Genomic DNA, 69,772 nt, shown 5'->3' on the forward strand with positions numbered 1-69,772 from the left:
CCTTGCTCCTAGAATTGATTAGGTGAGCTTTAACTAGCCTGGCACCTTAGTTGCTTAATTAGGATCTTTGCAAGGTGCTAACGAAAATAGATAGAGGGGTGTAGTCTTGGCAAGACCGATTATTTTAATTTCGCATTTGTTTCGGTTAGCCGGCACGATTAAATTTAGAAAGGACTATTCACCCCCCCTCTAGTCCGCCATCTCTACCTTACAGACGTGTCAAGTACTTGTTTGACGGGAGACCTCTCTCGATTTTTCAAAACGTACCCCTTCTGAAAGTCCACAGGGCATGACATGTAAGAACTAGCATGGTGGCCATTGTTAACATTTATATGGTGTTAGAGCACTCTATCGGTAGCCCTCAAAACATGTCCCTTACTTTAAATTTGAGGGCACCCCCTACTTTTGACGGGCCTGTTATCTAGGCTGCACTCCAGTAGGAGTCCTCAAAACAACGTCCTCAAATTCAATCTAACAAAGAATGACATATATGACCCACTTGTCATTCTCTTTCCTATCTTCTTCCCCGTTGATGGACATGGGCATGCTAGTATTAGCTGGGGAGGGGCTCCGGCGGCTGGGTGGGGCGATTGGGGAGGGGCGCTGTGCTGGAGCCTGCCCGTGCTGACATGTCACCATGCACGCCGTGGTAGGGAGGGGCTCCGCACCGGAGAGAGCCGACACACCAGGGAGGGGCTCCGCACCAGGGAGGTCACCGCCGCGCTAGGGAAGGGCGTCACGCGGTGCCGTGGTAGGGTGCCGCACGGTGGGGAAACTACTCCAACGAAAAGTAGGGGGCCCCTCCAGACTTAGAATGTGGGCCTCGGTAGAGTGGGGCTTTTTTTCCCTCTCAGCCCTCAAAAGTAGGATAAGGATCATGCTGGAGTTGTTTTAAAAAAACTGAGAAATCAGTCATACATGTTTGAATGATTCTTCTTGGGACCATTTCATGAATTTTACACTGGAAATTGATGTGGTTATGAGAGATGTGATGGTTTAACACATTCTATTCACCAAAGAAAGAAGTGGATTATTTTTCAAAACTATAATCAGATGATTCATTGCTGTCTTATTCCTCAAAACACATAATACTAGATTGAATTAGTTTTAGGTGAGCACCATACGTTTTGAAATAAGATTGAAATACTAATAAATCATATACTAAATGATAGCACAATATAATACAAGGAAAAAAGAGTAAGTGTACTAAGCCTGTGTGTATGCATATAACTCACCGAGGTAGAGGCGCTCGTAGCCTCTAGGAATGACCTCTGACGAAGTTCTTGCAGGTATTCCTGAGCACGATCTGCGGTTGAAACAAATCCCAGGGCAATCCACCTGTGAATCAGGTCTCTCTTCTCTACGACGAAGCCTTTTGGGAAGGCAGAAAAGTATACAAAACAAGGCCTCAGATAATAAGGCATGTAAGAGTAACTAATCTTCAAGGATGGCAGCACTGCAGTTGCAGCTGTCGCGGTCGTTGGATCACGTTCGCCTTCCCACAGCTCACTCTTGAGCGTCTCTTCCCACTTGCGCAACGGCATATCTAGCAGACGGTCCCCAAGGGATTTGACTGCCAACGGTACGCCGCCGCACTTCTGTACTATTTTCTCACCGACCTTTACGAATTCATCAGATTCTTCAGATCCATTTGGGAACGCTTTATCTTTGAATAGCTTCAAACAGTCATCATATGGTAATGCATCCAACTTGAATGGCAACTCTCGATTCATCCGCTTAGCAACCTGTTCGCTTCGAGTTGTCACAATTATCTTACTACCTGGTGCGTTATTTCCCTTTTCTGATCCAGATGCTGGCCACCTTTCAGCATTGCTTTTAACTGGTTCAAGTTGCTTGTGTTTTCTTCCCACAAGTCATCCAAAACGACGAGATACTTCTCTCCACTTAGGATCATCTCCACGCGCTTCTGCACGGAGGGCAAGTCATACTGGTCGCCCTGTTCATCTACTTGGGAGATGATTGATCGACCAATCTTTTCATTGCTAAATTTTGTGGAGACATAAACCCAGACGCAGATATCAAAATCTCTCTTAGTTGTACTGTCATCGAAAACCATTTGGGCTAAAGTTGTTTTACCCAAACCACCGAAGCCATAGATAGGGATGATGGCGTGCTTGCAATCTTCTTGCAGCAGCTTCATCAACTCCGCCTTGTCTTTGTCCCTCCCAACGATACCTTCTTCGAGACAGGGGCCTGTAGCCCGCATCTGGATCATGTCCTGGTCGTCAGAGCTTGTGTCCGCCATCAAGTCAAACCTCCTCAGCTTTTCTATGTTTTCCAATCTTCGTTTCATGTCCTTCAACTTGCCAGGCATGGTCAGCCGCAACTTCACTGGAATGGAGATCGCCTGCAAATTTATATACTATAGTCAATTAGAAAAGGAACAAGAAATCATAATAACAAAAATGTCTATGGGCATCAAAAGCACCGGAAACCACTCCTGAGAATTCATATGGTGGATTAGAAAAGGGAAATATTTCCTCCGTATCAGATTATAAAAAGTTGTGACTTCTCAACATACGTATTTAGATATACACTACGTCTAGATATGTAGTACAAGGAATATATTAAAAAAGCCAAAACATCTTATAATTTACAACACTGAAAGTAAATGGTAACCGAAATATGGGCATAAAAAAGCACCGGATCGGAAACTTACCGTTGTATAGTTGTTACTCTGGGACTTGAGCCATCTCTATTTCTCAGAATATCGCCTTCAAATTCCATTATCATGTCTTCCATGTCATAGGCTGCTGCCTTGAGCTCCCTCATCCATACACGGACGTCACCATCTTTCATCAGCCTCTTCTCTAACTTAACCATGCCTTCATGGATGCTATCCACAGTATCCTTAAGGGCGTTCAGATCATCACCGAGCTTCAGCTGCGAGGCGACGGCCTTCCAGATGGCGGTACCTAGCATGCCGGAGACCTGCTTCAACGCCGCTGAGGCGAGCAACTCGCCGACCCCCGCCATGGCAGAAAGGACCGCAAGAGCGCAACCAGCTGGCCGTGAAGCTAAGACTGTCTCCAACGCCCTTCTGCGCTCCTCGTCCCCTGCCGCAGCGCACCAACGCCCGGTGTCGTCCCCCAGCGGGAGCCTCCAACAACCATAGATCCGACGGCCCTCTCCTCCACCCCGGCAAGATCGATGGAGGTGGCGTGCCGGTGTTGCAGGGGAGTGGGTGGCTCTCCTCCACCCCGGCGCGGCGTCCTCCCCACCCCCAGCGGCGCCCTCTCTTACCTCGGCGACCGAGCTCCCACCACCCCGACGGCCATGGCGGTCCTCGCCCCCAATCCCCCATCATCGCCTCCGAGCCAAGCCTGGTACTGATGGGGCTCATGCGCCGCAGCTCGCTGTCGGCTCCGACCCCAATGGCTGAAATCAATCGGCCCAGGCTTCTCCTCACCTATGTTGCAAATGTATGTTTTCAGGTGTTTCAGTCGTTTCAAAGGTATGTTGCAAAAGTAGATCGGGGGATGTTGCATATGTTGCAAGTGTTTTCAGAAGCATGTAGCAAACGTTTGTTCAAAATGTTTTATCTGTTTACAGACGTATATTACAATCGTTTTTTATCTGGATGTTGCATATGTTTTCATACATATGTTGCAACAGTATGTTCTAAATGTTTTAGTTGTTTTAGTCTTATGTTGCAGTAAGTTTTTTTTCATGTTGCAATTGTTTTCTCTAGATGTTGCATATGCTTCACACACATATTGCAAACGTATGTCCCAAATATTTCATCTGTTTCAAATGTATGTTGCATTCGAGTGTTTCATGTTGCAAGTGCAGACCGCCGACATTGGTGTCCATTAAGGCAGGCAGGGCCAAGCTGCGGACACCAACACCTGGAGGAGGCACAGGCCGTCGCCGGCGGTGTGGGGAGGAGGCACAGGCCGCACGGTGCAATTGTGGAAGAGGCGCGGGCGAGTCTTCCAGGCGGCCTATAAGAGATGAGCGCCGCGGTGGTGTGGAAGAGACGGGGGCGAGTCATCCGAACAGCATGGGCAGCGGATTTGAAGCGGACGGTTCGGATGTGAGTGCGAGAATCAGAACTGGCACGAGCGGCGCGCAAATTCGAGCGGACGGGACCGAGCAGCCGCGGGCGTCCGGACGGACGCAGGCGTTAGTGCTGCCGCTTTTTTAATTTCTATTCTAAATATAAACTGACCTTTTTTTCTACAGCTGTTTTTACTTCTCAAACTGCCACTAACTGTAAATATCGGGGCTATTTCCAGCTGTTGATTTTGTCCTCCACGAGTAATAAGAAAAATTAGCGGGGATATTTGCAGCTATTGTCCTATTGAGCCACTAGCTCATATAACGGGGCTATTTGCATCACTTGCGGAAAGATCTAAGCTACTGCTAACAATCTGACTGGGTGAACAAACGCTGCTGACCTGTTCTGTTCCATCAACTGCCTGCACGCGCGTGTACAAGAGGTCGATGGACTCCAACTCCATGATGACCAGCGGTTGTCCGCCTTGCGCGCATCGGCCGCCATGGCGTCCAATATGAATTGGAACTGCACGGAGGGATTGGGTGGAGCCGTGGTGAGTGCCCTCAAACCAAGTAAACCACGGGTGTGGATTCCAAGGACCGCACGCTCGCTCCGATGTGGAGAGGAACGCGTTGTCGACCAACCACGGGGTCGTTACCGTCACGACTACAGACCGAAGGGTGAATGCACGCACCGAGGAACCGAAGCCGACGAGGAAGAGGATGATCTAGCGCCACCAGCGCTGCCCGAGATCCAAGTCGCTGCGCCAACGCCACCACCGCTGAGGAACTGATATAGACACCGCACCCACACGACAAGGACCGCTGAATTTGATACTATTGTTACTGTAACTAATACCCGTTGCCACGGCGATCGCTGGACGTGAGCTAGACAACAACGAGATCAAATTGGTAGGCGGAACGAGAAAGGATTCCTCTTCCGTATTCTACTTTAATTTTCCTATTTTCTTCTTACTTTTTCCTCACTTCAATTACTGAGTAAGGTGCTGTTTAGTTACACTTTATTTTGCAAAAATTTTCAAGATTCCCCGTCACATCGAATCTTTGGACGCATGCATGAAGCATTAAATATAAGTAAAAAATAAAACTAATTACACAGTTTAAACGAAATTCACGAGACGAATCTTTTAAGCCTAATTAGACTATGATTGACACTAATTACCAAATAACAACGAAAGTGCTACAGTACCATTTCCTAAAAATTTCCGCGGACTAAACAAGGCCTAAGATATGCCTGGCCAGTGGCAGTGGAGAAAATGGGAATTGTGTCCTCGTGGGGGTGGATTTCGCTATAATGCTCTTAAGTTTGTGGCTTCGCCAGAATGTTTTTATGAAACGTGTGTTTCACGCTATTTTGTCATTTAGCATTTTTTTGCAACTTCATAAATTTCTGAGCCCATTGTTTGACTTGGCGTGACCGTTTTGCCCCTGCCTCCCTTTACCTTATCCTAGTGCTCTCCCTCTTCTCACGGTGACGGCATTTTCTCCTTTCTCTCCCGTTCTCTCTCCGTCTCAACCGGTGTTTGGGCGGAAGCCCGCCGCCGCCGCCGCCCACTGGCCGCGCGTCACCAGGCGCTCCGCCCCTCCCTGCGTCCCACCACTCCCTGCGCGTCGCCCCAGGCCAAGCCCCGCAGATGTCTGCTCGCGCCGTCGGCCAGCGGCCAGGCCGCGTCGTCCCCCAGGCGAAGGTGTCGGCCCGAACACCGGTTCATGATTCTGGTTCATGTCTGTTGGAAATCCAATCATTTTAGAGCTAGTTGCTTCTATTTCCATCTTCATCTTGGCTTTGCGTTCAATGTCAGCAAGCTCAATCTTGTACTTGTCGATCCATCTTGGCTTGGCCTGGGGAAGCGGTGGCGAGCAGGGATCCGCGGCACACCTGGGGAGGCACAGCCCGTGGCCGGCGGCGCGCCTGGGAGGCACGGCCCGTGGCCGGCGACAAGCCTAGGAGGCGCCGCCCGTGGGGGGCGGCGGCCGGCGTCGAGATCCCGTCCGCAACAGTCGTCTCGTACGAGACGAAGAGAGAACGGAGAGAAGGAAGAAATAGCCGTGACCGTGAGAAGAGGCAGAGCGAGAGGATAAGGCAGATGGAGGCCGGGGCAAAACGGTGTCAAAAGATGGGTCAGAAATTCACTAAGGCCTTTTAGATTGAAGATTTTTTCAACCTGATGAATAGTAGCACTTTCATCTTATTTGGTAAATATTGTCCAATCGTGGACCAACTAAGCTCAAAAGATTTATCTCGTGATTTCCAACTAAACTGTGCAATTAGTTTTTTTTTTTACCTACATTTAATGCTCCATGCATGCGTCCAAAAATTGATGTGATGGAAAGAGAGTGAAAAAAATTAGAATTTTGGAGTGATCTAAACAAGGCCTAAGTTGCCAACAAAAACGAGAAAGGGCAAAATAACTTGATGCACACCTTTCGTAAGAGCATTCTGACAAAGCCCCACAAACTTAATGGCACCGCTTCCGTAAGGGCAAAATTCCCATTTTCTCGTGGCAGTGGGGACTCCAAATGATAAGGAGATGTAAACGAAAATTACAAACTGAAACGACGCCCTTGGCTCCCAACGCCGTGCATCTCAGTCATGGAGTGGGCATCACAAGGCACGGCCCTTGGATGATTCCGAACCAAAGTTAGGTTTAGTATCCTGTTTTGCGTTTTGTTTGATTTTGGTCCAATTTTGGTTAATAGGTGCATCTGTGTATTCTGCATATTCAGGGGACTGTATCTGTAGTTCATCTTCCTAATTTGTTAGGTGCAGGGTTTGAAAAAGTAGCATCAACAGAACTAGTCAGTGTTCATGTCAGGATGCCCATGATTTTGCCAGAGCTCATGAGCTTCAAGAGAATGTCGATGGGCTGTTCTTCATTCAGGATAGGATAATTATTGCCAAAGCACATGAGCTGCAAGAGAAGGCTAATGACCTTCTCTTCCAGTGAGAAAGTCTATTGTTTCTTCATTTTAAAATTATAACTAATAATGTATTTTGCTCGTTCATATTCAAGTGCAAGATTGTTTCATTCTGATGATTCAACTCCATTGCAGCTTCCTATAAATAACAACCAGATTGTTTCAATCTAATGGTTCAATGCGCTTAGATTCCCCCTGCAGACTGTACCTTCAGACTACAACTCAGATTTAGTGTTCATCTTCAGATTTGCATTCTGGCATGTATGAACTCGGTGTGTTTTAATTTAACATGCTGATTTTCAAACAAGAAAAATAACCTAATTGTTTTCCTGAACACCAGCCATTTCAAACACTCTGAAGTTCTGAACTCTATATGCCGGTGTGTGTGGGAATTTTCTGCTCTAAACATAAGCATCTCATCAGCGGTGGAAGCTCAGGTGAGATGTAGGCGACATCGGGCAACCTATCAGCCTCGGAGTTTGAATCTCCACGGGTGGGGCGATGGTGTGGAGGACGTCTTAGGCAGCACCCTGGAGGAGTTTACTATGGCTTTCTTTTCTATCAGAATAATTTTCTCTGTATCAGCTCTCTCTCATCGGACCGAGCATGCCATAGCAAAGAAAGCTAAGTGATACGGAGTTGCCATGAAACAAGCGATCGATATGCAAGGAAGCAAACTGGCCACCGATTCCAGCCATGTGCTACCCCCAAAATTATTGGCGTAGGCTTCGTGAGCTGCAGCGTGAAGAGCTAAAGCCAAAATGCTCTCTGCTTTTTAGGCACTACTCTAGCGTACGCCGAGCAGACCCAAAACTTAAGGTCGTTAGGATATAGACAGTATATATCAGGACGTGTTTCTTGGGCTCATCGTCTTTTTTCTTTGTCACTGTTTTAAGATTTTTCACATAAGGTTCTTTCTTAGGAAGAGAAAGTTGGGACAGCTTGTCAACTTGACACTTTGCTTTTATATTTATGCCGCAAGTTGATTTTATATTTGTGCCGCATAGACCAAGTCTATTGTCAAAAGGGACGCTGAATATGTTCAAGAAACAACGTGAAGATGGAGACAATGGGCATGTCTGTTTCCACTTAGGGTTTTTTTTGTACTACTTAAAACCTGATTTGAGATAAAAAAAAATCGAGAATCTCACCTAAGCGTCTTGATTATTTTGGCAGCAACGGCCAACGGCGGTAGGAATCGGCTCATCCGTTGTCCCGTGCGTTTTCTGAACCGCGGCTCCACCGTTGCGTTTCCTCAGCCGCGAGAAGTTTTCCTTTCCTTGCCCTCCTCTCCGATCCCCCACTTCCTCCGCCGCGCAGAGGCGCGTATGGGAGCCCTACCGCCAGTCTCCCGCATGGCCGCCGTGGACGTGGACGGCGCATGTCGCACCACGCTATACGCCCATGCCCAGCGAGATTTGCAACTCCCAAAACAATTCGCTCAGAAAGAACTATGTTGGCCGCAGCCCACAGCGGCAAAAGTGTGTTCGAGGATGGCCTGTGGCTGTGTTTTACTACAGCCAGGGCAGGAAGGCGAACTGTAAAAGCTCGTGCATTCGTGGGTATTGTATTTCCAATTCCAATGGGTGAACTACAGCAGATCCTTCGAGTTTTGTTTACTGATAGACACAGAGCTCTGTGTTCTTATATTTATGAAGTTGCACAAATGGCTAAACAGTGGTTTATATTAGTGACCATCATTCCATCAATCATCACGGTTAAAGAAAATAGTCAAGTGAACATCAATCAGAATAGAGGCGAAGCAACAAAGCAGAGCAGTAACTCCTTAGCGTATAAACGCGGCGTTCAACTTAAACATAGCAAAGCACGTTGCCCTTGTATTCGCCTTCGATTCGTCGCTATCTCCGTTGTTGTCCGTTGGTTGATTCTACAAGGATACCATATGTTGAGAGGAGGCTAGCACGATGCAGAGATCAGCCGTCAGCGCGCGGTCCCTTCTCTGACGCTGGAGAAGATTGACACACAAGGGAAACATATGTAGTATTAAACACAGCCACACAGGATGAGAGAGCTGGTGAGAGAACAGAGTAACTATGGCACCAACGTTGTTGCTACTTGAACAGAGCAGGTTAAATCTATGCTACGAATTCATCAACATCAACGATGACAATATGAACATTTTATAGACACATGTACCAGCACAATCATTAAACATAAAAGCACAGGAGGGTCAAAAACTCAAAAATTGATGACTGGACGCATACCGACCTATGCTTCTAACTCATGAACAACTAGGTACAACAGTACAAGAGGAGGACATAGAAAAGGGAGCTTATGATATTTAATAAAAAAAAGATTTACCTCTTGTCAACTGAACATTTCAGCTCACCGTGGACGACAGGGAGAAAGAAGTGGCAGACTGGCCCTCGTCGCCGCCCACTTGGAGAAACTGAGCAGGAACAAAGCCCTCGGCCTTCTTCTGACTCAAGGCCCTGAAGAGTGGGAAAGCTGGTCTCGGTCACATATTCACATGGAGCAGTGCTCCACGTTCAGAAAAGGGAGGAAATGGGAAACCTCTTACCGGACTCGAATGTCCAAGCATTCGTGGACTCTAACGACGGTAGCGGAGAGGTCTCTGAATGTATAATTCGTAGTTTGACCATATTTTTCGGCTCTATCCTCACATCTACCCCTAGATCTCGAAGTCTTTCCAGCTTCTCCTTATCCTTTCCAGATTTGCATCCTTTCACAAGTAACGTTCCACATTTTGACAGTGTCAAGGACTGCAAACTGGTGAGCTGTTGTATGCATGCAGGTATAGCTACTATATTGTAGGCATCCACCTTGAGCTCCCGGAGGGAGGTAATCTCGCCCAACCACCTTGGCAGCATTGTAATACTCTCACAGTTCAATATCTGTAGTTTCTGGAGGGATGTCCATCCCCGAATGCTCTCTGGCAAAGGTACCTCGTCAGAGCAGCCGTCTATAGTCAGTTCACCAATTTCAAATTGTCTAAGACCATCCCATGATAAGGATGAAAACCCTCTTCTAAACAACCTGATCTCCATTTTGGATAATAACGTAGGGATGGATGGTCCCATGATTCGATGAAAAGATGGACACAGGTCTTGGCCTGGTTGTCCTTCCCTGCCTGATAAGATGTACCTGGCGCTCCTTGGGATTGATGGTTCAAACCTCAGCCTAGAACAACAGCACATCTCCAGATCTTGAAGGCTTGGAAACAAATTTTCATCGCTACCCTGCCCCTCCACCTCCATGGATATTTGCAACTCCACGTTGTTTAATTCTGACATGACAATTCTTTTGAGTTTCTTAAGTGGCCCAGTGCACGAGATGCGAACCGACCAATCTATCCTCCATGAAATGTGCAGCTCTTCAAGACTCTGTGCCTGATCCAAATGAAGATGCTTAATGTGCACATCGTAGAGCCCCAGCTTCACAAGGTTTGTGAGTGAAGGCATCAGCTGCAGATGCTCAGTTATCACACAGCAGATCTCCAGTTTCACAAGGCTTGTAAGTGACATCAAACGAAGGAAAGTATTGTACTTCAAGCGGACTTCTTCTCCGTTCCCATACCAAACAGGATCATCCGCAATTTGAAGATCGTCGATATGTAGTTCTGACTATATTAGAACCACTTCTCCGGAAGGAAAGAACAGGCAACTGCATTTTCAAGGGACACGAGGAACAGTGGTTAGCCATGATGCAACCATGTAAGGACAAAGCAGCCTGGAGCGAAATTAATTTATGTAGTCTAACAAAATGTAAAGCCCTATCTAACGATAATGTGTTAATGCATACTCCATCGTTCTAAATTATAAATCGCTTTAATTTTTTTGGTACATAGGATTTGCTATGCTTTAGACATAACGTATATATAAATGTATAGCAAAATGTATGTACTAAAGAAATCAAAACGACTTATAATTTGGAACGGTGGGAGTACAAAGAAATATTATTATCACCTCATTGAGCTACTGTGCGTATAGATATAAATATTTGCGAACAATGGTCATCATCAATCAACTACAAAAATTACGGGAGAACATCTCCTCCACCCACCCCACCCCAATATTATTGAAACACCGGGAGTAATTTACCTCAGATGTGCTGATGAAGCCTCCGATGTTCCTCTTGTTGACAACTAACGTGTCCAAAGAAGTCAGGTACGGGTTCGATTGGGACAAGAGCTGCAGATTGGCAGCGTGCACTCTCAGCTCCTGTAGTGACGTGAGTTCTCCAAGCCACTCCGGTAGAGCAGAAAATTTCTGACAATCTACTACCTCTACTGTCCTGAGGGAGTGGCCACTCCGAATGGTATCTGGCAAGGTCATCAGATCCTTGCAGGAATGGAAACTGAGTTGCTCTAGATTAACAGCGTTCTTAAGAAATTTGAAATCATCTGGAGAAAAGGCACAGTCCTCTATTTCCATGCTCCATGATGTTAATTCTGAACTTCCGATGTATTGCTCAGATGATAGCACATCGCTGCTTCTTTTGATGTTACATCTCCGACTTCCTGGGAAAGCTGGAACAAACCTCAGCCTGTGGCAGTCTACAATAGCAAGCACTTGGAGATTAGGAAATATTTCATATTCACGGCTTCTATGAAGATGTTGATCATCATCAGTTGCAAGTGTGGTAATCCACTCCAGGTTTTTCATTCTCTTGATTTCAAGTTCTCTCAGTTTCCTAAATGGTCTCGCACCCCCATAGATATCGCTACCCACTTTGCTGATCCTAGGCATATCTGAGATGTGCAGCACTTCCATGTTTTCTAGTTGACCCAATGAAGGGAGGTGCTCACAGTTCATCACGTCAGACAGCTCAACTATCACAAGGTTTGGGAGGAAAGAACTTATGTTCACCATCCAAGAGCAAAACGTATCACCCCTGAAGCCTTCAATTCGAAGTTTTTTTAGGTTCCCATGAGGCTGGAGTTTTTCAAGAACTGCAATGTCATTAACTATGCTTGAATCTCCTGGTAAACTGCTGCTGGACCACATCAAACTCAGTGACTGCAGTTGCTGATACTGGGTCAATCCGTGATGATCACCTACTTCCTCTGCTCTCTCCACATGCTCAAGGTTCTTAATAATTAGCTGCTTAACTTCGCAGTCATGGTTTTGATATAGAAGAGAGAAGTTACTGGAGCAACTAGTGGCGCACTTTGGTCTTACACAAAAAAAGTCAAGTGCAATATTAGAAACTAAACTAACACAAATATGCTGAAAGAACACTGCTACACTAAACATACCACGATCGTGTCACTTGACCCATCCGACCAGTCACAGCAACACAAGCACAGTACAACCATACACTCCATCATGCTTGACCCGGACGTGACGGTTGCACGTCTAGCCATTAATTTTAGTAACTGTTGCATAATTGATGTCAAGTGGTTATTAACGTATAGTTTTAATCAATTGTGTGTATATATAACTAATGTTCTGCAGCTGGACATAGAATAACTTATTCTGTGGCCACTTTAAGTTACGATAAAAGCACAGTGCCCACATGGTGTTTATGGAATTGCTCTGAACTGTTCTTACATAATGAGCTACCAAAAGATCTTGAGTGCGGCGGCATTTTTGCAGCCCCACAACAACACCACGCCAAGCCAAGCACCAACACGCCAACGGCTAGCACGACCTCTCTGCTCCCATTCTCACCATTGTGAGTCAATCTCAGTGCAGACCGATGTTACCGACTATGATTAGGCAGTCGCTATGGAGGAGCGCGGGATGAAGAAGGTGAAGAGTGGCTTGTGACGTCTCAACAGCCAAGGCCCAAGATGCTGAACTGAACATGTTTGGCCCAAGTTGGGTTAAGTGCATGCACGAGGAGTCCGCTGAGCTAACACCAGCTCGCCACCTGCGTGTTGATATAAGGGGCATTCACGCCGTGTAATGGATCATCAAGCACTATGAACAAACTAAACTAAGCTATACCTGTTGTCTCCGTATCCTCCTTTGCTTCTCCCCTCCTTTCCTCTTCTGCAAGTTGAGGGTTGCTAACAAAATTGGTATTAGAGGTCACCGGTCTAGAGCCACACAACATTCACCATGATCACTTCACCCACTTCCGCCGCTAGTTGGGGGCCATGGATCCCAATGTCAAGTTGATCATCGACGAGCTCAAGGCGATCGCCGGTGACTTCATCGACTTGCTGAATCGCTGATGCAGTGGATGGAGTCCGCTGAGAAGACACTGACAGACAGCTTCGGCGCCATGTACACTACGGCCAAGGTCTTCGATCAGTGCAAGCTTGCGTGGATGCATCGGTCAAAGACATTCGCTTCAAGTTCGTGGTGCTTCGCAAGCAAGTGAATTGAGTGGTTCTTGATTCTTGTCCCGCCACTGCAGTGGGGCGGCTACAACAACCTCGTCTGCTAGCAACCTAGCCATCGGCCTTGTTGGGCACCGTGCCGAACATCATCATCGGGAGTTTGGGTTCCCTATCCATCTCCCTGTCAAGAGTATGCATGATCTTTCTGATTCCCTGCTTTCATGTTCTGCATCCCATCCTATGCTCGATAGTTTGGGGGTCTGCACTTTTGGGGTTCATCTAGGGTTTGAGTGTTTGTGTTCCTCGAGTAACAAGACACTAAAGTTGAATTTTCCATCCTTTGATGAGGATAATCCCAAGCTCTAGATTAGTAGGTGTGAGGATTACTTTGACATGTACATCCTCGAGAGATCGATGTGGATTAAGTTTGCGTGTATGCACTTGTCCTGTTTTGCAACACGCTGGCTTCAATCGATGGAGTCCCATGATTGTTGTCTTAGTTGAGTGGAGTTTTATCAATTACTATGGATCATTTTAGTAAGGATCCAAATGTGTTGTTGATTCACCAACTTTTTAGTATTCATCAGCCGGGGAGTGTCTCGGATTACATTGAGAAATTCTCTGGGTTGGTGGATCAGTTGATCGCTTATGGGAAAAATACAAATCCCCTCTACTATGCGATGCATTTTTGTGGATGTCTTGCATGACGATGTCAAATTATCTGTGCATATGTATCGTCCCACGATACTAGATTCTGCTTGTGCTCTCATCTTATTATAGTAAGAGATGGCAGACCCATCCAAGTGGAAGGACTTCCATGAGCTGGATTTCTCCTTTGGTGGGAATCAAGTGTTGCGCAGCCCATTGCCTCTGCCTTTGTCATCGTGGCTTGACAAGCCTGCTTTGACTACATCTTCGACTGATGATCGTCGAGGTTGTGGCGTTGACGATAAGCTAGCGGCCTTATGTGTCTACCGGTGTGCTCATGGACTGTGTGTCTAGTGTGCTGAGAAGTGGTCCCACGACCATCGCTTCCTCAAGAATATTGAAGTGCATGTTCCGCAGGAGGTATGGGATAAAGTGGGGATCAAGTGGAGATTCTTCATTATATTCTAGGGATCCGCCTCTGGTTAAGGACTACTAGTTGTTTGTCACCATCTCTTTTTTTCGAAAATGTTTGTCACCATCTCGGTGTCAGTCATTCAAGGTGGTTCAGCACCCCGCACTATTTAGTTTCAAGGTGAATTACAAGGGCATTCGATGTTGATCTTGTTGGATTCAGGGAGTTCTCATTCCTTTGTCAGTGTTGCTTTGGCAGTCTCTCTGACTAGAGTTCAGAGTCGTGCTTCTCCTATGGTGGTCAAGGTGACCGATGGCAACAGAGTCAAGTGTGATTCACATATTCCTAAGGTAGTGTAGTCAGTTCAGGGATTCCCATTCACTTCTCACTTGAAGATCTTTCAACTGACAACTTATGACATGATCACTGGGATGGATTAGCTTGAGACATTTAGTCCGATGAAGCTACATTGGCATGAGAAGTAGGTCCACATTCCTTACAGCCACTCCTGGGTTCATAGTGTTACAGGGGTTGGTGGTGAAAGCCCTAAGTTTAATTTTGGTAATTGAGTGACAACTAGTGGACTAATGCTTTCAGTGATTTATGATTGAGCTAGGGTCCACATAAGGTGATGAGCAGGGCTAGGAGATGCTTGTGATGGAGATCAAGCCATATGGAGCAAGGTTCAGAATTGGGAAGGAGGAGATGAAAACAAACTCGAAGGTAAAGGTATATGCTAGGGGTTTTCATTTTGCTGACCGAGATGCAATAGAGTAAATGGTTAGGCTTAGGATATATGGTCGTACTATTAAGAGGGGAACTCTAAAGCGAAGATGGTTATCTAGTGCCACTTGGTTTGAACTAACTTTGTATATGCATTGGACCTAGTGACACGATGAGGAAGCAAGTGAAAATGCTTTGAAAAATGTTTTTGAAAAGCTAACTTAGTGCTTAAGTGGTTGTGTTCAAGTTGGAACACATTTGAAGTTAGAAATTTTGAAAACATTTGAGAATAAGGCTTGGTACAGGGTTTCTGTACCCAATGGATTTATCTGGTGCCTTTCTTAGGGAAGCACCAAAGAATAGGGCTTCTAAACTGACTTTTTAGTCTGCTCTCGAGGGTACACCGGAATTTTCTGGTGTCTTGGCCTAGGTGGCATTGAAGAAAGCGCTCGAGATAGGTACATGTGGCAGAAGATTGTGTAGCGTGGGAAAGTTTGAAACACAGCACCGAAAACCCTGGTGGGGGCCACCAGACTTACCCAGTGACCTCCTAGACCTCTAGGTGTTGATGAACAAAAAGGTTCTATCATCACAAGATTTCCGGTGATGGGCACTATTGCTGCACAGGAGAATGCATCGTACTGTTGGATTCCAAAGGCTAGTTTCTACGAAGGCCTAGCCCGGGGTGGCCACCAGAAATTTCCAGTGGTTGCACCACCAGGAGCACCGCAGAAAGTGCCATGGGTGATTTGCTAAGATCAATTTTTTATCGTTGGATCTTCATAATATAAGCTCTGGTGAGTATTCTCTGTTGGTCATAGGAGATTTCTGGTGACCACGTAGAAAGTCCACAAGCCCCAACGACTATATTTGTGAGGTGGCTATAAATATGGGGTGTGCTTGGGCTTGCACACCCTTTTGGCCAGTTTAACTGATACACACACTTGGAGAGCTCAAGCAACCTTCCCACTCACTCCCTTGCTTAGAGATTGATCAAAAATGAGTTTCAAAGAGATATAGTGTATTTGCTTAGGGTGTTTGCATCTAGTGACACTAGTTTATCATTGGGCTGCATATGTCTTGTTACTCTTGGTGGTTGCCACCACTTAGACGGCTTGAAGCTGTGGAGGATCATCGAGCACCTTGTGTTCACTGTTTGGTGGCTCCGATCGGGTTGATTGTGATGGGTATTGTGCTCACCCCCATAGGATTGTGGTGTGTAGGCTAAGCAAAGTAGTTGCTATTAGGGTCACCTATTTTACTGATCACTTTGCCTTAGTATTGTGATATTGTAGATGAAAGTCTTGGTTTAGTTTTGGTAATTGAGTGACAACCTTAGGTGGACTAGTGTGTTTCATGTGAGATGAATAGGTACTTAGTCCACACAACACTAGGTTGAGCAAAGAATGAAAGCTAAGAGAAGTGATGGCTTGTGCAAGATGCAAGTGCTCAACTAGTGAAGATGAAGGAGCTTATTGAATTTGAGACATGACATAGTCTCATATGGCTAGGTGGAGTAGATCAAGGCGAGGCTTGGCTGCAAAGGATAGGTTGCAGGAGTGAAGGGCAAGCTAGAGGCTCGGGTACGATAAACCATCGAGGCGCTTAAGTGCTAGTAGAGGGATTGAAAGTTGATGGACTAAGGCAGTGGTGAAGATTAAGCAGGGATACAATTGATGGACCATTATGGCCATGTAAAGCTATGAAGTGCTTCATATCATTCATGGAGATAATGCCAAATTTTGATTTGTGTTGATATCAAGTGGCTTGATGGAGGAATGATGGAGGAGCTTCATGCTATGGGCAATGGTCAAGGTAGTGAAAGGTCCCTAGTTTGGTTTTGGTAATTGAGTGATAACCTAGGTGGACTAATTAGTGTTTATGTGAGATACACAGGTGATTAGCCCACAAGCAACATTTGTGTGAGCAACACATGCCATGTGTGATTAGTTCACACATGTGGTGAATGAGCTCATTGCATATGAGACATGACATTGAGTCATGTGACTAAGGTGGAGAAGATCAAGATGAGGCTTGGCTTGATAGACCGGTTGCAAGCGTGAAGGGCAAGTTGGAGGTTTCCAAGCGATGGACCGCATGACGGTGAAGCTTGAGCAAGACTTGGCGCCGATAGACGAAGGCAACGACGAAGAGCAAGTGAGGTCAAGATTGATGAACCAACAAGGTCACATGATGATATGAAGTGGATCATATCATTGTTGATTAAGGATGGTGCATGTGTTGCATCAACATTGAAGGAGATAGAATGGAATGCGCAAGGCAAAAGTATAATTTATAGGGCATTTCATTTCATCGGTCATAGGTGTGTAGAGAAGTTTATAACCGAATTTAGGATAGATGGCCGTACAATCAAGAGGGGCAAACTTGTTTGCATATCGGTCATCTAGTGCCACTCGAGTAATCTAACTTTGCATTGTTGCAAGGATCGAGTGGCATGGTGAATTGAGTGATAATCCTTTGAAAAATGATTATAAAAATGCTAACACACTTGCACATGACGGTGTACACTTGGTGGTGTTAACACATTTGCAAAGGAGAAGAAGTTAGAGTTGAAAAGATTCAACTTGGAGAAGAAAAGGAGAAGTTTAGGGTCACCGAACCCTAGAGTGGTTTGGACTAGACTCTGCCTAGGTGGGTCTCGTGGCAAACCCTAGGTGAAGGGCAGCATGGCAGTCTTGACCGGACCCTAGCGTTTTGGGCGTTCGGACCTTCTTCGCTGAGTCTAATCGGTGACAGCAGAGAGATGTGGTGTTGAGGCTTGGACCAGACCCTGGTGTAGGTCCGGACCAGACGCAACGCTACCCCTGTGCATGTGTCCGGTCGAGCCACGTGGTGGTGCGAGATGTGGTGGTGAGAGGGCCCAGACGGACCAGACTCAATTGCTAGGTCCGATCGGCGGAATCGGACCGGATCCGGAGCGTTTTAGCTCTCTCAGGTGCTCTCTGGACTGTGACTGGACTCAGGTGGAGGCACGTTCGGTCAATCTTCCGGTGCGTCCGGTCCATAGGTGGTGCACGTGAACAAGGTAGCCATTGGCTTCCAACGCTAGCCTTTGATTCTAGGTGACGCGCGGAGTGATCCGGTGGACTGGACCCATGAACAGTGCAGGGTCCGAACCCTCTGAGGAGAGTCCGGTCCGGACCCCCTGAGTAGGTTTCGGTGCAATGGCTCTTTTGAGCCCTTGGGCTATTTAACCAAGTATTGGCCAGCCTTGGGCTAGTTGCTGAGCACCCTCACGCCTTGCTGGCTTGTGTAGGTATGCTTGGGAGCCCTCTAACTCACTTGTGCTTGCAAGAGCTTGATTTGATTGCAAGTGAGTGATTCTAGTGCGTTGCATTGTGAGATTGCATCAAGTGGCACTAGATGTTTGAGTTGCAAGCCGGTGGTGCTTGTTAGTCTTAGAGGTTGTCACCTCCTAGATGGCTTGGTGGTGAGTTTTCCATTGTGAAGCATGTAAGAAGATTGTGCGGTGCTCCAGAGAAGGATTTGTGAGGGGTATTATGCTTGCCCCACGGGAGCCGCGAAGAGCAACTATAGCAGAGCGTGTCACTGAGTTATCTTCACTTCTGGGTAGGTTCTTGCAGCACCCAACGTGTGGGCTAGGCTTGTGAAATGCCTATTAGCTCGCCGAACAACCAAGTGAACGGTTGACACAACGGGGACTAACTTGTTGGCAAACAAGTAAACCTCGGGATAAAGTTCACCGTGCCATCATCTTCCCATTGGTTTGCGATTCCCATACACAATATTGTATTTACTTTCTTATATATTGTGCTTGTGTAGTTGCACTTGTAACTAGTTAACTTGTGTAGCTTGCTAGTTACCTTCTTGCTTGTGTAACATAGTAGTAGCTCCCTTGTGTAACTAATTTGGCTTGAGTAGCCTCATTAGTTACTTTGCTTAGTTTGTGTAGCTAAGTATTTTGAGCTCTCTAATTTGGCTTGAGTAGCCTTGTTATTGAGGATTGCTAGTGAGCTTAGGCTTTGTGTTTTTGCATACTAGTTTGTGTAAAAGCTCCCCCGTTGCTTGAGTACTAGTGGCATAGGTTTATGTAACCTTGCTCCTAGAATTGTTTAGGTGAGCTCTAGCTAGTCCGACACCTTTGTTGCCTAATTAGGATCTTTTAAGGTGCTTGAAAACTTAAATAGAGGGGTGTGGTCTCGGCTAGACCGATAGTTTTAATTCCACATATATCTCGGTTAGCCGATGATTTAATTTTTAGAAAGGACTATTCACCCCCCTCTAGTCCGCCATCTCGACCCTACAGGTAGCTAGTTGCCTACATTCATGGATGACCAATGTTCATCATTTGATGAAGATGAAGGTTGGATGCTTGTGTGGTATCACCGACATGGAGATGGAATGGAACGGAATGTATAAGCAAAGGTGTATTTGTAGGGCATTTCATTTCACCGGTCTAAGGCTGAGTAGAGAAGTGCTTCATCTGGTTTATGATAGATAGCCATACTATCAAGATGGGCATTCTCGTTAGCTAATCGGTTATCTTGTGCTACTAGGTGAGATCTAGCACATGGTGCATTTAAATCGAGTGACGAGGAAAGGAACAAGATCAAAACCTTGGAAAATGCTTTAGAAAATGCTAACTTAGTGCTAAAGGAGTTGTTGTCACGTTGATCAACATTTGTGGAGTTAGCATATTTGAAAAAGGGTTTCAAACAGAGCTCGGAGGAGTGTCTTTGTAGGCAGTAGAATAGTCTGATGCTGGTCTACAGAGACCACCGAAGAAAGTAGTTAGCGTCCTACCCTATGTTATTTACTATGTTGGGGAGGCACTGGATTTCCTATGGTGCTGGCTTGCACCGCATCGGAGAATGCGGTCCCTAGGTTGATACGTGGTGGAGAATTCAAATGATTAGGGCGCATTCTCCAGTGCCAGGCTTTGGAGTTTTCTAGTGAGGGGCTGAACCCCTCGGCTTGCCCAGCAAATAGCTTATGGGGCCACTGACAAGTCTGGTGGTTGCCTAGTTGTCTCCATCAGAGAAAGCGATCACCATGGCCAGTTTAACAGAGAGCACGTAGGCCTCACTGGATTAGTTCAGTGGGCACCGGATAAAAGGAGCTCCAATGGTCAAGTGACCGTTTAAACGTGACCATTGGATGACTGACAGTGTCAGACCCTTTTTCTCTAGTGGTCTTCTCCGGTGGTATATGCAGACCAAGTAAGCATGCATACATTAGCAATAAATATATAATTTTATAGTTTATCAACCATGAAAAATGTCCTCATAGCAAACCACGTAGAAATGACACTACTATTTATTTTAAATTATATTAATATTCCATGACAATAAAGTTGATAAATTGTGCACTTTATATAAGTTTATACATTTTAACCGTAACATTATGACATATAAATATTGGTAGTTTAATTGTAAACACTATTTTTTTAATCAAACACTACTACACATGATTATTTGGTAGTGAAAATCCAACATTTTGTCGTGGTGTGGCTTTAAATAACTTTTACGTGGTTGTTGTAACTTGTAAGTTGTAACCAAGAGTGCAGTTTGGGGCCTAGAATCATTTTTTATGAAAACTGAAAAGAATATTTTGAAGAAAAGAAACTAGAAAGCATTGGAGTTTGAACTTAACTTATGGATAAAACTTGCAATATAGTTGAAATAAAAAATATATACTCATAATGTCAAAAAAGTTGCAATGCAACAAAAATTGATATAACTTAAACTATACGTATTAAAGACTCAACAAGTCGCATATAAAGGATGAAAACACATATAGATAGAGCCTATATCTAAAGTATGTATTATGTTAGGAAATATATGTGTGTACATATAGAGAGAGAAAGTAAAGATAAGCAATTTTGAGTAGTTATACATACTAAATTTATTCACAAAATTTTAGTACTTATATGTAACATAAGATTCTATGGCGTGCTAGAGCATGTGTTGATAGGCTAGTTCAATTCAAATTTCACTTCACGACATGCAAACCAACCATAGTTTAACTCGTTAAGTTTCCTGTGTGGAGACTGTCTATCTGGATTCAAGTGCTGGAATTGGTATGGTTTTTGCATTTTTCTAGATTTGTTCGAAAAAAGCAATCCTATTCACTAAGTGGTAGGCAACAGGTCTGTTGATAACAAGGCATCTGTGGTGACTTAATCTTAGCATCTAGCGGCTTTGTCTCTCAAATGTTTTTCTATAGTTATAGGATGTGTGTGCTTTCGTTTGTGGGAAAGATTTGTGTGTGTGCATACTTGTGCATATGCGTTGGTAGGTACTGTATTAGAAAAAAACTATGAAGTGAAGAAAGACTAAACGGGCATTCGTGTGGCCATTTTGCCATTTTTTAAAAACATAAAAAGAATCAAATAAGTTTATTAAGTTTCACACAAGGAGCAGGTCCAACCCATCATTGACAAAGTTGCAGAGCAGCTACCTGGATGGAAGGCAGATCTGATAACACGTGCTGGCAGAGTAATTCAAGTACAGTATGTTCTCACAGGAATCCTAATCTATGTGGCCATGGCAACTGATCTTCCGCCTTGGGCTATCAAAACCATAGATAAGATCAGAAGGGCATTCTTGTGGAAGGGCCGAAAAGAAGCAAAGGGTGGTCACTGCCTCATTGCCTGGCCTAAAGTGTGCCGCTCCCAGGAACCGGGTGGTCTTGGGATAGCAGATCTAAAGTCTTTGGGTATTGCCTTAAAAGCAAGATGGCCATGGCTTAAGCGGAGTGTGCCCAGCAGTAAAGAGGTAGCTGGCCTCGTCTCTGTCGCTGTGATAACGGAGGTGGGGAGTGGATCTAATACAATTTTTTGGGAGGACAAATGGCTGGACGGTAAGGGAATTCAGGACATAGCACCTCTTGTCTTTGCACTGGTTCCTAAAAGAAGGTTAAATAAGCGGACTGTGCTGGAGGCCGTAACTGAGGAGAAATGGATAGAAGACATTCAGGGTGAAATATGTATGACAGGCTTGATTCAGTACCTAGAGCTTTGGGACATCATGAATTCGGTGGAGTTGAATGATAACATCCCTGATAAGCATATCTGGAGATTATCTTCTTCGGGACAATATACAACAAAGAGCGTTTATGATACCCTATTTCAGGGAGCAATCTCCTTTGAACTTTTTGAGATAATTTGGAAATCCTGGGCACCCCCCAAATGCAGATTTTTCATGTGGCTAGTTGCTCACAATAGATGTTGGACAGCGGACAGATTGGCAAGGAGGGGTCTCTCTCATCCAGATCAGTGTCTTCTATGTGATCAGCAGGAGGAAAATATTCATCATCTTCTTGTGGGCTGTGTATTCTCAAGAGACTTTTGGTTCTCCCTCCTGTCACATTTTGGCGTTGCATCGCTTGCTCCACAACCTTCTAACCATTCCTTTGATGAATGGTGGAGAAAAGTTGATAATGCTGCTAGTGGGGATTTGAGGAAGGGTCTGAATTCCCTAGTCATCTGGGAGCCTGGAGCATATGGCGGCATAGAAATGATTGCATTTTCAATGGTGCAACCCCAAATGTTAATATGGTTCTGGTTTTGGCAAGGGAAGAGCCCATTGGTGGAGCCTGGCAGGAGCTAAAGGGATCTCCCTTCTCACTGCCAGAGGAGCAACCTAATGGGCTGCTGTAGCTGTTGGGTCGTCCTTTTGTTTTAACCGGTGATTTAGTTTCTATGTACTTGTGGGTGTGTGTGGGTTTGGGTCTATGTATGACTCTCTCTTCTTCTATTAATACAATGATACGCAACTCTCCTGTGTGTTCGAGAAAAAATGATGCTACAGAATTCTATCATATATACCATGTCAAGTTGAAACAGAAAATAAGCTTAAATATTATGCTGCGGAATTGGATAAGATCTTTCTCAAATTCTAAAATGAAACGATGGGAACTTACCTTCTGTGTATTGACATATGGAATACCTTGCAGACAGGAAAGTTGGTAAATATATTTTTCTGACGGTAAAGTTATTTTTTCCAATCTGGTCAACCTATACAGAGTTGAGTTCATGTCGGAGATGTTAACGCTTTTTTCGAAAGAACCGCCGATGTTATCGTTTCCAGGCTCTTCATCAAATTCAAGTACAAGTTCTTGTAGTGATGTGAGGAATACCAGAAAGTTTTTAGGACGAAACATGTGACATCTTGCTATCTTGAGTTTCCGAAGATCCATGTTGCTCTTTGCAACTCTAATCCATTGTTTAAGATTATCTTCGGAACACCTCTCAATAGACATCTTTGATTTGAATGTGAGGGTTGACTGAAATATATCATATGTATAATGTTGGATATCTGTAACATCATCCTTGGTATGATCCATGTTAAGACTGCATTCCCTGATGACGTACTCTTTACTCATTGGGATGTATGGATACAATTTTATTTTCTTGCAGCTTTCTATCTTGAAATAATCAAGCATAGGGACTGCTTGTTCTGTTCTTTCATTAGATGGACCTGGAGCCAGTGGTGGCCTACTGGTAACTGCAGGTGGACCATTTTCGGCACCGATGTCCTGCGCTCTCTTTGTTTCTCTCGACATGCCATAGGCTGCGGCTTTCCACCAACCCTTCACTAGAAGTCCTCCTGCCGCAGCCATTTTTTTCACTTGCTTATTTATAGGAAGAGATTGCATCCAGTGCGTTGCATTGTGAGATTGCATCGACTGGCACTAGGTGTTTGAGTTGCAAGCCGGTGGTGCTTGTTACTCTTAGAGGTTGCCACCTCCTAGATGGCTTGGTGGTGAGTTCTCCATTGTGAAGCATGTAAGTAGATTGTGCGGTGCTCCAGAGAAGGATTTGTGAGGGGTATTATGCTCGCCCCGCGGGAGCCACGAAGAGCAACTGTAGTAGAGTGCGTCACTGAGTTATCTTCACTTCTGGGTAGGCTCTTGGCTTGTGAAATGCCTATTAGCTCGCCGAACAACCAAGTGAACGGTCGACACAACGGGGACTAAATTGTTGGCAAACAAGTAAACCTCGGGATAAAGTTCACCGTGCCATCATCTTCCCATTGGTTTGCGATTCCCATACACAAGCTTGTATTTACTTTCTTATATCTTGTGCTTGTGTAGTTGCACTTGTAATTAGTTAGCTTGTGTAGCTTGCTAGCTACCTTCTTGCTTGTGTAGCATAGTAATAGCTCCCTTGCGTAACTAATTTGGCTTGAGTAGCCTCGTTAGTTACTTTGCTTAGTTTGTGTAGCTAAGTATTTTGAGCTCTCTAATTTGGCTTGAGTAGCCTTGTTATTGAGGATTGCTAGTGAGCTTAGGCTTTGTGCTTTTGCATACTAGTTTGTGTAGGAGCTCCCCCGTTGTTTGAGTACTAGTGGCATAGGTTTATGTAACCTTGCTCCTAGAATTGTTTAGGTAAGCTCTAGCTAGCCCGACACCTTTGTTGCCTAATTAGGATCTTTTAAGGTGCTTGAAAACTTAGATAGAGAGGTGTAGTCTTGGCTAGACCGATAGTTTTAATTCCACATATATCTCGGTTAGCCGGTGATTTAATTTTTAGAAAGGACTATTTACCCCCCTCTAGTCTGCCATCTCGACCCTACAGGTAGCTGGTTGCCTACACTCATGGATGACCAATGTTCATCATTTAATGAAGATGAAGGTTGGATGCTTGTGTGGTATCGCCGACATGGAGATGGAATGGAACGGAATGTATAAGCAAAGGTGTATTTGTAGGGCATTTCATTTCACCGGTCTAAGGCTGAGTAGAGAAGTGCTTCATCAGGTTTAGGATAGATAGCCATACTATCAAGATGGGCATTCTTGTTAGCTAATCGGTTATCTTGTGCTACTAGGTGAGATCTAACACATGGTGCATTTAAATCGAGTGACGAGGAAAGGAACAAGATCAAAACCTTTGAAAATGCTTTAGAAAATGCTAACTTAGTGCTAAAGGAGTTGTTGTCACTTTGATCAACATTTATGGAGTTAGCATATTTGAAAAAAGGTTTCAAACAGAGCTCGGAGGAGTGTCTTTGTAGGCAGTAGAATAGTCTGATGCTGGTCTGCAGAGACCACCGAAGAAAGTAGTTAGTATCCTACCCTGTGTTATTTACTATGTTGGGGAGGCACTGGATTTCCTATGGTGCTGGCTTGCACCGCATCGGAGAATGTGGTCCCTAGGTTGATACGTGGTGGAGAATTCAAATGATTAGGGCGCATTCTCTGGTGCCAGGCTTCAGAGTTTTCTAGTGAGGGGCTGAACCCCTCGGCTTGCCTAGCAAATTGCTTATGGGGCCACTGACAAGTCCGGTGGTTGCCTAGTTGTCTCCATCAGAGAAAGCGATCATGATGGCCAGTTTAACAGAGAGCACGTAGGCCTCACTGGATTAGTTCAGTGGGCTCCGGATAAAAGGAGCTCCAATGGTCAAGTGACCATTTAAACATGACCATTGGATGACTGACAGGTGTCAGACCCTTTTTCTCTAGTGGTCTTCTCCGGTGGTTCAACGTAATTTCCGGTGCTCCCAAAAAAACTGCAACAAGGCTGCAACCGCTAGTTTGGCTTGTGGGCTTATAAATAGAGGGGTGGCCAGCTCATTTTGTGCTTGCTAGAGCCAAGGGGTCACACCCACATCTAAAGGAGCCAAAGTTAGACCTCTACTCACATATTCATAGTTGAGATTGCGATTCGTGGTGAGATTGGAGTGATCTAGTGCATTTACTTGAGAGAGATAACACCTAGTGGCACTATGGGCTAGTTAGCAAGCTTGAGGGCTTGTTACTCTTGGAGACTGCCACCTCCTAGACGGCTCTGTGGCAAGAGACTCCGTTGAAGCATGCAAGAAGGTGAGCGGTGCACCAAAGAGAGCAATTGTAAGGGCTCTTGTGCTCGTCCCCTCGAGAGATCACGAAGAGCAACTCTAGTAGAAGCGAGGTGTGAAAAGCGCCAAGTGGTCCGGGCGGGTCAAGTGCTAGTGCTCACATTGGGAGCTCACCTTGAGGGCGAATTGCAAGCTTTAGTGTTTAATACCTAGCAAGAGGGCCCGCAACAACCTTGGGCTTGCCTCAACAGGGACACCAAACATCAAGATAAAAATCATTATGTTAACATTTGTATCCCGCTCAGTTTGCATCCTTTAAACACTAGCTATTTACTTGCAATATCTTGTGCTAGTGTTGTTGCTCTCTAGTGCTTGTGTAGCTCTAGTAGTAGTGCTAGTGTAATGCTTACTAGTGTAGCCAGTTTTAGTGTTTATCTTTGCTCACTAGTATGTGTAGGAGCTCCCATGTGCTTGCTTGAGTTTAGTTGCTTAGGTTTGTGTGACCTTACAAAACTAGACTTGTGTAAGTGAGCTCTCACTAGTTTGGCACCTTAGTTATACCTTGTGTAGGATTTTTTATAAGGTGCTTGAAATATTAGACGATAGAGGAGTGAAGTCATGGCTAGATGATTAGTTAATTCCATATTTGTTTTGGCTAGCCTAGCGATTAGTTTTAGAAACGACTATTCACCACCCTCTGGTTCTAGAACAAAATGTTTTGTGTTTGGAGTTTAGTTGGGTGAATAAAACCAGTAAGAAACATGCAGGAAGAATGAATGAAAAAAATGATACCCATTGCAACGCACGTGTATGATTGCTAGTTTAAATTCAAGATTGAACTTGCACATAGATAATAAAATATTTTTTTGACATGTATACCTGCTTTAACTGTTTGAGATTAAAACGAATTGAACTTTATCGAGAGCCCTTTTGCATACCATCGAATCTTAAATGGTCTTAAATGGATGTTGTCCGATTGAGTAATCCTGAATCACATGTTGCAGTGAACTGCTGGAACAGGCAGGTGATGGTACAACAGGCGGCAATAGTGCCATTGGATATGCAGGGAGCTAATGTACTCCACAACGTTGTGCTGCCAGAAAACTAAAAATGAGCCCCTACATTAAAAAAGGAGTCGCTCTTCCCATGCCACAGCATGAGGCATCACTCCTAGACTCACCATGTGTTTGTTTTCTCTCTCCATGTTTCTTCAGCACGCATGTTCCAACTCCTCTTTTTCCATTATCTAAAAAAAAATGTTCCAACTCCTCTGCTTGCTATGTACTGCGTGAGTTAGAACCCAAGCCTAGACTTACATTGTTCCCATTTTTTTTCAACACCACTTGAATTTAGCATCACGTGTTGTAGTGGTGAAAGTGATGCCTAAAACACTATCTCTCGCCTTTAGGCATCATTGGAGACACACTGTGGAGGGTCTAAGGACAAGGAGGGCTGTCATTCCATAAGGTGGGGTCAATGCCTCGGTCGTCTAGGGGAAGTCAAGGGGGGAAAAGGAAGATGATGCTCTGTCAATGAACTAGCTTGCGACAACTGCAGTTGCAGCCGCAAGTAGGGCAGTCGAGCAGAGCTAAACATACTCTTGCCACCATGGCCTACATGGAGAGGAGTAGCTTTTGGCAATCACATACTCACATCCATACATTTATTTCGACACTTTTCCTAAAAGGCATGCACCTGAAATCTGCTTTTGGTTTAGGTGACGACGTCATCCTTTGATCTTGCTTCAAGATTCGTACATCATTTGTGTCAATTCAGGTCATAATTTTGTAATTGTCTTACTATAGAGAGAATCTTTTATTGTTAATTGTCTTTATGTCGATTTAGATCATAATTTTGTAATTGTCTTACTATAGAAAGAATTGTTTATTGTTAGTTTTCTTTGTGTGAATTTAAACCCGTTAGATCTTCATCTGATGGCTCACAGCCATTGCCTGAATGGATGTTATTTTTCAGGCACCTGGAAAATAGCAAATCCCTTATTTCGAAACTTGTTTGGGCCTTTTGATTTCAAAATATTTTCATACTGTTAAAATTAACCTAAACCTTCTAAAATACATTGCAAGTATGGTTCATGTTAGGACTCATCAAATGTGGCCTTAATTTGGGCCAGGCCAGAAACTGGTCTGTTACTAATGAAGTAATGATAGGTAATACGATCCACTTAGTTTTCTTAGAGGTGGGGCACTGCCAAATGGTGTACAAATTACCCTCAAATTTTAAGTATTTGGTTAGGGAAAATTCTCAATATAGAAACAAAAAAATAATCTGAGAAGGATACGAAATTGGATAGGAAAACAATCTGTAACAAACTAGGATACTTAAACACACAAATTGGTCAGGCTGTTCTCTGCTTTGTTTAGAAATTGCTTGTGTGTAAGCAATGATGCTACATAATTCTATCTGCTCTTGTTAAGTTGAAACACAAAATTAGGTTAAGATGTTATGATGCAGAAATGGATCAGATCTTGTCTTGGGCTGCTATTAGACAATTTCTTTGAGCCTTGGCGTCGCCTATGGAAGTCATGGGCCCCGGCCAAATGCAAAATGTTTCTGTGGTTGGCAATACGAAACTGGTGTTGGACAGAAGATAGACTTTGCTAAGAGGGGCCCTCTCTCATCCAAAATAGATGAGACCATACAACACCTTTTAACATGTGTTGTGGCAAGATAGGTATATATGGTTCAGATTGCTCAAGAGTTGGACCTAACAGATTTAGTACCCCGACAAAACGAAATGAGCTTTGTAGATTGGTGGCATAACACGATAAGAAGAGTTAAAAAGGAGCACAAAAAAGGAGTGAACACTCTAATTATGCTCGACGCCTGGATTATTTGGAAATATAGAAATGCTTGTGTGTTTGAGGAGGCTTCTCCTTGGGTTAACACGATTTTGTGTGAGCTGAAGGACCGTAGCACAGCTTATGGTGCATGGTTAGTGCAAAGAAACTGCATGGGCTAGGTCTTACTTTTGCAATCTAGGGCAGTTGGGTAGGTTGAGTCGTGTGTGTTCGCTATGTGCAAGAGTTCTGAGTTTGTATAATTGCCTTACTCATATTTGGTCCTCGTATGAGTGTGGATCCTATTGAGGACCACTCCATCTCTCTAATACAATGAAACAAAAACGAATAGAAAAAAAAGGATTTTCTAAGAAAAAGAAATATAGGCGACTTACCTCTCTTGTATTGACATATGGAATATGATGAATGGAAAGTGTTTGAATAATCTTGTTTGTTTCTTCTTCTGGTGGAAGTTCAAGAGACGGTATAGTCAGTTTTTCCAATTTGGTCATTTTGCACAGAGTTGACTCCAAGTCATTATCAATGGTGTTGAAGCCATCCAATTCTAGCTCCTGTAGAGATGTGAACAGAAGCAACAGCCGACGAATAAGACTACTTTTGCAGTCTGTTATCTTGAGTTTCCGAAGGGTTCCAGAACCAGACTCCTTTTTGCACGTCCTGGAACGGAACTCCTGTCCATACCCATACCTTCTGGAAAGAGACCCATGTTCCTCCATTTCCTCGTTGAAATGGAACCTCCGTCCGTACCTTCCCCGAGAGAACTCCATTTCCTCGTCAAAATAATCCATATAATCCAGCATGCCAATGATAATTAGTTCATCCATGTTGTTCTCTGTAACTTCCATCCATTGCTCCACGTCATCTAGCGAACACCCATTAATACAAATTTTTGATTTGAATGTGGGAGTCCAATGCAACATACCATGCACATCTAGACCAAGGCTGGGGCTGCTACCCTTGATGAAGTACTCTTTACACAGTGGGACATATGGAAAGAGTTTTAGTTGCTTGCAGCTTTCTATTTTCAAATAATCAAGGACAGGGACTGCTGGTTGTTCTCTTCTTTCTTCATTAGATGGGCCTGGGGGTAGTGCCGGCCTGCTTGTAACTGCCGATGAGCCATTTCCAGAACCAATGTCCTGCGTTCTCTTTATTTCTCTCGACATGCCATGCCATAGAGCTTTCAGTTTCAGAAAACCCTTACCCTTTCTTTTCACTGGTTTACCTACAGGAAGAGAAGGGGGTAATTTGTCAATCTCCTTTCCTGTTTCTATCTCTTCCTCATCACGGTTATGAATTAATCCCACCTCATTGACTTGTGCTTGTGTGTTGTCATCATAAAATATATGTATAGTGGCGTTGACTCGCAGTCTAACCAATGTCAATTTTCTTAGCTTCTTGCATGATACAATTTCCACATGATGAAGCAGGGGCATATTATTAATTTCCAGTTCCTGCAGATTTGGTAAATGTCCAAGTGTAGGAATATGATCACATCCATTGAGTTCGGAGAATACAATTTTCACCAGATACGGAAGTGTATCACTTATCTCATTAATCCATTTGGGAAATCCGTCACCATTGTAGCCTTTTATAGAGAGGCGCCTTAAATTTTTATGGGGCCTCAAATGTTCCAGCACTGCCTTGGCCTGAGCTCGATGCTCACCCTCAATAGAAGATCCTGTATAGGACCATTCAAGACTCAAGAAATGCAGTTGTTGCTTCCTGCCCAGTTCCACTTGCTTTGCTTCCTCTGGTGAAACCACATTCTCAAGGCATTTGATGTTTAGCTGATGTTGTGTGAGATCCAGGATGTGCTGGAGAAGCATAATATTGCTGTGGTTGTCACCGGGTTGTGTCCGTACATCAAAATTGGGCAAGGTTAGAAGGTCTACTAATCTTGCTCTTGCAATGCCTTGCTCCGAGAAGAGTGTGAACCCTCCAACTGACAGGTACCTAAGATGAACCAAATGTTGGGTGATGATATGCTCGTGCAGCATACATAGCTGTAGTTGTTTATTGTGATCTTCTGAACTCTCTGCATTTCCCGCAGAGGTTCCGGGAGCTTCAGAATATGCTTTTGCACCCACCCCAGTGAGATTTAGGTACTCCAACTTATTACCTAATTTCCAGTGCGGAATCAAATTTAGAAAGTTTTGAATTCGAGAACAACCTGATAGATTTAAACACCGGAGCTCAAAAAGACTAGTACAGGTATCCGGAAGGGCAGCCAGATTAGTACAATCTGATAAGTCCAGAATCTCCAACATCTGACAGCTAGCATCATTCTCACAAACTTCAGGAAGAACTTCAAGAGAGGTACAGCCAGACAAATTCAAGACTAGAAGCTTCTTCATGCGCTTAAATAACCCACTAGGCAGTTCTTTCAACTGGTGGCAGAAGGACATATTTAGATGTATCATATTTGTAAGGCAATTGAAAGAATCAGGCAGCCCATGAAGTTCGGAACAATGCAATAGATTGAGAAACGAAAGACTCTGAAGGCCACCAAAATATTGAGGCAGCGTTTGAAGCTGAGAACAATGTGAAAGGTCGAGGAATGCAAGTTTCCGAAACTCCCCAAACTCTTCAGGCAGCGATTGTAGGCTACCACATCTTGATACGTTCAGGTGTAGTAGCTCTTTGAGTTTATGAATGCCATGTGGCAGCTCTTTAAGATTTGAGCAGCCATGTAGGTCCAAATATTGTAGGTTGACAAATTCAGAAATGTAACTGGGAAATTCAACAAGGAAAGTATTTTCAGAAAGGTTCAATGCTTGTAAACCATGCAATGAGCTCAAGGACTTAGGCAGCAGACCAGTTTGCATTCCAGATATATTTAAGAACTTCAAGAGTCTCAAATTGCCGAAAGAAGCAGGTAGCTCGGAAATAGTACATGCACTCAAATCAAGCACACGTAAGAATTCAGCTCCCATCAGAGACTTGCCTCGTTCTATCATCGTTGAAGACCATCTGGGCAAGAGTAGTTTTTGTTGAACATTTGGTCAATTTACGACTTATATTAATCCATAAAAACGACTTAACCAATAGTAACAGTACCACTAACCATACTGTAACACCACCACTACTGCAGATAGTATTTAACGGAGCAGCAACCAAGTACGCTATCAATGCTAACAGAAAAGCATATGAACAATAACGCACAGTGGGATTAGGTTTATACCCTAGGGTGGGACTGCCGGTACCCGCGGACAGTGAGCCACCATCTTCTCCGTCGGTGGCATTGGTGCGGGCACCAGTCCTCCTCGTGTCCACCATGTTGCAGAGGAGGTCGCGTCGGGAAGCTTCTGCAGATGCGGTGTCGGAGCAGTAGCACGGACTCTCCTATCAGGAAGCAGAAGCAGCTGCGGTGTCGGAGCAGTAGCACGGACTCTCCCATCAGGAGAAGCAGAAGCACCCGAACAGGAATCTGCAGAAACGGTGACGGGGCAGGGCAGCAGTCGCGCCGTGAAGCCGGCGCTCCCCAAAAACTTGATTCCCCGCCTACCCGTGCAGGTACGCTTGACGGGGGAAGTTCCGGAGGCCTGCTACCGAAGCTCCCTGTGCGCGCAGGGAACTCCGGTCGGAGATGCAGGCGAACAGCTCAACGCTCAGATGTTGCGGAGAGGAGGAAGAGGAAGAGTCGGGGTTGTCTCCCGCTGGACAGGGTGCTCCCCCTTATAGCCGCGCCGTTCCCATCTGTCCATTAGGCCCTGTCGGGGGAATGGGGAATGAACCTGGACAGGGTGGTTGGGCGTTGGGAGTTGGCAGCGGTGGCTAGGGTTTCGGTTGGGCCAAGCGACAAAACCAAGCCAAGCCAGGCCACGGCCCACGCCCACGGCCTGGCCCGGCGCGTCGCGGGCGGCGCGGCTCGGCTCGGCTCGGCTCGGCGGCGGCGGCGCGCGCGTGTGGCCTCCCGGTTCTCCCTCTCAAATTATCTATGTGAGAGTCTTAAGACTCACTATTTAAGTTGAGAACCTTTTTAGTGAATTTCCCATGTGGTACTAATCACTTTTCCACTTAACAATAATTGTGGGCCTTTGAAGTTTATTTAATTAATTAGAATAAATAATGGGCCTGGCCCAAATTAATCTAACAATCCCCACCAAACTTCAGAAGTCCACAGTTAATGTCTTCAGTTCTGAGCTTGTTTGATATACCAGTGTTTCGATGAAGACTGTTAAGTTGAACATCCATCTAGAAAAGGAGTTTACACTCATTTACAACTGACCAATGGACTATGCCTTGAATTGACAGTTTTGTGCAAAGTGAGGCTCACTCTATTCCTTTACTGATACTAGGCTGCCTGTAGCATCCCCTCTGGTTGGAGCATATAAGTCATACTCCTGGCCTATTCATGAGTATCTAGAGATCACCCAAATCTCATAGATTGTGACTAGCAATCGAACTCACATAGTGTCGGTGTTTCGGACCGGGGGGTCCTCAACCGACTAGTAAATTTGTTCTGCGTGCTCCCGATTCCGGATGGTGATGCAAAAAGACACAAGATTTATACTGGTTCGGGCAATCGGTGCCCTACGTCCAGTCTGAGAGATCGAATTTGTATTCCTTGCACCGAAGTGCTCGTAGTAGGGGGTTACAAGCTAAGGGAGAGAAGGAACTAGTCCCAGGTCTCAGCAGGGTGTCGTGTGGGCCGTCTGAGACGTTGCTCTCAAGCGGCTGGAATGTGTGCGTGTGTGTTACCCAGTCCCCCCCCTAAGTGGCCCAAGTCCTCTCCTTTTATAGTTGAAGGGAGGACAAGGGCAGTACATGTATTACTATGCGGCGTCGTGCCAATAGGGGTGGCACGTCCGAGCCCTGTGGCCTGTTCCTATGGCGGCGTGGTCGTAGGAGTGGTCCGTCCTTGGAGTACTGGGGCGGCGTGGTTGTCTCATCAGATCCTGTGCGTCGTGGGAGCCCCGGTAATGCCTCGGAGTGGACGCGGCGGCGAACGTGCAAGCCACTGTGGACGGACTGTGCGCGAGGCCGAGACTTGGTCGGTGCCGAGGCTTGCACTGCGGTGGGGGGTCTCGGCAGGCACGAACCCCAAGATCGCTGAGGCCCTGGTGTACAGTGCCGAGGCCTTGAGCGGCTGGCTGATCGTGGGTACAGCGTTAGGACACAGTGGCCGGTAATCCCTGCCGTACCCTGTCCTAGCCGGTATGGCGCTGATCGTGGACACAGTGTTAGGACACAGTGGCCGGTAATGCCCGCCGTGCCCTGTCCCGACCGGTATGGCGCTGATGCGACCTCGGGTCGCGTCGGCCATTCTGTGGCGTTGAGCCACCGTCCGGCTGAGATTGCGGGAGTGGTTGAAGTATTAATGAGACGTGACGCGCTGTTGGGAGGGTCGACCGAGGCGGGGGGCGACGGGCTGCAGACGAGCCGGCCTCGAGCGACACGGAGAATGAGGCCTCGCGCGAGACGGAGATCAAGCTCCTTGCCGAGGCCTCGCGCAATACGGAGAATGCACCTCCTGCCGAGGCCTTCTGTGGAGAGCCTCGGGCGAGGCGGAGACGGCGTTCCCTGCCGAGGCCTTCCCTGGAGAGCCTCGGGAGAGGTGGAGACGGCGTTCCCTGCCGAGGCCTTCCCTGGAGAGCCTCGCACGAAGCGGAGTTTGCGTCAGGATGCCGAGACCTCCTGCTCGAGGCTCGAGGCGAGGAGGACCCAGTGGGCTCAGTCGTGGCGGGTGAGGGACCCATGACTTACCTTCTAGTTTTTTATTTTTTAGATGGGACTTTATTGACCCTTTTGATGTTTGCTTGGGGTACCCCGTTCTAAGGTACCCGATAGTAGCCCCCGAGCCTCAGGGGGAGTGCGTGCACTCCCCCTGAGGGCTTGCCGAGGCTTGTTTTATACCTGCCCCGTAGGAATTGGGGTTTGTTTTTTGAGGTTCCGGTGGGTGCGCGCGAGCGCACCCGCCGGGTGTAGCCCCCGAGCCCCTGGAGGAGTGGAGTTACTCCTCCAGGGGCTTTCTTCATTTTTGCGTCTAAACGAGTAGTTCTTGTTGCATTTGCCGAGCCCCCAAGCGCAGGTTCGGGTTGCGGGGGTCTCGGCGAGGCTGCAGGAAAAAGCCCTCTAGCCTCCGCGCGGAGCGAGAGGTTTGTCAGGGGTCCCCTGACTTTGGGTATGATCCTCACGCTTCCTTTCGCTCAGAAGGAGGGGTGGAATGTGCCAGGCTACCCTCGATGGGTACGAGCGTGGACACTTCCGGTGAGCTGTTAGCGGGTAGTCCGAGTGGAGGTCCGAGCCCCGTTCGCTGGGGGACGGCTAGTGGTCAGAGACGCACTCCAAGAGTACCAGTGGGTTTTTCTAGTGGGTGCCGAGGCCGTTCGCGGGCCTAGGTGGCTCGGTGCCTCCCTATGGTGGGATCCCATTCGGATACTTCCCCGCCGGTCTTGGACACGACTTAGGACGCCCCGAGCGACCATTCGCTCGGGCCTGGGCCATTCGTAGGCTCGCCCCGATGTCGTCCCTGACTCTGTTGCCCTGGGGCGGCTGTCGAAACCTTTTGGAGGCCCAGCCTTCGAACCCCTGGACCGTAACGGGCTCGGTGCCCTTTATCGTGTTTGTAGCGAAACCTCTAGCGCGGTTTTGGACTGTTTGTCTTTGTCTTGGGTGTTCTGGCCCTTTCATCTGATCTTCACATGTCCTTTTCGTTCGGACGGAGGGTTAGTTTGCCGAGCCCATTCTGGTCTTGGCAAGGTTGCAGGAAGAGCCCCTAGCCTCTGTGTGAGAGGGCCGTCGGGAGTTCTCCTGACTTTTTATACGCCCCTCGTGCGTGAGGGTTTGTTTGCCAAGGCCCCTTTGGGTGTGAGCCCGGGTCGTGGGGTCTCGACATATTTGCAGGAGGAGCCCCCTAGCCTCTGCATAGGGCGAGAAGGCCGTCGGGGGTTCCCCTGACTTTTTATGCGACCCTCGCGCTTCCTTTTCGCTCGAAAGGAGGGGTGGAATGTGCCTCGCTACCCTTGATGGGCACGAGCGGTGGCACTTCCGGTGAGCTGTTATCGGGTAGTCCGAGTGGAGGCCCGAACCCCGTTCGTTAGGGGACAGCTAGCGGTCCAGAGACACACTCCAAGAGTACCAGAGGATTTCTCTAGTGGGTGCCGAGGCCGTTCGTTGGGCCTCACTGGCTCGGTGCCTCCCTATGGTGGGATCCCATTCGGATACTTTCCTGCCGGTCTTGGACATGACTTTGGGCGTCCCAAGCGTTTCGCTCGCTTGGGCCTCGGCCCCGTATAGGCTCGCCCGCAGTCGCCCCTAACTCTGTTATCCTGGGGCGGCTGTCGAAACCCTTTGGGGTCCAGCCTTCGAACCCCTGGATCGTAATAGGCTCAGAGCCCGGTTCCTTCCTATGAAAGGAACAGGCCGCGGGGAATATCTTCCCTATTGGCTCGGCAACGGGTGGCACACCTTTTGAGGCGGTTTCATGGGGAGGCGAAACGACGCCTGCTGCCATAGTGGCCGAGCGTGACGTGATGGACGGGACGTAACTATCCTCGCATTTAATGCGGGAGACGTGGGCGCGTGGGCCGCCGAAATCGGCTCGTGGTTAACCGCGCCGGACGGGGGAAAACCTCCCCGATTTCATCGCCCGTTCGTTTCGCCTCCTCCCTGCATAAATATCCAAGGAATCTCGCCCCTCCTCGTCTTACCTTGCCCGTATTAGCACCGCCTCCGTCGAGCCGTCGCTAGAGCAGCGGGTGTCGGGAAGAAGAGGAGAGAAGAGCGAGCCTAGGGAGAAAGCGAGAAAAAAGCGAGAGCGTAGGAGGGAGAGAGAGAAAACTCACCGTCGCACCCAATTCCTCCATCGCACCCATGGCTGGCAACGTCGTCGTTGTCGAGGCAGACCCTTGGGATCCGTCGGACGTCACCGAGGAGATGCTCCAGTCGCTTGTCGACGGTGGACTCCTCCGCCCGGTGACAGACCCTAGTAGGCCGGAGTGGATTGCTCCGTACGGCGAGCTAGAGCCGAGGCCCGCGACGGCTACGTCGTGAGCTTTGTCTCCTTCCACGAGCGCGGCCTCGGTGTCCCGACGGACCGGTTCATGCGGGCACTCCCGCACTACTACGGCGTGGAGCTCCACAACTTTAATCCCAACTCCATCGCTCAGGCGGCTATCTTCGTTGCCGTCTGCGAGGGGTATTTGGGGATCGCTCCCCATTGGGAGTTGTGGCTCCACCTGTTCCGGGCGGGGCATACTACCAAGCCGACGGGCACGTCGGGTAAGAGGAAGGCATCGAGGGCCGGAGGCTGCACTCTCCAAGTGCGTCAGGACCGCCTGCACCTCTACATCCCGGCCCAACTCGCGTCCTCCAACCGCCGGTGGTACACGAGTTGGTTTTACCTCCGCAACGACGACGGAGGACTTCCCCCCTATACTGGGCGGATTGTGGGGAGTTGCCCGGAGAAATGGAAGTGGGGTGTCCCGAAGCTCGACCAGCCCAAGCTGGAGCCGCTCCTGGAGGGGCTGGCGAGGCTGCGGGGCCATGGCCTCACCGTCGCTATGGTCGTGGCCGCCTTCCACCGCCGGAGGGTGCTGCCGCTGATGGCTCGGCGGCGGCGGCTGTTCGAGATGAGGCCGGGTGAGCCCGTTGAAGGCACCCGGATGTCCTCCTCCGCCCTCTCCGACGAGGAAATTCTCCGTCGGGTGGGGGAGACGGTAGATGCGAAGTTGAGGGGAGGCAACCTGACCCCCTGCGCGATGCGACCATCGCTGGGGTTCCTTTCGCTGGTAAGTCGAGTGCCGCTGTAGCCTTTGAGCCTCCTCAATCTCCCCTTATCCCTTGTTTCCTTATGCGCGTTTGTCATTCCTTCAGGGGATGAGGGACGTGCGCTCCTCTCCGCCGCCCGTTCCCGAGGATGCGGGGCGGCGAGCGATCAACCGCGCTCACGCCGACACGCAGAAGACGCGAAAGGACGCTAAGGCGGCGAAGCGCACGAAGCACATCCTTGCGCGCAAGGCATTGGATAAGCGCCGCCGTCAGCAACGGAAGGATGGTCTCCCATTGGAGGAATCCCCGTCGACGTCGTTGTCGACGGAGGCCTCGGACGGGAACGACAAGGGCGAGGGAGGGCGAGGTCCCCTAGACCACCTTCCTGACGTCATGGAGGTGGTGCCCGGGGCGTCGGCAAGCAGCCCGGCACCCCCGGGAAGGGGAGGAGAAGCGGACCCGGGGCCGGTGGTTGCCCGCTCCGGGGCCGAGGCCGACACGTCCGAGGCGTGGGCGTTAGGCAAACGCGCCGTCAGCCCGGTAAGCTCGGCGGCCGTGGCGGAGCAGGTGGCGGTGGAGGCGACGCCACCGCCCCCGCAAAGGACCGAAGGGGCGCCGGGGTCCGCTGAGGACCGATCGGCGCTGATGGATACGGATGCGACGCCACTACCGCCGCCTCCGCCGTTGCGGATGAGGTTTGCTGTGGCGAAGCGGGGGCCACCCCGTTCAAAGTAAGTGTATTTTTGGCAGGGTCATAGTGTCTTCCGTTCGCTTTTTTGGTCTCGCGCTGACCCTGTAAGTTAATTTTCTTTAGTCGGAAGCGGCCTGCGGATGACCACCCCTTGGCGCCCCTTAAGGCGCTTAAGGCGAGCCCCGGCTCCTCCGCCCACTGGGTGGCGGAGGCACAAGCCGCTATCCAACGCGGCGCGGCATCGGCGAGGGTCGACCCAAAGGGACCGGTCGCCCAAGGAGGGGTTGCCAAGGCGGCCCCTACACATTCGGATGGGGCCGTCGTGCCCTTTGTTGCCGAGGCTCCCGGGGCCTCCGAGGCTGGGGCGATGGAGGCCACGGCGCCCTCGACCGCCGAGACCGCAGTTGCCGCGGTCGGCGTCTCTACGTCTGCCGAGGCCACGATGGCGGAGGTCGGAGCCCCCGAGACCGCCGAGGCCGTGATTGCAGAGGCCGGAGCCTCCGAGGTCACCAAGGCTGTCGTGATGGCGGCGAGGCCGTCTGTGCACGAGGCGGGGATGCAGGCGGCGGAGGCCTCGGTCGTGCCCTTGGTTCAGGGCCCGCCGTTGTTGCGGGAGAGCGCCCGGGAGACGGAGGTCTATCCGATTTCCTCCGACGATACTTCCCGGGCGCGGGAGGTGGTCGACGCCAAGGAGACCGATGCCGTGGAGCGGTTGGTGCTGCTCTTGGATGAGGGAAGCTCGGCCCTCGTGCGGGTGCGACTCGAGCCCCGCGGGTGGGATCACCCGAGGGTACTGTGGCGGAGCCGGGACGACCCTGAGGGGGAGCCTCTGTTCGCCCTCGAGGACGCGGCCGAGGGCAGGCGCTGGAGCACCTTCGAGCAGTACCGCGAGCTGGCAGAGCGGTCGCTACGGATGGCGCTGTCCATGGTGGCCGACGAACTGCCCGGAGTCGCCTAGGTTCGTGTTTTCCTTTCTCTCGTGACGTTGTTCTTTTCTCGGTTTTGTCGCAATCGACGACCTTTGTTCTGCCTCCTCAGGAGCTCGAGACCCGGTCCCTTGGGAAGTCGGTCTTCCTCCGGCGGGAGAGGGGAATCTGGGACCAGCTTCAGCGGCAGAGGGGCCTTCTTGACGATGCTAACGAGCTTCTTTCGGCACGAAGCGCGGAGGTGGAGGACCTCCACCTTCGCTGTGCCGACGCGAAGGTCAAGGCGGCCACAGCCTAGACGCAGCTCGCCCCCTTGGCGGCGCGGATCAGGGAGCTGGAGGAGGAGCTTACCCGCGCCGTCAGCGATCATCCAGATCCCGGGCCGAAGAAGCGATGGCCTCGGGCAAGGCCCTCGCCGGGCAGCTGGGGGCAGAGGAGAGTGCGCACCGGCTGACCAAAGGCGCTCTGAACGAGGCCCTTGCTTCGGTTGAGGCCTCGCAGATCGAGGCTGTGGTTTTGAGGGGGACGGTCGAGGGTGAGTTCCAGTCCCCTTGTTTTGTTTCCTTCTCCTTATGTTCGCTCCCTAACTTCTTTGTGTGACGCAGAGCTGGGGAGTGAAGCTTCCAGGGCGGCCGAGGCCTCTCGGGTCGAGGCCTAGCGGTTGAAGGAGAAAGCCGAGGCCTGTCAGGCCGAGACCTGACGCTGGGAGCAGAAGGCCAAGGGTGAGTTCCGTGGGCTTCCGTCCCTAACTTGGGTTGTTTTTTCTCTGGCTCGACCTCATTCCATTTTCCGCGGTGCAGAGTCAGAGGCGGAGTTCGCTTGGGCCGCCGAGGCTTCCAGCGCGGTGCAGACAGTGCTCGACACCGAGATCGAGGAGCACGAGGCGCTGAAATGTGCTGCCCTTTCCGCCTACGAGGCCTTGGAGGTCGAGGGGGTTCAGTTAGGCAGCTCCCTTGGGAGTCGCTTGATTGCGCTGAGCAGCCAGATGCGCGAGCGACTCCGAGGGGCGCTGCACACGGGTGTCAAGCGGGCGATGGCCGTCATCTCCTCTCACTACCTTGGCGTCGACCTCCCGGCCATCAGTGACGGCTATGTTCTGCCTGATGATGACGAGGAGGCCAATGCGGCGGTCGCGAAGCTGATGGAGGCGGCGGAAGGCCCTGGCACGGCGCTGGCGACGCTCTTCGAAGAGGAGATGGTTCCTCCCCTACCATCTGCCGGTGCTGAAGGCCCCGAGCCTTAATCTGGGCCCCGGGGGCTATGTAAAGATAGAACAGGGGTTATTTTTGTATCATAACGTTTGTGGCCATCGAGGCCCCTATTTCTGAAGTATTTGTGTTTCTTAGTTGTTTTTCTCATGCTTCCGAGCCTTTGTCCTCTGTTGCTTTTGATCAGATTTCGTTTGCAAAACACCCCTTTGGGGCCTAAGCCGTCCCTTGAGCGAGAGGTAGTGAGGGAGTGCCGTAGCCCGGGGGCGTAGGCCGTCTCGCAACTCTACTGGCCTCTTGCTTAGGAAACAGACCTTGGTCCGAGTAGTCTTTACAAATGATTCGTCAGAGCCTGCTAGAGTCTTGGCGTAGGAATTTTTGTGAAAAACAACTAAAGAAAAACAACTAAAGAATAGTGCGTGGGACCTAGGGGGAGTCCCCCATCTAGCCCCCGAGGGAGGCTTGGTTCTGCCGAGGCAGAGCCGAGTCTCCCTTGTCGTGTTTATTGTACTGCCGAGACCTACGATGGGCTCGGGGGGTTTCTCGAAAAATAAGACCAACTAAAGAACGCTTTTTAATTGTATTTTGGGAAACGACATATGCAATGCTTGGAAATTTAGGGATAAAAGCGACGTAGTTGTTCTATGTTCCAAGCATTGGTGAAGATTTCGCCCTTCTCGTTGGCCAGCTTGTAGGTCCCGGGCTTCAGTACTTGGGCGACGATGTACAGTCCTTTTCCATGGCGGGGTCAGCTTGTGGCGACCCTTGTTGCTTTGTGCTAGCCTCAACACCAGGTCGCCTACCTTCAAGTCTCGGCCTCGGACGTGTCGGGCCTGATGGCGCCGCAGGCTCTGCTGGTATTTGGCCGAGTGTAGTAGCGCGACGTCTCGGGCTTCCTCCAGCTGATCAAGGGCGTCCTCTCGGGTGGTGCGGTTACTTTGTTCGTTATAGGCTTGCAGCCTTAGGGAACCATATTCCAGGTCAGTGGGGAGGATGACCTCGGCCCCATAGACTAGGAAGAAAGGCGTGAATCCCGTGGCTCGGCTTGGAGTGTTCCTCAGGCTCCAGATGACCGACAGGAGTTCGGCGAGCCATTTCTTGCCAAACTTTTTCAACCGGTTGTGAATCCTTGGCTTGAGGCCTTGTAGGATCATGCCGTTGGCACGCTCCACTTGGCCGTTGGTCCTTGGGTGTCCTATGGCCGACCAGGCCACTCGAATGTGGTGGTCGTCACAAAACGTCAGGAATTTTTTGCTGGTAAACTGCGTCCCGTTGTCGGTGATGATGGTGTTGGGGACCCCAAACCTGTGGATAATGTCAGTGAAGAACAGCACCGCCTGCTCGGATTTGATTCGATTGATCGGACGAGCCTCGATCCATTTGGAGAACTTGTCGATTGATACCAGTAGATGGGTGTAGCCCCTGGGGGCCTTTTGCAGAGGCCCGACCATGTCGAGCCCCCACACGGCGAACGGCCATGTGATGGGGATGGTTTGCAGGGCTAGGGCCGGGAGATGTGTCTGCCGAGCGTAGTACTGGCATCCTTCGCAGGAGCGTACTAGCTTGGTAGCGTCGGCGACCGCCGTCGGCCAGTAGAACCCTTGGCGGAAAGCGTTCCCTACGAGCGTCCGAGGCGCCGCATGGTGCCCGCAGGCGCCTGCGTGTAAGTCCCAAAGCAGGGCCTGGCCCGCCTCGGCACTGATACAACGTTGGAGGACACCTGAGGGACTTCGCCTGTACAATTCGCCATTGTAGAGGGCGTAGGTCTTGGCTCGGCGCGCGAGCCGTCGCGCTTCGGTTCTGTCGTCAGGAAGCTCCCCCCGATCAAGCCAATCGAGGAACAGGACTCGCTAATCCGCGTCCTGATCAGTCTGCGGAGGCTCAGCGTTAACTTCCATGACCTCGGGCTCGGTCGAGGGGGTCTCGGCAGTATAGGGGGCGTCGGGCTTTGCCATGGGCTCCACAGGTGGGCCCTCCTCTGTTGTCGAGGTGCAGCCGATGGAAGGTTTGTGGAGGTCTCTGGCGAAGACGTTCGAGGGGACCAGGGCTCGTGCCGAGGCCATCTTTGCCAGCTCGTCGGCGGCCTCGTTGTATTTCCACGCGACGTGATTTATTTTAAGACCGTCGAACTTGTCTTCTAGGCATCGTACCATCTTGCAGTAAGCCTCCATTTTGGGGATGAGGCAGTTTGACTCCTTCATCACTTGATCTATGACGAGCCGCGAGTCGCCTCGGACGTCGAGGCGCCGTGCCCCAAGCTCGATGGCGACTTGCAAGCCATTGATGAGGGCCTCGTATTCGGCCACGTTGTTGGAGGCGGTGAAGTGGAGCCGCACCATGTAGCGCATGTGTACTCCGAGGGGCGAAATGAAGAGCAGGCCCGCGCCTGCCCCGGTCTTCATCAGGGATCCGTCGAAGTATAGGGTCCAGCACTCCGTCTGAATTTGAGCAGGTGGCAGTTGGGTATCTGTCCATTCAGCCACGAAATCGGCCAAGACCTGAGACTTGATCGCTTTTCGAGGCGCAAAGGTCAAGGTTTCCCCCATAAGCTCGACAGCCCACTTGGCTATCCTGCCCGAGGCCTCCTGGTTATGAACTATCTCGCCCAGGGGGAAGGATGATACCACAGTCACTGGGTGCGACTCGAAGTAGTGGCGCAGTTTGCGCCGGGCCAGGACCACGGCGTAGACCAGCTTCTGGATGTGGGGGTAGCGTGCTTTGGTCTCGGAGAGCACCTCGCTGATGAAATAAACAGGTCATTGGGTGGGCAGAGTATGCCCTTCTTCCTGCCTCTCTACCACTACGGCGGCGCTGACCACTTGGGTCATTGCGGCGACGTAGAGTAAGAGGGCCTCGTCCATGGCCAGGGGTATCAGGACGGGAGGATTGGTGAGCAGCCTCTTGAGTCTGTCGAGGGCTTCCTCGGCCTCGGGGGTCCAAGAAAAATGCTCGGACTTTCTCAAGAGTCGGTACAGAGGCAAACCTTTTTCGCCGAGGTGCGAGATGAAGCGGCTCAGGGCCACAAGGCATCCCATGACCCTCTGCACTCCCTTGAGGTCTCTGATTGGTCCCATGCTGGTTATGGCCGAGACCTTCTCTGGGTTGGCTTCAATGCCGCGTTCCAAGACTATGAATCCCAAGAGCATGCCTCGGGGGACCGCGAACACACACTTCTCGGGATTGAGCTTGATGCCCTTCTCTCTAAGGCATTTGAAGGTTATCCTTAAGTCGTCGATGAGACCCTCGGCCTTTCTGGTCTTGACCACGATGTCGTCTACGTAGGCCTCGACGGTCCGCCCAATGTTGTCGCCAAAGACCTGGGTCATGCATCGTTGGTACGTGGCACCTACGTTTCTGAGGCCAAAAGGCATCGTCACGTAGCAGTACATGCCGAATGGTGTGATGAAAGAAGTCGCGAGCTGGTCGGACTCTTTCATCTTGATCTGATGGTAACCAGAATACGCATCGAGGAAAGACAAGGTCTTGCACCCTGCGGTGGAATCAACGATTTGATCGATTCGAGGTAATGGGAAGGGGACCTTTGGACAGGCTTTGTTCAAACCGATGTAGTCTACGCACATCCTCCATTTCCCATTTTTCTTCTTGACCAACACGGGGTTAGCCAACCACTCTGGGTGGGACACTACCTTGATGAACCCGGACGCCAAGAGTTTCTGTATCTCCTCACCGATGGCCCTACGCTTTTCCTCATCGAAGCGGCGCAGGCATTGCCTCGCCGGTCTAGATCCAGCCCGGATGTCCAGGGCGTGCTCGGCGACCTCCCTTGGTATACCCGGCATGTCCGAGGGACTCCATGCGAATATGTCAGCGTTCGCACGAAGAAAGTCAACGAGCACGGCTTCCTATTTGATGTCGAGGGTGGCGCTGACCCTCAGCGCTCGGTCGTCGGGGCAGGCGGGGTCGACCAGGATGAGTTTGATGGTTTCAGCGGGCTCGAACGCCCCCGCGCGTCGCTTGGAGTCAGGCACCTCGCCACTGAGTTGGTCGAGGTGGGCGATGAGGGTCTCGGCCTCTACAAGAGCCTCGGCGTACTCGATGCATTCGACGTCGCAGTCGTATGCATGTTCGTACGTGGACTCAATCGTGATGACACCGCTAGGGCCTGGCATCTTGAGCTTGAGGTAGGTATAGTTGGGCACTGCCATGAACTTGGCGTAGCACGGCCGCCCCAGAATGGCGTGGTAGGCTCCCTCGAACCCGACTACCTCGAAGGTGAGGACTTCCTTGCGGTAGTTGGAGGGGGTGCCGAAACAAACAGGAAGGTCGATGCGCCCGAGGGGTCGCGTGCGCTTCCCTGGCACGATGCCGTGGAAGGGTGCGACGTCGCCTCGGAGCCTTGACCGGTCGATCTCCAAGAGCTCCAGGGTGTTGGCGTAGAGGATGTTGAGGCCGCTGCCTCCGTCCATCAACACCTTGGAGAGTCGGGTGTTGCCGATGATCGGGTCGACGACCAGTGGGTACTGCCCGGGATTCGGAATATGGTTAGGGTGGTCATCTCGATCGAAGGTGATCGCCTCTTGAGACCAGTCGAGGTACTGGGGGGTGGCCACCTTGACCGAGAAGACCTCTCGGCATTCCCTCTTGCGCTGTCGCGCCGTAAGGCATGCCGAGGGCCCACCGAAGATCATGAAGGCGTTGCGTACCTTAGGGAACCCGTCGTCCTTGCCTTCGTCCCGGTCGCCGGCGCCCTTCTGCTTGGCGTCGTCGTCGGGGAGCCCGAGCCTGGCGTAGTAACGCCGCAGCATGGAGCAATCCTCGAGGGCGTGCTTGACCGGGCTTTGGTGGTAAGGGCAGGGTTTCTTGAGCATGTCATCGAAGGGCCTAGGGCCTTTGAAGCCTCGGGGATTCTGGCGTTCTGCGGCTGCGACCAGGTCAGCCTCCAGGACCTCCTGCTTCCCCAGGCGCCCCTTTTTCTTTCTTAGGGAGGTGGGAGGCTGAGGCTTCGGGGGCCTCGTTCCTCCGCTTACCCTTGGTGTCGGTGTCGGGGAAGATGGCTCCGACAACCTCTTCACCCGAGGCGAAGCTGGTGGCGATGTCGAGAAGCGCGGCAGCAGAGCGCGGCACGTTCCGACCTAACTCTCGGACCAAGTCCCGACAAGTGGTGCCTGAGAGGAAAGCTTGGACGATCTCCGAATCGCCAACGCTGGGCAACTCGGTGCACTGTTTGGAGAAGCGCCGGATGAAGTCTCGGAGAGACTCGTCTGGCTTCTGGCGACAGCTCTTAAGATCCCAGGAGTTCCCAGGGCGCACGTATGTGCCCTGGAAGTTCCCGACGAAGATCCTAACCAAGTCGCGCCAGTCGTGGATTTGCGAGGGAGGAAGGTGCTCGAGCCAGGCTCGCGCTGAGTCCGACAGGAGCAAGGGGAGATTGCGGATGATGAGCAGGTCATCGCGCCACCTAGCTGGCAGGCCAGGCGGTAATCGGCAAGCCAGAGCTCCGGGTTGGTCTCGCCGCTGTACTTCGCGAGATTGGCCGGCTGCCGGAACCGGGCGGGGAAAGGAGCAGCGCGGATGGCCCTGCTGAAGACCCGAGGGCCTGGCGGTTCAGGGGAAGGATTGCGGTCCTCCCCGCTGTCGTAGCAACCGCCTCGGTGTGGGTGGTAGCCCCGAGCGGGCCCCTCATTGTTGTGGCGTCGTTGCCTGCTGACCACCTCATGGTCTCCCTGCACCTCGCGTCGATTGCCGAGGCGGTCTAGAAGCACGGGGACCCTATGGGCTATTGGCGCTCGGTCGGGCTCGGGACGAGCCGGGGCTTCCCTGTCCTACCGAGGCGGTGTCGTGGGAAGGTTCGAGGCGCCCCCGTGCCGTCGGGAGGCAGAACTCTCGGCCTGCTGAACCGCAGCGGTCTCTAGGAGATCGCGGAGCTCGCCGCGGACCCGCCGCCCCTCCATGGTAGAAGGCTCGGGCATTGCGCGAATCAGCATTGCCGCAGCCACGACGTTCTGGCTGGCGTGATTGAAGACTGGGGGTTGCTCACTCCCTTCGTCGTCATGGATGCGGTGATGCACATCGCGGGCCCTCCGTTGGGCTCCCCCGCCTTCGTCGCGGCCTCGCTGTTCTTGTTCGAGAGTCTCGAAGCTGCTGCAGAAGGAGTTGGTCTTGTTCGACCTTGGCCTGGAGCTCACGGAGCTGCTCTAGGTCTGGGCGCTGAGGTCGTGCAAGAGCGATGTTCTCATTTCGTGCGGCCGGCAGGACATTGCGTGGGGGCATGGCGGCGCCCGCCCCTGGACGAAGCGAGGAATGGCTACCTGCCCCCTCATCCTCTTCGCCGGCCCTCGGCATCCCGAGCTCGACGTGAAAACACTCGCGAGTGGGGTCGTAAGTGCCTTCGTCGTCGGAGTCGAAGTAGCCGAGGCAGTAGTCGCTTGCGGCCAAGAACTGGCACAAAGCCCCAGGGTCGTGGAGTCCAGAGAAATCCACTCCGAGCCATGCCTCGTCCTCATCCGAGGGGTCGGCGTGGGTGCTCAGGTCGAGAGCGAAGCGCTGGCGACGTTCCGAGGGATCCTCGTGAGCGGCAGTGTAAGCGTAGGCGTAAGAGGCGGCGGCATTTCTCAACCCAAAGGGGTATGGGGATGGTGTCATCGCCAGATTCTGCTCCGCCGGGGTCGGTTCTTCAGGGAGTGGTGGAGCGGAGCTTGATGACTGGGCATCGCCGCGTGTCACCGGCGATTTTCCTTTGTCCAAGCTCAGGCTAGACAGGTCCCCAGCCAGGGACTCTGTGCCAACAGCTGGTCATAGGATATCGGCGGGGAGTGGCGCGCCGCCCCAGGCTCGCATAGCGTCGGGGTGGCCTTGCTCGCGTCGTGCCTGGCGAGCGCGGCGAGAGCGGCCGCCCAGGCGCCGCCTGCGCATGGGCTGCCAGTGCGTAACTTCATCGTCGGACGGTGGGGCTCGAGGTGTGAGGAGTACCATGTCGTACTCATGCCCTAGAGACATGAACTCTAGGCTCCCGAACCAAACTACGGTGCCGAGACGCAATGGTCATACGGGGTCTGCCATCCGGAACCTGCTGGGATGACGAAACTGACACGCAGCGCCCCCTACCTGGCGCGCCAACTGTCGGTGTTTCGGACCGGGGGGTCCTCAACCGACTAGTGAATTTGTTCTGCGTGCTCCCGATTTCGGATGGTGATGCAAAGAGACACAAGATTTATACTGGTTCGGGCAATCGGTGCCCTACGTCCAGTCTGAGAGATCGAACTTGTATTCCTTGCACCGAAGTGCTCGTAGTAGGGGGTTACAAGCTAAGGGAGAGAAGGAACTAGTCCCTAGGTCTCAGCAGGGTGTCGTGTGGGCCGTCTGAGACGTTGCTCTCAAGCGGCTGGAATGTGTGCGTGTGTGTTACCCGGTCTCCCCCCCCTAAGTGGCCCAAGTCCTCTCCTTTTATAGTTGAAGGGAGGACAAGGACAGTACATGTATTACTATGCGGCGTCGTGCCAATAGGGGTGGCACGTCCGAGCCCTGTGGCCTATTCCTGTGGCGGCGTGGTCGTAGGAGTGGTCCGTCCTTGGAGTACTAGGGCGGCGTGGTTGTCCCATCAGATCCTGTGCGTCGTGGGAGCCCCGGGAATGCCTCGGAGTGGACGCGGCGGCGAACGTGCAAGCCACTGTGGACGGACTGTGCGCGAGGCCGAGACTTGGTCGGTGCCGAGGCTTGCACTGCGGTGGGGGGGTCTCGGCAGGCATGAACCCCAAGATCACCGAGGCCCTGGTGTACAGTGCCGAGGCCTTGAGTGGGCGGCTGATCGTGGGTACAGCGTTAGGACACAGTGGCCGGTAATCCCCGTCGTACCCTGTCCCAGCCGGTATGGCGCTGATCGTGGACACAGTGTTAGGACACAGTGGCCGGTAATCCCCGCCGTGCCCTATCCCGACCGGTATGGCGCTGATGCGACCTCGGGTCGCGTCGGCCATTCTGTGGCGTTGAGCCACCGTCCGGCTGAGATTGCGGGAGTGGTTGAAGTATTAATGAGACGTGACGCGCTGTCGGGAGGGTCGACCGAGGCGGGGGCGACGGGCTGCGGACGAGCCAGCCTCGAGCGACACGGAGAATGAGGCCTCGCGCGAGACGGAGATCAGGCTCCTTGCCGAGGCCTCGCGCGAGAGGCCTCGCGCGATACGGAGAATGCACCTCCTGCCGAGGCCTTCTGTGGAGAGCCTCGGGCGAGGCGGAGACGGCGTTCCCTGCCGAGGCCTTCCCTGGAGAGCCTCGTGCGAGGCGGAGACGGCGTTCCCTGCCGAGGCCTTCCCTGGAGAGCCTCGCACGAAGCGGAGTTTGCGTCAGGATGCCGAGACCTCCTGCTTGAGGCTCGAGGCGAGGAGGAGGAGGACCCAGTGGGCTCGGTCGTGGCGGGTGAGGGACCCATGACTTACCTTCTAGTTTTTTATTTTTTAGATGGGACTTTATTGACCCTTTTGATGTTTGCTTGGGGTACCCCGTTCTAAGGTACCCGATACATAGGTGTGTTCCTTTAAGATGCCCTGTAGGCCGACATCTTTGCTTCTCATTAAGCCACTCGGATCACATTGAGGTATTTACCAACCTGCCATACAGATAGGAAGAAAAGTGTATTACTCAAGAGATTGACCTTTATTAAAAAGGGTCTCTTCCCTCAGTCTACCCATAGCTTGTTTCACCATCCTAATTCACGGGATCTCCGATCACATAGGACAGGTTGCCACTACGATAGAACTTCATGTGGGTCTCAGTCCCATCTCACTCGATGCACTATCTATCACATTAATCAACATATTTAGAGGTTTTGTTTTCACAAATGAAAATTCCAGTTGTTCATACGGACTTTTTTGACAGTGCAGTTTTATGTGGAGTGGAAAGTGCAACCGAAACGAGAATGAGAGGGGATGTGATTTGCAGGGATCTAATGAATGTTTTTTTTATGAAACAGGAGAGGTTGCCCCCTACTGGAATTTTATTAAAGGGTTTTTTGGAAAGGTGCCATTACAATTCTTGAAGATTGGAAATATACCATTACAATTCGCCTAATCGCAAGCATGCCATTATAATTTTGCGATACTTTGAAATATGCCATCGTATACGCCCGACAAACGCTTGGGCCCGCTTGTAGGCATCCGTGGCATACGGTCGACCGTATCCGTTTGTCGCCCGTCTTCATCTAAACGGCGCGGTGAACGCCACCGTCTCCACCTCTCTCTCACTCTCACTTTCCCTGTCTCTCTCCCCGAGCAAGAACCCTAGGTTGTGGTGGCGGCGGCGATTTCGGCGGTGGTGACGGCGACGATCCCGACGGCGGCGCAGCAGGCCAAGGAGACGGTGCAAGGGGGCCAGTCGAAGGAAAGCAATGGAGTAGCGTGCGCGTCAATGGCGGACGCGCCCCCACGCGGGTCACCGATGGTGGACGGCGATGAAAGGTACTTTTTCTCTCCTTGCTGAGCACAGAGATGAGTAGATTAGGCCTCGATTTATGCATTGTCGCTGGAGATGTGCACATTTTGATGTGATTTGGTTGATGCTAGGGTTACACTATTTTTCCTAGAGATTAAAGTGGAAGCATTTTGTACGATAAACTCTTTGGGTAGGAAAGCTTACACAAAGGGCTCTGTGATTAAGTGGGATGTGGAGATAGGCTCGTTTTCATTTGAGTTACTGATGACCAGCTTGCGCAATGCTGTCAAATGGTCTCGTACTCAGTGCCCAATTGCTTGGTACTATGACAAAAGGGTGTGTGAAGATGTCAGGCTAGAAAACCAGTTCTAGATGAATGACATATTTGAGATGTATAAGGACCAGATGCGTTGCCAGATTGTTGTAGGAGTGTTTGATTAATCTGTTGCCTCTGTTGATCAGTTTGATGCATTAGAACCTTTATGTGTGATTCCTCCAGTCATTGGCAATGCAATCCCTACTGACAGTAATGTTAACCAGCCATCATCTAAGGCAGATGATGCACCAAAGGTTCCCATGGAGGCTGAAGTTGAGCCTGAACTTGAGCCTGATAGGGAGCCCGATATGTTTGATAATGATGAAGAGTATGTGGGTTATGATGATGAGGGAATGTATATGCCAATACCACCAACACAGCCACATAGCAGTTCACAACCTCATAGTAATTCACCTCCACATGTTTCTCATGATGTTGTTAATGATGATGCTCATGCTTTTCCTACTGAGACAGAGGTCAATGATGCAGACCTTGAAGAGATCCATGTGATCCATGACCCAGAGCACCCCAAGATTGAGAAGGGGGAGTTATTTCCTAATATTGTTTCATTCAGGAAAGTTATCAGGCATTACGCTGTGACTAAAGGCTTTGAGTTAGCTGGTATCAAAACAGACCCAACAAGGTATATTGCAAGGTGCAAGGCTGAGCGATGTCCTTGGCGCATACATGCATCTAGGCTACATGATAAAAAGACAATACAGGTAACTGACCATGCACTAGTTCATTTGTGCATTTCTATTTGCTTGACCTGACTTGTTTTCTATGTATATTTCTATTTGCTTGACCTGACTTGTTTTCTATGTGCAGATCAAAGTACTTCCATCAGATCACGACTGCCCAACTACAAAACTGGTAGTAGGAAAGATGGCATCACAGGATTGGTGTGTAGACAGGTTGGGAGATTGGCTCAAGAAAAATCCAACAAAACGTGCAAAGGATTGCAAGGAGAAGTTGGAAGATGATTATGGCATCAAGCTGAAGTATTCAAAGGCTTGGTCAGGTATGAAGTTAGCAATAGATCAAATCCATGGTAGATATGAGGAAAGTTTTCAGTTGCTATTCAATTGGGCTGCTCAGATTGAACAGGTCTCTCCTGGTAGCCTAATAGAGATAGAGCTTGATAAGATTGGTAAAAAGCAAAGATTTAGAAGAATGTTTATTGCTCTTAAGCCTTGTGTGGATGGTTTTCTGGCTGGATGCAGACCATTTGTGGGTATAGATGCATCTAGTCTGCATGGTAAGTACAGTGGTCAGCTAGCTTCAGCAACCAGTGTAGATGGACATAACTGGTTGTATCATATAGCTTATGGCATTTTTGACTCAAAAACTGAAGATAACTAGAAGTGGTTCTTGCAACAACTTTCCAGAGCAATTGGTGATGTACCAAATCTTGTAATTTGTTCAGATGCATGCAAAGGCCTAGAGAAAGCAGTGGGTGCAGTGTTTCCAAATGCTAAGAATAGGGAATGCATGAGATATTTGTACCAAAACTTTTTGAAGCACTATTCTGGTGATGTAATCACAGACCACCTATATCCTGCTGCTAGAAGCTACACTGAAGGCCTATTCAAGTTCCACATGCACAAGATTGCTGAGTTTGCTCCTCAAAGTATAGAGTATCTTCAGACTCACCACAGTAGGATATGGTATAGGTGTGGGTTCTCATAAAACAGCAAGTGTGATTATTTGACCAACAATGTGTCAGAAAGCTCCAATGCACAGGTGAAGCACCTCAAAGGTTTATTTGTACATGCACAGGTGAAACACCTCAAAGCCCCCTACTGGAATTTTATTAAAAAGGTAGAAACTAGAAAGCACAAGTACAACAGATCAGGAATCGTAAAAACAAGGATCGAATGAATGTTATTAATTTACAGTACGATACCATGATATATTGTTGTTGTCGGCCAAGCTTTTCTTCAAACCGAAGTCTACACAAAACTTCGTTGGGGTTGAAAAGTGGCAGGAGCACAGAGCGGTGGAAGCACAGGCTCAGCTGAGAAGCAACGGCGGAGGGAGGCAAGAGCGCTAGCGCTGCGCCGGTGAGTTCGGGCCTTTGGGGCGACCAGCGAGATTCGGACTTTCGGGGGAAGATGGGAACCCCCGGGTGCAGGCGAGAGATTGGATGCCAAATGTTGCGGAGAGACTTAGAGAGAGAGAGAGAGAGAGAGAGAGGGGAAAGGAAGAAGAATATTCCTTCTATCATCTCTAAAGTTTTTTTTTAATAAAGCTCACTGTCTAAAACATTGTTTGAAGAGTCATTGTATAAAAAATCGATTTTTATATCTTTCCACTGATTTCTATATTCTATTTGCACTCTAGAGAGAATCATTCTCGCTTTCTTGACTAGTGAAAATTTTGAAATAAAAGATAACTTTATTTTGATAAACGATTAAAGAAGCTATTGGATGTTTTCTATATCTACTATTTCGGATTTCTCGCTAGCTAAAATTAGAAAAACAAGAATAGTCTCTCTAGAGTACGCACAAAAAAGTTTTTTTATGTAAATGACTCTTCATATTATGATTTAGTAAATGACTCTTCATATCATGATTTAGAGTAAGATTTAGAAAGCCTCTTAATATCTTTTGTAAAATAACTCTTTATTTTTATTTTTTATGAAAAGAAAAAATATCCTCTAACAGTTTGATAAAAAATCTCCTTATACAAATAAGTGAGGGACATATTAGTCTTCTGCCAGACTCTTTAGTTGGCCCCAAAATTGTTTGGATACCGGTTCAGTTATTCGGAGGTGCTCATAGGGGTAGGGTTTACATACGTGTATTTATATACGGGTGATTGTGCGTACGTATTGTGGGCACCTACAGTGTACAGTATAATTCTAAAAAAAATTTAAAAAAAAGAAACCATATTTCCGACGGATGGTTCCTTCAAAATAAATTTTGTCCAATCACATATCATATTTGTCCTATCATCTGTCTATCATATCTCTCTATGTATTGGTTCCTATATAGACATAGTTTCATGTAAAAAAACATTTCCTTCCCTCTCTTCATAAATTATAATGACACATCATCATTTTGCTTAATTGACATCCTAATTAATGAACATAAAAGACCATCTAATTTCCGAGTCGGGACTGTTCTTATCAAATCAGTATTTCTTCGGTTGGCATAAGCTGCCAAGTTGGAACAACTTGTCAACTAGGCAAGTTGCTGATATATTTGTGCCGCAAGTTGTTTATACACTTTCACCGGTTATAAAAATATATCGCTTAGGACAGGAACTAGGAACATCAGAAACTTTTAAATTATCTAGTTTGAAAACATGTAATTTATATTACAGAATATTATTAAAATCAATACCTGCAAAATTTTATAATTTGAAGGATTATAAAAATGTACTCTATGAAAAAATAATGGTCAACTATATGCATTGAGTACCGTGCAAAACTAAATAAATATCAGGCGTACATTGGTCTAGTGGTCAACTAGATGATGCATAACGTGCTTGCAGGTTGTAGCTGCTGATTCCGCGTAGGTCGTGCATCGAGGCAACCTAACTAGCTGGCGCATCTTCAGCGTACATTCAGTTGCAGCATTTTCTTATATGAAGAAAACGCGTATATAGTCAGTGTGGCATGCGTGCATTTTTAATTTTGAAGTACCGTGTTACACCCTCCCTCAGTTACAACCGATTCTGTTGGTCCACCCAATTGTTCACGTTGACACAACTGCCCACTATATTGGTGAATCTGCTGGTTGCTGAAAAACTGTATTTTCAATAAATCAATAGCAAGAGCAACTTCAGCTGCCTCCTATAATAGGGCCTCTGCTTCAATCAAAGGAAACTACCAACGACAGAACTACCAAGCGGGGTGGCTATGGTGGCCTAATTTGTAAGCTAGTATAGTATGCTACAGCAGACCGGAATAATCTTCACGTGCATATGATGGTCAACTGCACCTGTTCCAAGAGGGTGTGTGGCAGCTGGTGGAGAATTATTTGGTCAGGAGAGCAAGGAGAAGCAAGATCAAAATGCAACAACAACCAAGGAGTGGTGGACATGCAGGATTGAACACAACACAGGGACACCGGCAAAGGCATGATCAGTGGCGGAGCTCGGACAGAAATTTAGGTGGGGCGCATCGCGGACACAGCTTTTTAATGACATCGCAAAGTCTCAACTACCACGTCTCAAATAAATTGCTAAATACCAAAATCTCAATTATACACAGTTTGATTATTGGTAGATACCTCTTGTTACAAACTTTTTCTTGCCAATTGCAGAACAGGCATGGCTGTTGGGGCGCCTGCGCCTCGGCCAACACTGACTCCTCCCTCTCCCTCTCCTTCAGCTTCTAGCTGCTGGCTCCCAGCGCCACTAACTTACCCCGGCCACGTCCGTGCCCAGCACCAGCTGCGCCTCTTGTCTGCTCGCCGCGACCATCCCACACCCCCAAATCCTCCTCCTCCATGGCTGCAGCCTGCCTGGCTGCCGGCGCAGTGTGCTTGGCGCGCAGCGTGCGGCACGGCTGCGGGCTTGTCACACCCCGTGGCCACCGGTGGTGAGGACCGGGACGTGAGGAAGACGAGGATGCTCTCACCGGTAGGTTCCCGTGGCCACCGACGAAGATCGCCGGGACGTGAGAAGATTCGCCGCCGTGGAAGACGAGCAGGGCAACACCCGATTCAATTTTCTGATCCCCTCTACTCTGGCCCTTCTCTGGCTTATATGCCTTCCTTCACATAATCTTACATGTGGGGCCCCTTTGCGTATAGACCATGTCTATGGGTGTTACATTTCCATCCCCACAAAACATTGCTTGTCCCCAAGCAACGGCATGACCTGCATAACCTTGATCAGCTATCTGGACATCATACACCATGTTCAGAGGGTCTGCATGTGTTTCGTTTAGCTAACAAGCATATCTCCAAATTCCAACGTCCCATTGTCTCATAGTCATCAGTGCAAGCTGACGCTCACATTCTGTTGGCCTGAAACCCCTCCATCCCTATGATGACATTTTCTGGAGTACTGACCGAAACATTTCAATCTTGCAATTTCCAAGGGAAATGGTACTAACACTCCATGGTTGTAATTCCATAACCACAATGTGGAGACCACTTAATCCTTGGCATTCTTCATAGATGACTAAGTTCTCACTGCCATGGTTCAACTCCTGGACTGCAGGAAGTTCACCAGATATGCCATTTACAGTTATGACGCCAAGTTCTAGAATCCATGGAAAATCATGGATGTAACTAAGAAATTTGGTGCATCACTGTCCTTGCACAAAAGCTCTAACTTTGCTTGTCATCCAGGTCATCTCCTTTCCATGCCAACTGCGACAAAAGATGTCCACCCCCACAAAAAGTTGCTTGTCCCTAAGCAACAGCATGAAAAATACAAGATCCCATGGACGGATGATGGATAGGACAACCAAGGAGTCCCTAACATCAAGATGTAATACTGATGTGCATATACTGTCGTTGATGAGCAAACTGAAGCATCTCTTTCTAGCACAGAGATTACCAAGAAACAGAACTCCAAAAAACATGTCCTCAAGTACCAGATCAGCAGCACAATTAGCATCGCTCTGTGATATGCATCTCCACACCATCCAAATCAAGAATTCATTGAGTACTGAAGCATGTAGAATATCTTCTCCATGACTAGTTTCATCTCGTTTGAATTTGTACAGTTTGCATAATTTTTGGTACTTAAATGCTCGATATTCTAGCACTGTGCACAAACTGATAACATAAGGAGCCCAAGAAAGCCTTATTTCTGTCAGGACAATGGTTCTTTCAGTTCCATTTGCAGAGAAATGTTGCTGAATTTGCAGCATAAGGGCTTTCTCCAATGGCCTGAGAGCTATGCGATGCTCATCAAAATCTACATCAACTCTGTATTTATAATCCAGGGCACATAATTCTGGTTCCCATTGTGTATCAGACATCCTATACAACTCAAGGTGTTGCTGCTCATGGGCAATGGCACCATTGCTCCAAATTCCAGGATCCCATTGGCTTATAGAAATGTAGGCTTGCTTGTGTTTAATGTCCATTAGATAAGCATCAACAAAGAACTCCAATTTGCAACCTTGGTTACTAAGCTGCAGGTCAGAATGAATGCTGACAGTTGAGCTGCAAACATTGGTGAGAAGCTCTTCACAGACCAGCTCAGGTTGTCCCATTTCAGAATCAAAGGCCTCTCTGCCCCAGGCCAATTGCTCCAATAAACCAAAATGTACTGTTGTGTTCTCTGTGCCTTTGTTGCTGAAGCTGAATGCAAGCTGCTCGATGATCTCCTCAGCGTGGGTCTCCTCCTCAGTAGCAACATCCATGGTCTTCTCCAGGACAAGGTAGGAGCATCCGACACTGGAAAGCACCTGGAAGTCCTTGGTTAGTGGCTCTACCACATGAGCTACATCCAAGCTCACATCCCCCTATACTAATTGTTGGAGATTGTCATCCAGTGGCTTGGTATCATGCTGTGGATCTTCATCCCATGCAGGTCTTTCACCAAACAACTCCCCTGAAACATCCTTTGTTTCCACTGGAGCCTTGCAAGAGATTGGTTCCGCCATTGGTTTGCTATCCATGCCAACTGAATACTCACCATGAACTACTAGGTCCAATAAACTGTCCTGTGACTCAACACCTTGCAGCAACTCATCATCCCACACCACCTTGCTTGAAAGTTCATCAAACACCCCATCATTGGCATCCTGCTTGCACTGCATCAAATCAGCCATCTCTTCATCTGACTGCTCGAGTTCCTCATTGACAACAAGCTGAACAATGGGCGTGATGATTTCACATTCCTCATCATCCCAAACCACATCTGGCCAAGGATTTTCATTGAACACTTTGATGGCATCATACTCGGAGCAAGGATTTTCACTCAACACTTTGGGGGCATCACACTCAGACAATACAGATGTCTGAAAATTGATCTGCCTGCATTGCATTTGGTCATCTATCCCTGCTAGTTGTAGTAAGAGGCCATGTGAATAGAACTCATGCTGCACCTCCTCGTCCCACACAACACCTGTTGCAAGCATTTCACCAAACGTATGGTGTGCACTCTTCTGGTTTGGCATTTCATTGAACACATGCGAGGCACGTTGTGTAGCAGGTGACTGCAACGGCACACAAGTGTTCATACCTTCTGAAATTCGTGGGCTTGGTAAAGGACCATATAGCTCAGCTGCATTGCCCTTGCTGCCCACTGCCATGGATGCCAGATCAAGCTGTGCAGCCACCCCCCGTGTGGTGTCCAGCAACACAGGGCGGATACACGGGTGATGCCCATCACCCTGTCGCGACCACCACGCCTCCGTTGCTTCCAACATATCCACTGCCGCCGGTACCCACGTGATGTAATCCGCCGCCACAGGTTGGTCTACCACTGCCGTCGGGATGGAGTCGATGCGAAATCGAAACCGAGCCCGAGCTAGGTGTACACGTCGCGCTGCCCGTATACACCACCGCGAAGATGGAGAAGCTGAGCCGCGCTGAGTCGATGAAGACGCCGCGCCGGACAACTGGATCCGCCTCCTCCGCGCCAACAGTCGTCGTCGCCACCTGGTAACTAGCGTCGGAGAAGAGCTGATGTCGCCCGTCGCCCACGCCGAGGATACACCGGCTCCGAGTCACACTCCGTGGCCAGCGGTGGTGAGGACCAGGACACGAGGAAGACGAGGATACTCTCACCGGTAGGTTCCCGTGGCCACCGACGAAGATCGCCGGGACGCGAGAAGATTCGCCGCCGTGGAAGACGAGCAGGGCAATACCCGATTCAATTTTGAGACTTTTCCCTGTGTGCCATTATAAAAGATCGTAATCCCCTGTGTGCCCCTGAAAAAATTCAGCAGTCTTCAGCGCCACTACTCCAACTTTTTCGTGTCATTCATGCCACTTCCGTCAGTTTGGGCTCTAACGCCGTTAAACTGCAGGAGTGAAAAGACGAAAATGCCCTTAAGTTCAAATATGTTATTAATTTTTTTTTAGCATCTTAACGACTTCAAATGAAAAAACTCAAAACTAGAAAGTTGTATATCTCGTCGAGATCTATAATTTTCATATAATTTTTTTTTTCATTTAATTTCGCAAAAAAAATAATATGATTTTTCTAAGATATATTAATCATATCAAATCATATTTTTTTGCGAAATTAAATGAAAAAAAAAATTATATGAAAATTATAGATCTCGACGAGATCTACAACTTTCTAGTTTTGAGTTTTTTCATTTGAAGTCGTTAAGATGCTCAAAAAAAATTAATAACATATTTGAACTTAAGGGCATTTTCGTCTTTTCACTCCTGCAGTTTAACGGCGTTAGAGCCCAAACTGACGGAAGTGGCATGAATGACACGAAAAAGTTGGAGTAGTGGCGCTGAAGACCGCTGAATTTTTTCAGGGGCACACAGGGGATTACAATCTTTTATAATGGCACACAGGGAAAAGTCTCTTCAATTTTCTGATCCCCTCTACTCTGGCCCTTCTCTGCCTTATATGCCTTCCTTCACATAATCTTACATGTGGGGCCCTTTTGCGTATAGACCATGTCTATGGGTGTTATTACAGGGCTGTGGCGCGCGGCGCCGAGTGGGCGCGCGGCGCGGCTGCGGCTTCGGCAAGTGGCGCGGCGGCAATAGCTGCCGCTAGGACCTCGGGCATGGCCGCACTCGTGAGTAGTGAGCGCGACGGTGGATGGGGCGACGGGCGAAGGCAGTACGCAGACTAGCGGTCAGCTGGATGGGGCACTATCCACTTGGGCCGACTGGGCTATTGGGCCTTTTTATCTTCCCTCAATCGTTTTCTCTCACATTCTCGTCTTTCAGCTGCCGAACGCCGCCGCTCGCCTGCTGCTTCGCTCGGCCGAAAGGGAGGAAGACACAGGGACACTAGGAGCTCTCCTCCGGCGGTAGGTGGGGCAGCTGCACCACCCTGCCGCATGGGGAGCTCCGCCTCTGGGCATGGTGAACAACAGACTAGGCGCCGAACCAACAACGCATTCAAATCATAGCATACAGTATACACATCATGGAATTTATGGAAGGAGAGAAGCACGCGAGCATCCAACAACAAGGCGCGGAATGTGCAGCGTCTAACAGAAGCAAAACGTGATGACATTCAGTCGCTCCGTCTAGCAGAGGGGAGACAGTAGTTCCCATGGCTGACTGTCCATGGATGGTTGTATTTATCTTTGTATTTCTTTTACTCGACTTTTTGTTTTTTTTTTCTCCTTTCTACTTTGATTCTTAACTTTGATGTAAATACTTCAACTGCTTCTAAATGAAAAGGGAGAGCCCCTTCCCATCTTGCTAAAAAAAGAATGCAGAGGCCGAAAGCATGCTGTAAAAGGCTAAAAGCTCATGCATTAACGTACATTCCAAATGGGTGATGACGTTATGACAACAGATCCTTCGAGTTTTGTTTGCTGACAGAGCTCAACAATCTTACAGTATTTGATTTGCACAAATGGCTAGATAAACTGACTGTACGTAAATCTAAACAGTGGTTTAGTGAAACAGAATCGTCATGGTTAAGAAAAAAAAGTTTAGTGAACATCAATTAGAATAGAGTAGAAGCAATAAAACAGAACAGTGTTAGATTGATCTCCTAACCAATAAGCCCAACGGCCTATTGGGCCTTGGTCACGCGCCCTGATCGGGGGCGCCCAACCCTACATGGTTGGTGGGCCCCCGTCGCACTGCGCTATATAAAGAGGTGGGGGCCGGCGGCTCAAAGCACGAGGTTCGCCGTGAGCCGCAAACCCACCGACAAAACCCTAGACCGATCTAAGAGGGCGCGCAGCCAGCGACGGGAAGCTCCGCTGACCCTCACTGTCGTCACTGCTACGCCCCGTCTGCACTGCATCGACGCCCGTGCAACCTCTACTCCACCCGTCGCTGCCCGTGTGCTGCCTCCATCACCAAACCAGCGATGGCCAGCGCAACCGCGACTCCGTCTGAAGGCTCAGGTTCATCACTAGCACCTCTCCACCCTATTTCCCTCTCGGTGTAGTGTTCTAGATCTAAATGTGCATGTGCTTCACGGATCTAAGTGTTCAACCGTCTAGATCTACCCTAGTCGATCCATAGTTTTCAACAATGGTACCAGAGCCTTTTTCTAGCGGTAGATCTGGATCGGGGAAAGAAAGAAATCGAACCCTAATCCTCAATCGGGTACGGGAAAAGTGAGAACAGATTGAGACATGGTCTCGACATCCTAACCCGCTCGGTGATTGACTGAGAAGGGAAAAGAACCGATTTCAAATCGGGGGGAAGAAGAAAACAGTTTCATCCCCAATCCTAACCCTAACCCTAATCGGGAAATCGTGCATAATCCGAATCAAAGAAACCGGAAAAGGATGAAAAGGATCCCGATCTCGGATCGGATCAGAAAGAACCCTGACCCTAGAAATGAAACCCTAAACCTAGATCGGGTTTTGGGGAAGGAAAAAGATGAAGAGGGGAACCTACCCGGTCCTCCCGACACCGCCGTCGCGTGGAAAGCCACCACCGTGCGGGCGGTGATCACCGCCGCCATGGTTGGCGAGCGGACAGAGGCCCGGCTCGGTCGTGGCTCAGGACAGCGGTCCAAAGCCGCTCAACGGCGGCGCGCTCTGCCATGGGCGAGCGCGCGCACCGACGAGGGGCTTGGCACCGGTGTCGTCCTCCCTTCTTCTCCGGTGACGAGGTGGCCGCGCGCTCCCTTCGTCTTCGCTACCGTCGCCGTGGGAGAGGAGAGGAGAAAGAGAAATGGTCTAGGGTTTTCGGGGGGGGGGGCGGCCGGCCGGGCTTTTGCCGGCCGGGCTTTTGATGCCCCGAGATGTGCGCTCCACCGCTCGATCTGGACGGACGGCCACGAGCGAGTGGGCCAGCGCCGCAGCCCAGGCGGGAAAGGGCGCGAGGCCGAAATCCTGGCCCAGGCCCAGGTTGCGGCCTGGGCGCGGGGGAGAGAGCGCCACGCGGCCTGGGCGCGGGGGTGCGCTGGCGCGCGCGGCTGGGCGCGGGGGTGCGCTGGAGCGCGCGGCTGGGCCGCGGCAGCTGGGTCGGGTGCGCTGGCGCGCGCGCGCGCGTGAGCAGGCCGTGGGCCGCGCGTGTGCTGGCTGGGCCGAAATGGCCTAATGAATAGAAATAGCTCAATGTTTTCCTTTTATTTTTCTAGAAATATATATATTTGATGAATTTCAATTGGAAGTTGATGCAAATCTTTGTGCAATTTTTGTCCAACGACAATTTTGTTCAGAGAACAGTGCAATATTTAAGAGTTTCTGGAAAAATAATTATGGGCATATTTAAATTTTCCGCTGCGTATTTAAAGTAATTATGGACTTTTAATTAAATTCGAACCAACGGGAGAATTTGATTTTAAGAGCCAAGAGATTAAAAATGAGTTGATTATGATATTGTTATTTTCTGACCAACGTTGTTAATAGCAATATTATAATTTTAAATGATTATGCATTATTTCTATTTCTGCCCAACGGTGATGTAGATTTAATGTATAAAATAATTGTATGTTTTAATTTTAACCAACGTTAAACTAAGGCATGCAATTATTGTTGTTATTTCTGTTCTCACACTATTTGAATTGTGTTTTTAGGAGGATACAACTTAATGAGTTGTATCAAATTGATCCCCACTCTAAAAGGTGATAACTATATTGAGTGGAAGAAAAAGATAGACCTGGCCTTTATCCTCGCTGAGGTGGACTGGGTTGTCACCACACCGTGTCCCAAAGAACCTGTGGCACCGGTGAGGGAGACAGATGAGACTGATGCTGCATGGCAGAACAGAGAGCGGGATTTTGCTCCCGTAAAGATGTCCTATGACCTTGAGCATAGGAAATGGGTCACTGCCAACAAGAAGTGTTTGGCAGTGATAAAGAACACGATTGAGCCTGCCATTGTGGGCTCAATTCCAGACTGTGACACGGTCACAGAGTACCTAAATAGAATAAAGAGTCAGTTCACTGACTCTTCAAAGACATATGCAACCCAGCTGATCAAGCAGCTGGTTACAGAAAGGTACTCTGGTGGCGGCAGTGGCATTAGAGAGCACATACTGAGAATGAGCAATCTGGCATCTAAGCTCAAACCAATAGATTTGGCACTCAAGGATGAGTTCCTTATTCATTTGATTTTTGCTTCTTTGCCCAAAGAATTTGACATATTTGTTGTTAATTACAACATACAGCCTGAAAAATGGGATTTAGAAAAGCTCATAGCCATGTGTGTGCAGGAGGATGAAAGAATAAAAGTTTCACAAGGTGGTTCTGTCAACTACCTAAAAGATAAGAAAAAGAACTATAATAACAGCTCTTCCTCCAAATCATCTAAAAAAGGTCCCATGCAACAGTCTCAGAACTAGCAATTCCCAGTGGCTAAAGACCAGTGTTTCCACTGCAAGAAGACGGGACATTATAAAAAGATTTGTCCTGATTTCTTAAAGATGATTATGAAGAATAAAGGTGAGAACATTATTACGTTCGTAAATGAATCCTTGTATGTAAAGTTTTCAAAATCTACTTGGTGGATTGATTCAGGTGTAACTATTCATGTTGCTAATTCATTACAGGGATTCCGTTCGATGAGAACTTTGTAAAGAAGCGAAAGTTTCATTAAAGTCGCAAATGGAGTACAAGCAGATGTTGAGGCCGTTGGAGATCTTCCTCTAGAGCTTCCAGATGGCTTCATACTTTTTCTTAGAGATGTTCTTTATGTACCTTCTTTGCAAAGAAACCTTATTAGTGTATCAAAGTTGGACTATGATGGTTATGATTGCCATTTTGGAAATGGCAAATGTCGGATATTGTTTAATAATAAATATGTTGGTCTTGCCTTCCGACAAGACGAGCTTTATTTGTTATCACTTCGTGAAAATGTGAATTCCGTATGTGATGTGAATGAAAATGTATCCTCATCGAACAATGGAAACAGAAAACGAAAGAGAGCTCACGATGCGTTGTCGAAATTATGGCACTGTTATTTAGGCCATATTTCGAGGGGGAGAATAGAAAGACTAGTTAAGAATGATATTCTTCCTCCATTAGAGCTCTCAGAGTTAGAACAATGTAGAGATTGTATAAAAGGAAAGTATGTAAAGAAAATTAAGAATGATGCCAAACGAAGCGCAGGAATTCTACAGATTATTCACACAGACATATGTGGTCCTTTTTCTGTAAAAAGTGTGGATGGTTATGATTCATTCATAACATTCACAGACGATTACTCTCGGTTTGGCTACATTTATCCAATTAAAGAAAGAACAGAAGCGTTGGATAAATTTAAAATATTTAAAGTAGAAATTAAAAATCAGTATGATTTAAAGATTAAGATAGTCAGGTCTGACCGTGGAGGAGAGTACTACGATCGGCATACCCCATATGGACAAGTTCCTGGACCTTTTGCAAGGTTCTTACAGGAGAATGGTATAGTCGCCCAGTATTCAACACCGGGCAAACCTCAGCAGAATGGAGTAGCTGAAAGGCGTAACCGTACCCTGATGGATATGGTGCGTAGTATGATAAGTTACTCCACTTTACCCACGAGTCTGTGGATGGAGGCGTTAAAAACCGCCATTCATATTCTCAATAGAGTACCAAGTAAGTCGGTGCCCAAAACACCGTATGAGTTGTGGACAGGAAGAGTACCCTCACTTAACCACTTGCGTGTGTGGGGGAGTCCTGCTGAGGCTAAAGTTTTTAACCCAAACATTGGGAAGCTAGATCCCAAAACAGTAAGTTGCCATTTCATTGGCTACCCAGAAAAGTCAAAAGGTTTTCATTTCTACTGTCCTAACAGACATACAAAGTTTATGGAAACGAGACACGCTGTCTTCCTAGAGGATGAAATGATTAGGGGGAGCATGGTAGCTCGAGAAATTGACCTTGAAGAGAAGCGGGTGTATGCACCCACTCCGATCATTCATGAGCCATTTTTCTCACTACCTGCTGTTGCTGCACCAATAGTACAAGACACTATGGTGCCAGCACCTATTGTTATCCTGCCTGTGGCAACAATGAATGATGATGAAGAACCTGTGCCTCAGGATCCTATAGAACCTATTGCCACACATGAGGGGGAGCAGCAACAGCCTCAAACAAAAAATGTGCCAATTGAGAAGGCCCCTAGAAGGTCTCAAAGAGTTAGAAAATCAGCTATTCCTACTGATTATGAAGTGTACAACACTGAAGAATTTCAAATGGAGGATGATCCCACCTCGTTTGAAGAAGCCATGAAAAGTGATCATTCATTAAAGTGGCTTAAGGCCATGGAAGATGAGATGAGATCAATGAATGCAAATAAAGTTTGGGATTTGGAGATAATTCCTAAAGGAGCCAAAACAGTAGGCTGTAAATGGGTCTATAAAACAAAACTTGACTCTCAAGGGAATATAGAGAGATATAAAGCCCGACTTGTGGCAAAAGGCTTTACACAAAGAGAAGGGATTGATTACAATGAGACCTTTTCTCCAGTCTCATGTAAGGATTCCTTCAGAATCATAATGGTATTAGTGGCACATTACGATTTGGAATTACATCAGATGGATGTAAAGACGGCATTTCTCAACGGAGACTTAGAGGAAAATGTTTACATGGCACAACCGAAAGGTTTTGTCATGGAAGGAAAAGAACGTTTGGGATGCCGCCTAAAGAAATCTATTTATGGATTAAAACAAGCTTCAAGACAGTGGTACTTGAAGTTTGATCAGACAATAAAGAATTTTGGGTTTAAAGATAATGTTGAGGACAATTGTGTCTACGCAAAGTTTAAGAATGGGAAGTTTATCTTCCTTGTCCTGTATGTGGATGATATCTTACTTGCTAGTAGTGATGTCAGTCTACTACTGGAAACAAAGAAGTTTTTGTCCTCAAAATTTGATATGAAAGATCTTGGTGAAGCTTCGTTCGTTCTAGGGATCGAGATTCACCGAGATAGAAGTAAAGGGGTATTAGGACTGTCACAAAAAGCATACATAGAAAAAGTCTTAAAGAAATTCAGTATGCACAAATGTAGTCCCTCACCTGCTCCTATAGTCAAGGACGACAGATATGGGGATTTTCAATGCCCCAGGAACCAATATGAGATCGATCAAATGAAAGTGGTTCCATATGCTTCAGCTGTCGAAAGCTTGCAATATGCTTAAGTGTGTACGCGCCCTGACTTGGCATTTGTTACCGGGTTACTTGGCATATTTCAGAGCAATCCTGGAATAGAACACTGGAAATTGGTAAAGAAAGTCTTGCGTTATTTGCAAGGAACGAAAGGCCTCATGATGACGTATAGAAGATCTGATTCACTCCATATAGTGGGATATTCAGATTCTGATTATGCGGGAGATAATAGAAAATCCACGTCTGGATATGTGTTCACTCTCGCAGGGGGAGCTATTTCATGGAAAAGCTCAAAGCAAACCGTCACTACATCGTCCACAATGTATGCCGAGTTTGTAGCGTGTTATGAGGCAACGGGGCAGGTGAACTGGCTAAAGAAGTTCATACCCGGTTTGAAGGTGGTTGACGACATCAATAGACCACTGAAGTTATACTGCGATAATAATCCAGCAGTACAGTATGCTCACAACAATAGGTCAAGTGGTGCTGCCAAACACATTGACATAAAGTATTATGTTGTGAAGGATAAAGTCCGGGATCAAATGATAAGTCTTGAGCATATAAGTACCGAAAAGATGCTCGCGGATCCGCTTACAAAAGGCTTACCACCCAACGTGTTCAGAGAATATGTAGCCGGCATGGGTTTAAGGGAAAGCCTATGATTCCTGGACTATAAAGGGTCCAAAAGTTAAAGTAACTATTTCAGATCAGAGACATGCATTGTAGCTGTTAAATCTATCGGCGATTGACCGAGACGATGAAACATGCTCTATGCATCATCTGTGAAGAAATGAGTAAGGTTAAAAGGATTGAAGTTTAAAGTTTAAAGATAAAAGTAATAGTGAGATCAAGGAGAAGAATGTTAGATTGATCTCCTAACCAATAAGCCCAATAGCCTATTGGGCCTTGGTCACGCGCCCTGATCGGGGGCGCCCAACCCTACATGGTTGGTGGGCCCCCGTCGCACTGCGCTATATAAAGAGGTGGGGGCCGGCGGCTCAAAGCACGAGGTTCGCCGTGAGCCGCAAACCCACCGACAAAACCCTAGACCGATCTAAGAGGGCGCGCAGCCAGCGACAGGAAGCTCCGCTGACCCTCACCGTCGTCACTGCTACGCCCCGTCTGCACTGCATCGACGTCCGTGCAACCTCTACTCCACCCATCGCTGCCCGTGTGCTGCCTCCATCACCGAACCAGCGATGGCCAGCGCAACCGCGACTCCGTCTGAAGGCTCAGGTTCATCACTAGCACCTCTCCACCCTATTTCCCTCTCGGTGTAGTGTTCTAGGTCTAAATGTGCATGTGCTTCATGGATCTAAGTGTTCAACCGTCTAGATCTACCCTAGTCGATCCACAGTTTTCAACAAACAGTAGTTCCGTCGTGGTGTTCTGCTTAAATAGCGTACATATATTTAGAAGTAAAACCAAGAAGCAACATGCCTAGAACAATAGCCAGGCATGGGTGGTTCGAACTCTTGCTCCCACCCTGACCCCGACCCACCCTGGGGCTCCCGTCCTCGCAGTTGCCGGCGGCGCCGGCGCCCCCGCCCCGTCCTCTGCCTCCACCTCCCCCGCCCCCTCCCCATCCAACTCCCCTCCCCTCCCAACCCTGGATCTTCAGTTAAGCCGCCCCACTCGAACCCTAACCTGACGACGCCACCGTCGGCGGCGGTGCCAGCCGCCTCCCCACCGCCGGCACACCCAGCCACCTCCTCCCCCTCCACATCCACCTCCCCTCCGCTCCCCACCCCCGATACCGACCCGTGCATCCACCGATGCCAGGAGCCCGACCACCTCCGGATGCGGCGCTGGAGTGCAGCTGCGGACTCTCTCTCCGTCCTCACTGCTGCCGATGCCGGGCCCCACCGCCGCGGCGTCCAGCAGCTGCTGCTGTTCCCCCGCGCACGCTGCCGACGCTGCCGCCACTGCCTATGCCGGGAGGCGGTGCCGCGGGCCCCTCCACTCCACCGCCAGGAGCAGACGACGCCGGCGTTACCAGCTCTGTCGCGGCCACGCCACCCCCGCGGGCGCGGTCGGATGATGCCGCCGCCGCCGTTGTAGCACAGCGCGCGAAAGTCGGAGCAGGGGCGAGCGCTGCCCCCGCTGCCTCCGACCTCGACGCCTTCCTCGTCCACCCGTCCGCCCCCGCCCCGAGCCCGTCGTCCACCCTATCCCCCCAAGCTGCCCCTTCCATCCTGGGGGTAGCGCGGCGGGACGCTCCAAGGCCCGTCGTTGGGCGGACGACGACCTCCTTGATGACTCCGATGCGGAAGCCACCTCCACGAACCCCTACCTAGACGTAGTTCACCGGGAGCCACAGCCGCCAAGGACGTCGACGCTGCCTGTGATGTCCCTGCCACGCTCCCAACCTCTGACGTCGAGCCGTGGCGATGCGGCAGGGGGTCGCCAGGGTGCTGGGCGAAGGCGGGGAAATGCAGTCGGTCGCGCCCACAGCTATTGTATAGCATATCGGCTCGGCCAGTGGAGGGCCGCATCCCGGCACGCCAGCGCCTCGGACGTCGCGGATGGGTCTCCACCCTCAATGCCGATGGGTGGCGGGAGATCCTCCTCCGGCAAGAGACGCGACCTACGGCCACCTCAGCTGAGCCACGAGGGCTAGCAAGCGGAGGCCAGCCAGCGAGTCATCGACCACCGAGGCGCATCCCTGCAGATCTTCACAGCAAGTGCCTCAATTGCCTCTCCTCCGCGCATCGGGTAGCAACCTGCAAGCTGCCCCAACGATGTCTGTGGTGCAAGGGATTTTGACACATTGCGCGTGACTGCAAGCAGCCAAGGCTCTTGGGCTCTCAGAGTTTTGGCGATGCAAGAGCCATGGGTTGCCAGCCGCAATGCCCCCTCCGTGGCACCCGTAACGCCTGCTCCGCTGGGCTGGTGGACCATGGTGGCTCGTAGGACTCTAGTAGGATCAAGTCGGGCAACGCCGTTCCTACCACTGGTGGTCGCTGGCGCCGAAGGCGGAGGCTGCGCCGAAGACGGAGGCGTAACGGGCGGTCGGCAGGGGCCGCACAAGCAGCACCCGCCTTCACCTCGGTTGCTGCTGAAGCTCAGCATGGGCACGGTGAGCTGTCCAGCGAGACGGGCATTGTCCAGTCTGACCCGTTGACGCTGACACCGTACCCGGACGCCACGCATGGTCGCGACATCACATAGGACCCGATGTTGGAGGAGTTCGCAGCCTCGCTCGCCAGCAGTCGGATCGTCGCGTGGACTTCTCTTGAGCGCCTATTGTCACCTCCGGTGGCCCCCCAGCTACAAGATGAGGCCCTGGCAGTGATGGCCCCCCAGCTAGAGGATGAGGACCCGGCGGCAGTGGTCTCCTGTTTGCGGACACCACCTCCGCGCCCCATTCATTGGGCAGTGGTCTCACCGCCGGTGGATACCCACCCGACCGAGGACAACGACGACTCCGCCAAACGCTGCCTCGATAGCTTCATCAACAAAGTGACGCGTAAAAGGGACTCTCCACTGATTCGTGAGCCTCCAAAGCAGCCTCCTGCTAAGCCAGTAGTGCTGTGGTGGAGCAGGCGGTTGGCGGCTCAGCCCCTCTCTTAAGTACCTTTTTCCAAGCGAGGTGAGGTGCTGATCATGCAGCATATGGGCTTCACCAAGGGTCCATCAGCGCCATCCGCGTTGGAGCTGGAGGCCTATGACAAGCTCTTCGGCGGCGACCTGACTGCGTCCGAAGCCGAAGCGCTGGACGAGCTCTTCCCGGCTGTTCGGTCCATGCAGTCGCGAAGACGCAAGGCCACCTCCTAGGTCGCACCGTTGTGCGGTATTGGTTGTTTCCTTTAATGTAATATCGAATCTAAAGGCCTCTTGCTTGGATGGTCCAGCTGCGGTTGTGTTAGGTTGACCTCTTTCGGCGCTTAATACAAGCGCGTCGTATGTTTGTCTAAACTCTTCCACTTAATACAATAATATGCAAAGTTTTTGCATATTCGAGAAAAAAGAATGGCCAGGCATCATGCGCTGTACAAAGTCCAGACAAACACACCGCTACACCAGTGGGGAAGAAGAATCAACCACCGCACAACGGGAGGTAAATAGGGCACGTTGCTTCATCCTTCACCGCGAAAGATATATTGATAGCATGCTGCAGGTCAGCGTGCAGTCCCTTCTTTGATGCTGGAAAAGATTGATCCAGAAGGGGAAAATGTTAAGTACAGGATGGGAGGTGCATGGAAAACAAAGTAAGCATGTGGATGCATGGTCCTTTGCAGAAAGCACAGGAGGCCCTCTCTTTTGACGCCAACCTACTTGCTAGTATATCAGTTCAGTCACATTTTAAAATCTGAACAGACCAGGGTCAAAATTCATGGTACGATGCAAATCAATCTATGCTTCTACTTCATCAACCACAAGTGACGAGAGTAATTTATCAAGAAGAGTACAAGCACCATCATAAACACGTAAAAAGATCATATATAAGACAGGAGGGCTAAGATTCATGATTTGACACAAACATGAGCACATAGAAAGGCTTTGGTGGTGTTTAAATTCAGGGGTTAAAGTTTAGGGGTGTCACGTTGAGTGTCACATAGAGGTGTCATATGTGAGTGTTCGGATAATAATAATAATAAAATAAATTACAGAAGTCCTCAGTAATCTGCGAGACAAATTTATTAAGTCTAACTAATCCGTCATGAGCACATGCCTACTGTAGCTCTACTGTATCACCACATTGTCAAATCATGGACTAATTAGGCTTCAAAAATTCGTCGCGTAAATTAGTCGCAATCTGTGCAATTAGTTATTTTTTTAGTCTATGTTTAATACTCTA

General features: G+C 49.1%; 4 protein-coding genes across 7 annotated transcripts; 1 reads left to right on the plus strand and 3 right to left on the minus strand.

Moving 5' to 3' along the window:
- Positions 1-850: 850 nt before the first annotated feature.
- LOC136524157 (putative disease resistance protein RGA3) lies at positions 851-2,997 on the minus strand. Its single transcript, XM_066517618.1, has 5 exons — positions 2,698-2,997; positions 1,781-2,368; positions 1,490-1,676; positions 1,236-1,306; positions 851-880 (listed from the first exon to the last, which is right to left on the minus strand). Exons 1-5 carry the CDS (start codon positions 2,995-2,997, stop codon positions 851-853), a joined length of 1,176 nt encoding a protein of 391 aa, XP_066373715.1.
- A 5,588-nt stretch (positions 2,998-8,585) lies between these two features.
- Positions 8,586-52,028, minus strand: LOC136522459 (uncharacterized). 4 transcript variants are annotated; one of them, XM_066516280.1, is made up of 8 exons: positions 51,761-52,028; positions 31,433-31,587; positions 28,989-31,347; positions 12,200-12,319; positions 11,043-12,117; positions 9,503-10,605; positions 9,283-9,413; positions 8,586-8,926 (listed from the first exon to the last, which is right to left on the minus strand). In XM_066516280.1, exons 2-5 carry the CDS (start codon positions 31,510-31,512, stop codon positions 12,100-12,102), a joined length of 2,577 nt encoding a protein of 858 aa, XP_066372377.1. In that variant the 5' UTR covers positions 31,513-31,587; positions 51,761-52,028; the 3' UTR covers positions 8,586-8,926; positions 9,283-9,413; positions 9,503-10,605; positions 11,043-12,099. The 4 variants fall into 4 exon arrangements, with proteins under 4 accessions (XP_066372377.1, XP_066372375.1, XP_066372376.1 ...); XM_066516278.1 differs by lacking the exon at positions 51,761-52,028 and adding an exon at positions 31,799-32,583 and having other exon boundaries at positions 28,989-31,587; XM_066516279.1 differs by lacking the exons at positions 12,200-12,319; positions 51,761-52,028 and adding an exon at positions 31,799-32,583 and having other exon boundaries at positions 28,989-31,587.
- On the minus strand, positions 9,302-11,948 carry LOC136524158 (disease resistance protein RPV1-like). The gene is made up of 3 exons (XM_066517619.1): positions 11,043-11,948; positions 9,496-10,565; positions 9,302-9,413 (listed from the first exon to the last, which is right to left on the minus strand). The coding sequence occupies exons 1-3, from the start codon at positions 11,946-11,948 to the stop codon at positions 9,302-9,304; spliced, it is 2,088 nt and encodes a 695-aa protein (XP_066373716.1).
- On the plus strand, positions 37,224-51,505 carry LOC136524159 (uncharacterized). The gene is made up of 4 exons (XM_066517621.1): positions 37,224-37,349; positions 37,435-37,578; positions 50,001-50,576; positions 50,683-51,505. The coding sequence occupies exons 1-4, from the start codon at positions 37,224-37,226 to the stop codon at positions 51,214-51,216; spliced, it is 1,380 nt and encodes a 459-aa protein (XP_066373718.1). The 3' UTR covers positions 51,217-51,505.
- Positions 52,029-69,772: the final 17,744 nt, after the last annotated feature.

The sequence above is a fragment of the Miscanthus floridulus genome, chromosome 18 (genome assembly GCF_019320115.1).
Source record: "Miscanthus floridulus cultivar M001 chromosome 18, ASM1932011v1, whole genome shotgun sequence".
Taxonomy (NCBI): Eukaryota; Viridiplantae; Streptophyta; class Magnoliopsida; order Poales; family Poaceae; genus Miscanthus; species Miscanthus floridulus.

What these genes read in the sequence shown, in the direction of transcription:
- LOC136524157 (XM_066517618.1), bottom strand. Translation starts at nt 2,997, where the DNA reads ATGGCGGGGGTCGGCGAGTTGCTCGCCTCAGCGGCGTTGAAGCAGGTC. An exon ending in GAGATGGCTCAAGTCCCAGA is followed by an intron (nt 2,369 to 2,697) that starts GTAACAACTATA and finishes ATAAATTTGCAG; the next exon opens with GCGATCTCCATTCCAGTGAA. An exon ending in TGAGCTGTGGGAAGGCGAAC is followed by an intron (nt 1,307 to 1,489) that starts GTGATCCAACGA and finishes TTTCAACCGCAG; the next exon opens with ATCGTGCTCAGGAATACCTG.
- LOC136524158 (XM_066517619.1), bottom strand. Translation starts at nt 11,948, where the DNA reads ATGTGGTCCAGCAGCAGTTTACCAGGAGATTCAAGCATAGTTAATGAC. An exon ending in GCTTCATCAGCACATCTGAG is followed by an intron (nt 10,566 to 11,042) that starts GTAAATTACTCC and finishes GTTCTAATATAG; the next exon opens with TCAGAACTACATATCGACGA. An exon ending in ACATTCGAGTCCGGTAAGAG is followed by an intron (nt 9,414 to 9,495) that starts GTTTCCCATTTC and finishes CCCACTCTTCAG; the next exon opens with GGCCTTGAGTCAGAAGAAGG.
- LOC136522459 (XM_066516278.1), bottom strand. Translation starts at nt 31,893, where the DNA reads ATGGTGGACACGAGGAGGACTGGTGCCCGCACCAATGCCACCGACGGA. An exon ending in ACCGGCAGTCCCACCCTAGG is followed by an intron (nt 31,588 to 31,798) that starts GTATAAACCTAA and finishes ACTCTTGCCCAG; the next exon opens with ATGGTCTTCAACGATGATAG. An exon ending in CATATGTCAATACAAGAGAG is followed by an intron (nt 12,320 to 28,988) that starts GTAAGTCGCCTA and finishes ATTATGCAACAG; the next exon opens with TTACTAAAATTAATGGCTAG.
- LOC136524159 (XM_066517621.1), top strand. Translation starts at nt 37,224, where the DNA reads ATGTCCTCCTCCGCCCTCTCCGACGAGGAAATTCTCCGTCGGGTGGGG. An exon ending in CGCTGGGGTTCCTTTCGCTG is followed by an intron (nt 37,350 to 37,434) that starts GTAAGTCGAGTG and finishes TCATTCCTTCAG; the next exon opens with GGGATGAGGGACGTGCGCTC. An exon ending in AGCACATCCTTGCGCGCAAG is followed by an intron (nt 37,579 to 50,000) that starts GCATTGGATAAG and finishes TCTGTTGATCAG; the next exon opens with TTTGATGCATTAGAACCTTT.